This window comes from Urocitellus parryii, chromosome 7 (genome assembly GCF_045843805.1).
Source record: "Urocitellus parryii isolate mUroPar1 chromosome 7, mUroPar1.hap1, whole genome shotgun sequence".
Taxonomy (NCBI): domain Eukaryota; kingdom Metazoa; phylum Chordata; class Mammalia; order Rodentia; family Sciuridae; genus Urocitellus; species Urocitellus parryii.
Genome location: NC_135537.1, coordinates 40,327,340 through 40,399,428, shown reverse-complemented (window position 1 = coordinate 40,399,428; position 72,089 = coordinate 40,327,340). Strand labels below are relative to the sequence as shown.

The 72,089-nt window shown below is 38.7% G+C and overlaps 1 protein-coding gene and 1 pseudogene across 2 annotated transcripts; both read left to right on the top strand.

The window, feature by feature from the left end:
* The first annotated feature begins 23,119 nt into the window (after positions 1-23,119).
* Ndufaf6 (NADH:ubiquinone oxidoreductase complex assembly factor 6) lies at positions 23,120-54,103 on the top strand. 2 transcript variants are annotated; one of them, XM_026384133.2, is made up of 9 exons: positions 23,120-23,339; positions 25,369-25,468; positions 27,690-27,812; positions 34,718-34,774; positions 37,162-37,264; positions 38,434-38,567; positions 39,412-39,513; positions 49,569-49,625; positions 53,103-54,103. In XM_026384133.2, exons 1-9 carry the CDS (start codon positions 23,140-23,142, stop codon positions 53,229-53,231), a joined length of 1,005 nt encoding a protein of 334 aa, XP_026239918.1. In that variant the 5' UTR covers positions 23,120-23,139; the 3' UTR covers positions 53,232-54,103. The 2 variants fall into 2 exon arrangements, with proteins under 2 accessions (XP_026239918.1, XP_026239925.1); XM_026384140.2 differs by lacking the exon at positions 23,120-23,339 and having other exon boundaries at positions 25,374-25,472.
* Positions 32,240-32,531, top strand: LOC113179644 (peptidyl-prolyl cis-trans isomerase A pseudogene; annotated as a pseudogene).
* Positions 54,104-72,089: the final 17,986 nt, after the last annotated feature.

Here is a 72,089-nt window from a genome sequence, read left to right as displayed (position 1 = left end):
CACGTCCCCTTCTTATTACAGACCCAGGCCACTAGGACAGTGAGAGCAAAGAGGGAAAGTCAGCAGCAAAGCTAAGGATTCCCTTGCTAGTGATGCAGAGGGTGGCCTCCTGTGCACACCCCTTTGATTGTTCCCCTTCTAAGCTCACCTTTGAGGCAGGCCTACAGTTTTGTATAGATCTGAGACTGTTTGAGGGAGTGAGATACAAAAGCTCAAAAGTCATTTTCTTAAACATTCATGACCTAACTCCCAAAGCAGAATTTTAAGGAATCAGATCCTTACCTCTAGTTGATATTTGATAAATGTTGATTGTGGTGTTCAATTAATAATTACATCTGTAGAGAATGGGAATTTTACTCTATGGATTCAGAAGCATAAGCGTATATTCTTGCCAGGCAGGGCAGCACATGCCTGTAATTCCAGCGACTCAGGAGGCTGAGGCAGGAGAATCACAACTTTGAGGTCAGCCTGAGCAACTTAGTGATAAAAGAACTGGAGATGTAGCTCAGTGGTAAAGCATCCTTGGGTTCAATCCTCAATTCCCTAAATGAAAAAAAAAAAGAAAAGAACTTTCAAAGACTTATTGATAGTATCATTGTTAGGGCTCCCCCCCACTTTTTTTTGTGGGCTAGGTCTCTCAATATAGGACTTTCAAGTTAAAATGTAAGTATATTTTGAATTTGAACACACAGTTCTACATACTATCCCACTCCCTAAAGCATGAATGTCTGATTATCCATATTCTCATCAGCCTGGAAGTCATCAATCTTTTTAATTTTTACTAAGCAGATGGGCAAAAATGCAACTTTATTATGATTTTGATTTTCATTTCCCTGGCTACTGATGAAATTGAGCAATTTTTCATGTGTTTATATGTCCTCTGCATTTCCTCTGATCCTTTGGTTCTTTTGTCTTCTTACAGATTAATGAAGGCCTCATGTAAATATGGGCTCTTAACTCTTTTGTGTGTGTTTATGCTACAAATATTCTCTTTTAACTTACTATTTATGTTTCAAGTGTCTGTAGGCTAGCAAAGATTCCACTCCCTGCGCCTAGCTCATATTCCAGAAAGGGCAAGAGAGGAAAGACATGGATAATACATTTTGAAAAAGTTACACACAGATAGTATATCACACTAAATGCTGGGGTGGGGGCACTTCTAATATCTGCCGCAGCCTATATTCACATTAAAAATACTTTTTCAATGGGTAATGAAAAACTGTAACTTCACTGAAGACCACTGGCATACTTTATCACGATAGCAAGCAAATGATCACTACTATTAGATTTTGCCAGAGCTCGACCATACTAAACCTCATTCAGCTTCTATCCCTTCTCATCTTCCCCTTGAGTTAGAATAGAAGAAATTAAAGACAGGTAGAAAGAAACCGAAAGATAAAGAGATTATAACCTTAACCTAAAAGCCTTGTGCTAAAGTTCCTCAGACCTTCGTTCCCCAAGTCAGTTTACCCCCAGGCTCGTCACTCCCAAATTTCTGGGAAATCTACAAATCTCCACTCTCAATCTTAAAATTACTGGAAATTCATGCAGTTATGAAAATTGGCCTGTACACTATTAATTAGCCCACAAACCATATGTATTTTTAGATTAGACTGAGCAAAGGAAGATGCAAAACCTAAAATACAGGGTATTTTCCTAATTATCTATGGATCAGATAGTAGAGATGTCAACCTAAGGATCCTGAGACCTGCTAGACCACTATAAACTGTCTTTGGATCAACAAGTTGATGTTGAAGTAGGAGAGAAAAAATAAAAATTGGAAAGGAGGCCAAAAATAAATAAATAAAAGAAAGACAAAGAAATGTAATTTAAAGTTCCATGTACTTTTCCAGGCCTGTCACTCCGAAGTTTTGGGAAATCTGTAAGTCTTAGAGTTACCATAAATTCATCCATTTATAAGCCAGGCTTGGTGGTGGGTTCCTGCAATCCTAGAAACTCAGAAGACTGAGACAGAAGGACTATAAGTTTGAGGCCAGCTGGGTAATTTGTGCAAGACCCTGTCTCAAAATAAAAAATAAAACAAAATAAAAAGGGTTAGGTATAGCTCAATAGTAAAGGACCCTGGGTTCAAGGTTTAATCCCAACTATTGCAAAAAAAAAAAAATTTTTTTTTTAAATACACCTACTTACAAAAATTACCTGTACACTGTTAATCAGCCCACTGATGAACAGGCTAAGCAAAGAGAGACATATTTTAAGAAACCTGTAATTTAGGGGACTTTTCAACATATGCTGATCAGATAATGGAGGCCACATAACCCTAAGGATCGCCAGAATTACCAGACCACCCCAAATTGTCTTGTGATCACCCAATTGATATCATCCCGATACACCTTCCCATGCCTACCTCTCATCAAATTTCCTTTAAAAGAAGAACGTGAGAACCAAAAATGCAAATGTGTCTTTCACTCTTGAGAAGGCCTGCATTCTCCCTTGAATATGTCTCCCTTTCTTTCCTAAATACATCTCTGTGCCTCCAATTTACACATCCTTAAATTTATTTCTGTGACGTCTGCCTAGGACCCAACTTGTTCTGAGTCTCTCTCTGGGAATTTCCTTGACCTCTCCAGTGACAATTTCAACATTCCCACCTAACTTCCTTGCCCAGCCCTGCCCATCTCTCACAAAGTTTTCTTTAAAAGAAGAGCTGAGAACCCAAAAGTGCTTCTCCCTTTACAGATGGCCCACATTCTCCCTTGAAGGTGAACTCCGTGCTTTCCTGAATGAATTTCTGTTTGTGTCTCTATCTGACACATTTTGAAATATTTTTTTCTGTGATGTTTGTCAAGGACCCTGTCCTATGCTGAAGTCCCCTGACCACCTCTCACCTCTGGTAACACCCTATCAACCTACGACTCCCAAATTCTATTCTTACTCAGAGTGTTTCTATTCACCCTTTTATTTTATTTTTATTTTAGTTTGTAGATGAACACAATGCCTTTATTTTATTTTATTTATTTTTATGCGGTGCTGAGGATTGAACTCAGTTCCTCACATGTGCTAGGCAAGTGTTCTACCTCTGAGTCACAACCCCAGCTCCACACCCTTCTAATTTCAAAGGAATGGTATTTGTAAGATTTTAACAGAGATTTTAGGTAGATTGTTAATAAGTCTTAAGGTTCTGAATATACACATGAAAAACATCTGAAAAACCTTTTCTTCTTCAAATAGTTGACTATGTAAAAAAGAAGTGTTGTATTTCAGTAATTTAAAATAGGAAAGCTTGCTTCCTAGTTTAGTATTCACTTAGTTACCAAGTATTGATTGCGTATCTCTCTATACACTAGGCACTTTTTTTGTTTTTCAGTACTGGGAATTGAACCCAGGGCTTCCCGGAGGCCAGGCAACCTCTCTACCCTCAGACTAAGCAGTCTTTTAAGTACTGTGGGTATAACATTACATCTTCATGTTCATGGGACGTACCTCCTAGTAGTGAGGGAGAGAAACATTAAGCCAATAAAAACATTTGTGTATTATTGGTCAGATGGTCATAGGTACTACAAAAAATAAATAAATTAAATAAAATAAGACAACATAAAAAGGGTGGGTTTTTGTTTGTTTGTTTGTTTGTTTGTTTGATACCAGAGATTTGATACCAGGGCTGTCTAATCTCTGAGCCAAGTCCCCAACCCATTTTTTTTTTTTTTTTTTAAGACAGGGTCTTGCTAAGTTGCTTAGGGCCTCACTAAGTTGCTGAGTCTGGTTTTGAACTTGTGATCCTCCTGCCTCAGCCTTCCGACTGCTGGGATTACAGGTGTGCATCACCATGCCCAGCATAAAAGGGTTTTTTTTTTTTTCTTTTTTCGGGGAGAGGGGGTGTTGGAGAACTAAAATCAGGGGCACTTGACAACTGAACCACATCCCCAGCCCTATTTTTTGTATTTTACTTAGAGACAGGGTCTCACTGAGTTGCTTATTGCCTCACCTTTGCTGAGGCTGGCTTTGAACTTGCCATCCTCCTGCCTCAGTCTCCTGAGGTGCTGGGATTACAGGTGTGTGCCATTGCGCCCAGCAAGAAGAGTGTTTTGAGTTTAATTGTGTTTCCCCAAAATATATGAAAATCCTAGTCTCAAGTACTTGTGACTGTGATCTTAATTGGAAATGGGATCTTTGCAGATGATCAAATCGAGATTATCACAGTGGGTCCTCATTCAGTATGACTGATGACCTTTAAAAAAACAACAACAGATATTTGGACAAACAAACACAGAAAGAATAAATGTGAAGATATTTTGCTTCAGAATCTAAATAAATAGAATATCACAGAGTTGAATACTTATTTTTTTACTCTCTTATTATAGGGTCTTGATTTAACATCCATCTTATGAGATGAGTTTTGCTTTCCTGTACTTCCTCTTACTGGAACTCCTCCCACCCCCATTAGTGACTTACCCCATGGTACCATAACCCTAAGCCAATCCCAGAAGGACACGACCCCTTGCCCCATGGTGCCATGGACCTCAGCCAATCCCAGCCTATTCCCACCCACCTAGCTTTGACACAAGCACCTGAGCCTGGCCCACAGTGCCACAGCCACACCTCCAAACCCTTCCCCACAAAAGCTGGACACCCTCAACATCTCAGGGCCTCTGTTCACTCTATAGAGGGGTGGCCTTTATTTGTCAGCTTTCACAAATAAACTTTTGTGTGGCTCTCTGCCTGGTCTCAGTCCTTCTCGCTCATTGTCTCTGGCTTTCTCACTTTCCTTATATTTTAGTGCCGAAACCTGGGATTGGGTTCCCTGGTATTCCTTCAAGGGTCACTGAGCATCCCCGGGGCCCTAATCTGAATTCCCTTGTGGGACCAGGCCCTCCATTCTGCCGAACACTCTCTCTGCACACACCACTGGACATTCCAAGTAAGACCCCTGTCTCTGGTCAACCTAAACGAACTACAGGTACTGGGAAGTGACTATTGAATGTCTGGCATTCCCAGGGTTACCATGTGGTCAGGGGCACCCCCAGCCATAGCTTTCACAGTTACTGCTGATCCCTACTGTGGATCGAGTCTGCAGGTGGTCTTTTATTTGCACCCTGGGTTTTGAGACAAACCACCAAGAATGATTGGGAGTTGTTCCTGGTGAGACCTCTTGGCCTTGGGTTCATCTCTATGGCTTTTGCCCCTACATAGTCCTGGTCAGGTGCCCAAGTGCCTCTACAGGCCCCTGATGCTTACCCAGACCTGGTGACAACCCTCTGAGCATAACCGTCCTTTCAACTAGGTGATACTAGAGACTGGGGGTTGCCCCACCTCTAAACTCACCTCCAATGTCTCACCATGGGCTGCTCCTCATCCATTCCCTCCCATAATCCCCTAGGCTGCCTCCTGGTTAACCTAGGATCTCTCTCTGTCATACTGGACCTAAAGCCCCCAAAGCTTATCCACTTGTGCATCAGATCTGGCCTCAATACCCTTTGGATAACGACTCTAAATGGCTGCATAGCGGCACTCTAGATCCCAATATTATCAGGGATCTTTTCAACTCTTGTAAGTGTTTTGGAAAATGGAAAGAGATCCCCCTACCCTCAGGCCTTCTCTTTCCTTCCTTCCAAATCACCCCTTTGCTCTTCCTGTTCTCCAGCCCAGGTTCTGCTGGCTCTTAAACCCTCTCTTCTTGACCTCAAGACTCTCCTGAAACCCCAGCCTTCGACCCTGCTGACAAACACCCTTCCTACCATTTTACACCTTCTGCTCCAATTCTTCTGGGTCCTCCCTCACCTACTTTCAGTCCACCCACTACTCACTTTCGTTCTCACAGGGACCCCTCTACCCAGCCTGCACCTTTGCTTTCCTTTCGTGTAATAGCAGGGTTGGAGGGAGTTATCTGGATACACGTCCCTTTCTCTCTTAGTGACCTCTCCCAAATCAAAAGGGGGCTAGGGTCCTTCACCTCCAATCCTTCAGGGTACATTAAGGAATTCCAAGACCTAACCCAATAATACGATTTAACTTTCCATGATCCTACCCAACACTCTCCTACCTGAGGAAGCAGGCGAGTTTGGGAGCAGGGTTAGGGGACAGCAGTTTCCCCCAGCTCCTTCGAGACCTATGTCAAGAGTTACATGGAAATGTAGATGGAAGAAGCCTCATACTATACTGAACCAAAAAGTAAATTGTAAGGTACTTTACTAATTACCAGCCAATCATTTTTTTCTAGGACTCTTGTTTTTTCTTAAATTACATATTTTTTGAGCTCATGATTTTGGTCCTATGCACCTAGGTTAATTTTTTTTTTTTCTGATCAGTCCTACTTTTTAATTCAGCTTTGGAGATTTTAAACATCTGTAACATTGCAATGGAGATTCACCTGCAGAAAGCTATAAGGCCTTTACTTTTGTATGCGTGCACACTGTGTGTTGTCTCTCTATAAATGTGTGTGTGTTCATATGTCATGTATATGATATCAAAATTGGCAAACTGAAAATGAGTGCTCATAGATTTAAAAAAATGGATCCAAATACCTTTGATTCACATGATTTAAGAAGATTCAATTTAAATTGGGTAAACAGATGAAAGTAAAGATATCTTTAAAATTAAATTTAACTCACAAGTCTCTCTAGGTGGTCAAAGAACTAATAAAATGTTAATATCTACAAAATGTCTAATATCCATTGTTTCCTAGGACTTTTCTTCAACATGGAAGGAATGACTAATACTGTTCAATATACTTGTCTGATATCTTGGTAAAAATAAGTAAAGTAGATTTGCCATGGGATTACTCATAAACGTGTTTGTTAGACATCTGATTAACTTATAAGGTTAAAATGCTAACTATTTAATATACCATCAAGGACTCTTAACTCAAATGATAGTAAGTAGCTTAACTACATCTTATGGAGATGGACATTTATTACATTAAAAATTAGATGTTGTGTTTACATTCCTGATAACTCTGGGGATGTTAAAGATTTACATTGCCAAATAAGGTCCTTATCCACTCTGGCCTTATTATGGGGACAACTTCTCAGCCCTCACACCTCCTGGTGAGAGATTATTGACTGCTATCATCTTCATGCCCCAGACACTGCAACATTTATTCAGTAACTCATGTTTTTTGTTTCTCTCTCATAGAAGCACCCATCCCCAGATGACTTTACAACCTGTTCTACCCCAACCAGACTTCAATCTGACCTGACTTCTAAAAGGGAACTCTACATTTCTCTTTCTGAGGATTTGTCACTGATATACAGAAATGCCTTTGGTTTATGGGTGTTGATTTTATATCCTGCTACTTTGCTGAATTCATTTACTAGTTCTAGATGTTTTCTGATGGAACTTTTAGGGTCTTCTAGGTATCGAATCACATCGTTAGCAAATAGTGCCAATTTGAGCTCTTCTTTACTTATGTGTATCCATTTAATTTCTTTCATCTGTTTAATTGCTCTGGCCAGGGTCTGAAGAAATACATTAAATAGAAGTGGTGAAAAAGGGCACCCCTGTCTTGTTCCAGTTTTTAGAGGAAACGCCTTTAATTTTTCTCCATTTAGAATGATGTTGGCCTGGCAGTTAGCATAGATAGCTTTTATGATATTGAGACATGTTCCTGTTATCCCTAATTTTTCTAGTGTTTTGAACATAAAGGGGAGCTGTATTTTATCAGATGCTTTTTCTGCATCTATTGAGATGATCATATGACTCTCATCTTTAAGTCTATTGATGTGATTAATTACATTTTTTGATTTCCGTATGTTGAACTAACCTTGCATCCCTGGGATAAATCACACTTGATTGTGGTGCATGATCTTTTTGATATGTTTTTGTATTTGATTCACCAGAATTTTATTGAGAATGTTTGCATCTATGTTCATTAGAGATTTTGGTCTGAAGTTTTCTCCCCACCTCACTTCACCCCCCTCTCAGCTCTGAAACCACCAGAGCCGCCATTGCCCCTTTTCCTTACAGCAGTAAGGAGTTCCTAAAATTGGAGGAGAGAATGAAGCCAGAATTAGACAGGCAGTTGGTATAGACAAGTAAATCGAGTCAGATGGGATCAAGGAGGCCAATTTCGATTGAGTTCGGCAAGTTGAAGACTATCTCCTGAGGGACTGAAATGTTAATTCTTTCAGAGCCCTTCCTCCACCCTTATGAAGAACCTGCCCCTGCTCTGACCTGTTGCTAAGGTAACCTGTCCCAGGAATTGGTTGTTAATTAATGTGTCCTGGGCTGCTCCATCCTGCTCTTCCCTCTTCAGCTCACTGTTTTCCTCCTTTGGGCCATCCCACCAGCATTTCCTAGGCCTACCCACAGGAACTCAGGAATAACCACACCCATTACTTATTTTCATCATCGGCTGATAGGGGGTATCCAACAGGTAGCTGAGTCTATACTAACACTCCAGAATCATCTGGACTCTTTAGCCTCTGCGATCCTACAAAACTACCATGAACTGGACCTATTAACATCAGAGGGATCACAGCTGGCATTGCTATGGGTACAGCTGGTATAGCCATCTCTATGTACTATATCAGGAGTTATCATTCCAATTTCTAGGGGACTTACAGCAACTTGCTCAAACCAAACTAACCACACAATCCCAGCTTGATTCTTTTCTTTTTCTTTTTTTTTTTTTAAAGAGAGAGTGAGAGAGGAGGGAGGGAGGGAGAGAGAGAGAGAGAGAGAGAGAGAGAGAGAGAGAGAGAGAGAGAGAGAGAATTTTTAATATTTATTAGTTCTCGGTGAACACAACATCTTTGTTGGTATGTGGTGCTGAGGATCTAACCCGGGCTGCACGCATGCCAGGCGAGCGCGCTACCGCTTGAGCCACATCCCCAGCCCCAGCTTGATTCTTTAGCTGCTGTGGTTTTGCAGAATCGAAGGGGCCTTGATTTTCTTATGGGTGAAAAAGGCAGACTTTGTCTACTCGCACAGGAGGAATGCTGTTTTTATGTCAATCAATCTGGTATTGTCAAAGACAAGATAAAACAACTCCAACAGGACCTTGAACTTCGGAAACCACAGCTCTCCTCTGTTGGAGGATGGCAGCCAAGTAACTTCCTTCTTCAGTGGACACTTCCTTTCCTGACCCCTCTCCTTGTCATAGGCCTTCTGCTAATGCTTGCTCCCTGCGTCATTTGATTTGTTTAAGACCAGATTCAAAAAATTTCTAAACCAAACTGTGAATTAGCTTCTGTTCCAGGAATACCAACCCCTCACCAAAATTGGGCCTTCTGGAGTGAGCATTGCTAACACCTCCTGACCCTCACCATTACCTCAATGACATCCCATGCCCCAAACAAGTGTCCAGACACTGCCCCTTCCCAGCAGGAAGAAGCTACAGAAGATTTATCTACGCCCTAGTCCCTTAAGGGGGTCCAGTAAAAAACAAAAAAGGGAGGAAGTGGTTGATGGGTGATATTCACAGATAGGCCATATTCCCCAGTTACTTGACCGGTGTTATGACACACATAAACTATTTGCAGTTTATGGCACAGAACTGCAACTCCACCTTTTTTTTGTTCCCTCTCTTGTTGCAATGATGTTATCACAAAGATAACCTGGAATCATTATCTATCTATCTATCTATCTATCTATCTATCTATCATCAATTTTATCTATCATACTATTTAAACTTTGGTTCTTCAGGTCTTATTGGAAACAGCTTGCCAGATGTGACACAGTGGTGTAGACCTGTAGTCCTGGCAACTCAGGAGGTTGAAGCAGGAGCTTTGCAAGTTCCAGTACCACCTGGGCAATTTAGCAAGACCCAATCTCAAAAAAAGGTGGGGGAGGTCTGGGAATGTAACACAGTAATAAAGTACCCCTGGGCTCAATCCCCAACACTATGAAAGAAAAGAAAAGGCTGGGGATGTGGCTCAGTGGTAGAGTCCTTGTTCAGCATGCATGAGGCCCTGGGGTTATCTCTTTTTGATCTTGCCACAGTAAGGAAAAAAAAAAAGAGAGAGAGAAACAACTTGTGCAGATACAATTTACCATAGCTTGTGATGTGAAGATGCAATTCACCATAGTTATGCCCCTTCCTATGGGCAGAGACAATAGCTATGTGATAATTTTGACATATTGTGTAGAGGCCACCATCAATCTTCCTTTTTTACACATATGATTTGTGCCTTAAATCTATGAAACATTTAGTGGCAATATCCCAGAATGGCTGATAGTCTATTTAAGATAGGCGAGTAGGAAGAGATGGAGAAAAGGCTGAACAACTAAATAAAAGGCAGCTTCTGCATTGAAAATGTGGCCATGTAAGACCACAGTGGAAACCAAAGAACAATACATATTTAAAACTGTAATTGTACTACCATAGTGACCTCCTTGCCTCTGTTTCTGATAGTAACATGGTAGGAACCCTTTTAGCAAATAAAAAATCCTATCACTGAACAGGTATTTGTTACTGGCCAATTTTATTTAAGTTAATAGTGCTTGGTTCATGGTAAAAATATAACCACTATGAAATACTCAAAAAATATTTGTTGAATCAGTAGAAGACTAACTTTCAGGTCTAAAATTCTACAATTATATATTTTTAAAAGATGGTAATTATGGTACACTAAGAAAAATGATACGTTCAAGTTCTTGCTCAAATTGACAAAAACATTCCCTAAAACCACTATTAAAAAGTAGTGGAAACTTTTCACAAGGGGAAATATTATTTTCAACTTTGTATTTTCCTCATACTCTGCCATTCTTGAAGTTGCTGGGTCTAATTTGCTCTTCCAGTTGGTACAATTGCAAGTGCATGGTGCAAGCTAGGAGTCCCCTCAGGGCAGATGCAGCCCTGCAAGCATGTGCCTGGGTGACCATAAAGGATCCCCTGCTCAGAGACAATCCCACATGGGTCCACGCCAGCCCCTCTTGCTGTCTTGGCTGGGCATGCCTGAGAAGTATACAAACTGCACAACCAGATGCCTTGTTCCCAGTGCCAAAAAACTTGGCTTTCAGAACAATACAGTAAACACCTCCCAATGCTGGGCACTCAGCCAGGCACTAGAGATAAAAAGAGGAATAACACAGAGGCTACCTTTGGCAGATGGAGAAGAGGGCCATGTAAATAGATTAGCACAATAACATCAGGTAATGTCATCAAAGAGAAACAAACTGCTCAGGATCACAAATGAAGGAACTAATTTTTCTTGCATGTGTCTACGGTCAAAGAAAATTCAGAAAGGAAGAGGCATTTGAATAGGGTTATAGGATGTGCAGAAGTTCATGAGGTGGGTAAAGGACATTTATACTTTTGGTGAATAAGATGAACTCAAGGTTTTCTTCCTGAACCCCCAAATCTCAGGAAAGCTTGGGGTTGCAGCTTTATCAATTGGATCTAGGTCTTGGGTCACATGATTTGTGTTGAGTTTGTCATTCTATGTGTCTTTCTGCCTTTGAAGTGATTCAGACAAGCCCAGCAGTGGGGGTTGTAAAAACGGTATAATAAACATGTTTATTTTCCAGAACTGTCCCTCTGTGTAGCTCTCTTGGGAATTCGTAGAGGCCCTAGGTGGCTGGTCAAAGGCCAGGGATTTGGGATCATCGCCAAATGGCCTCCTTGAAGATACTGAACACAAGGACATTCCAGGAAGAGGGAACAACTTAATCTCCCGGTATTTTGTTTGCTAAATGGAAATATCCTTGGTGACAAACAGGTGTGACCTTTAGTTTTGCAATAAAATTGTGAATCAGCTAGAACGTAATTTCTGAAAGATGTAAACTGCTTATTTCTCAAGAAAGAGCAGTAGTTTTGCCCAAACAAACTGTTCTAAGATCATAGATTACTAACGCCAGTGAGCCTTTTTCCCTTATTGGCACATGCCCTGGGTTGCCAGAAGGCTCCAGGGTATATGTGTGCACAGAATAGCTCCACACAAGCCACTGTAGCTCTCTGAAAAAACAATTCAGAAAGTGCGCTTTTGGCAGGAAGTCAGAGACATCTTCTCTGGGTCATTAAGAGAGCACAGTCAAATATAGTATCAAACTGATTATATTGAGAGTGGGGTGGGAGAGGGGTTGGGGAGGGGAGACTGCGACCTTTATTTCTTCCCCTGTAGTGGGCACTCTGATATTGCTCTGATGTTTTGAAATGACGGTGTCTTCTGAACTTGTTTGTGGAGTTCAAGGTGGACTAGAAGCTTCACTGGGCACTGTTCTGCACAGTAACCACATCAACAACAACAAAAGATTCACCGTGTTTTTACTGATTAGTTCCAAACTAGCTGTTCCAGGCACACATCCATAAGCTAGGTTCTCCCTTGATGACCCTATGTTGAAATAAAACGTGGTGGTGAGTTAGGCAGCACTGGCCCTCAGTAACTGCCAAGGGCCCTCATTGCAACAATCTGATAAAGCAGAATGTTGAGGAGCACCTCCCACCTTGTTATGATCCTCTGGGCCCAAAACACCCCTTCTCAAGCACCCCATTGGCCAGGTAATGAAAACCTAGCTTACGTTAGTACCCAGGAAGCAGTCATCAAAGGAACAGAAGGTAAACTCAAGAACACTTTGTAAACACTAGGAGAACATTCCTACAAAGCAGGCAAGTACATTAGAACAGGGCTGGTTAAAGAGTAAAAAGTCAGGGCAAGAACAGAGTCCAGAGATGTGATCAACTTGCACTTAAGGATCCTGCTCAAGGGAATCATATGTCAATGAATATCACCAAGAAAGTATGCATCAAAATATCCTCCACCATCCCTTAAAGACTTCACATTCCTCAGCTCAAGAAAACACACACCCATTTCCCAGCTGTTTCCAAAGAAAAACTAGGGACCATTACTTATTTCTTTTATTCATTACCTTCCCCCATCAATCAATCAGTCAATCAGCAACTCAATCATTTTTATGGGTGCATTATGGTTGTATGTAATGGTGGAATATGTTGTTACATATTTGTAAACGCACATGATACAACAATATAATTTGGTCAATATCATTCATCAGTAATTCCTCTTTCTGTTCCCTTCTCCCTCCCCCTGGTCCCTTTCCTCTCTTCTACTGATCTCCCTTTGATTATCATGACACTGTACCCCACTTCTTTATTTTTCTCCTATAAGAGAAAATCAACCGGCAAAGTATAGGTTGACTTCTCTACCTCTTTTTGTGTGTGTACTGCCATCATTCCAGTCCAAGCCACAATAATCCCTTGTCTGGATAACCTCCATATGTTTTCATATGATGTTTTTAATGATGTTTTCATATTCAGGCCAGCTCCCCTCCAACTGTGATTTATGTATAGGGAAGGTATTTCTCACAAAAACAAATGGTATACATTAACAAGGGAAAAATTCTGCCAGGTGTGGTGGTAGATACCAGTAATTCCCAGCAACTCAGGATGCTGAGGCAGGAGGATTGCAAGTATGAGGCTAGCCTCAGCACCTTAGTGAGATCCTCAGTAACTTAGTGAGACTCTGTCTCAAAATAAAAAATAAAAAGGATTGGGGATGTGGCTCAGTGATAAAGTACCTGATCCTCTGGGCCCAAAACACCCCTTCTCAAGCACCCCATTGGTTCAATCTTCAACACCAAAAACAAAAACAAGAAAACCCCTAAATAAAAAGTTTTATAGATTTGATAACAAAAAATCTGAGGACTGGGAGATACAGCTCAGTGGTAGAGCACTTATCTAGCATGCACAAGGGCCCTGAGTTCAAACCCCAACACTATTTAATTAAAAAAAATTTTTTGACACATATTCCTTAGCCCTAGGACTTAGAGGACAGAGAGCTTTCACTTTTTACTATAGATGCTTCTGTATTATTTAATTTATTCATTGATTATGTATATATTTTAAAACAAACAAACACAAAATACAAAGGCCAGGGTATATAGCTCAGTGATGGAGCACTTGCCTAACATGCATGAGGCCCTGGGTTCAATTCCCAACACCACAAACAAATAAACAACACAAACAACAACAAAAAACTCATCTGGATTTAAAAGAAAAACATTAAGAGCATCTAAATTAAAATGGGCAATAACAAATTACACTTTGAGATAAACTCAGGCTTTTAAAAAAAAGGTGCTGTTAACAATAAAACTCTAAAAAAATAAGTACAAGTATATAGTAAACAAGAAATGTTCTATATTATTAAACAAATGAAAATTAAAAGTGAGATATTACTTTTTGCCCATTAGAGTAGCAAGACTGTGGGTTTTTTTTAATGTAATAAATCTCTAATATTTTCATCCACGTTTTTTCAATTTTCTTGAAAAGAAATTTGGCAATTTCAGATATCTCAAAGATTCGGTCTTTGATTAGCAATTCTATTTCTAGGAAAACATTATAAGGTAAAAATTACAGCTAAGGACAAAGCTTCAACTATAAATTGTGACAAAGTGAGAAATATATATTAGATCTTTGCCTACTAAAGCCCTTCTAATTTCCTGAGTGTCAGGGGTAACAAGAGCATCTTTGGTTATATTTTGTTATAATATTTGTCTTTGTCTCTGGTTCCTGACACTGAGCTCCTAAGTCCTTTGGAATTTCCTGGGTGGTAGGAGGATCTTGTGTTCTAATGAGGTGAGTACTGGTAAGTTCCTGGTTAGCTTCAGGATGGGGCTGGTCACAAGAGGTCTGGATTAGAAGTTTGGAACTTCCAGTTCCATCCTCTCCGGGAAGGGGAGAGGAGCTAGCAATTCAGTTAATAATCAATCGTGCCTGTATGAAGAAGCCTCCATAAAAGTCCTTCAATTATGTGGTTCAGAGATCTTCGTGGGTGGGGAAAATATGGTGCTGGGAGAGTGGTTCTCTCAGAGATGGCACACAAGCACTATGCCATTTCTTACAAACTTTATCCTATGTCCTCTTCCTCTGGCTGTTCATCTATATTCTTTACTATCTCGTATATAATACACCAGAAAACCTATGTGTTTCCCAGCATTCTGTGAGCCACTGTAGTGAATGACTGAGCCTAAGGAAAACAGTCCTGACAAACCCTGATCTACAGACAAACCAAACTGAAGTGTGGGTAACCTGGGGATCCACTACTTGCTATTGGTGTCTGGAGTAGGAGACAGTTTTGTGGGACGAATTTCCTAACAAGTGGAGTCTGCTAACTCCAAATAGTTCATTTTAGATTTGCTGGATATGAAAGAACCACACATTTGGTGTCAGAAGTGTTGTGTGAGTATAGAAAAATAATTTTTTTTCTTTTTGATAATGATTAATTTGAGAATTGTTTAGTTGGCAAAAGTATGAGGACTGAATAAGGGTATATATTAATGTTCTACATACATCAATAAAATGACTAGAAGGCTGTCATAAAAAATGTTTATAAATGTTCATTGTAATAAAAATGCCAATTTCTCATAAAATTATATATATATATATATATATATATATATATATATATATATATATTTTTTTTTTTTTTTTTTTTTGTACCAGGGATTGAACTCAGGGACACTCAACCACTGAGCCACATCCCCAGCCCTACTTTGTATTTATTTGGAAACATAGTCTCACTGAGTTGCTTAGTGCCTTGCTGTTGCTGAGGCTGGCATTGAACTAGCAATCCTCCTGTCTCAGCCTCCTGAGCTGCTGGGATTACAGGTGTGTGCCACCATGCCCAGAAAGTTAGGTATAAATTTAACATGATCCTAATGCAAACATCTTCAGAAATTTTTAATAGAAAAATGGATTCTAACATTTAAATGGAAAAATAAAGGCGAATGCCCAGGAAAACTCTGGGAGAGGAAAAGAGCAACGAGGAAGGATTAAGTCTAACAGATATACATATCAGAACATATTTTAAAGCTTCAGCAACATCAAGAGAGTGGCAGGAGAACATTAATAGACTAATGCAATGGTATTGACACAAAATACATATATGAGCTTCTCCTGTGAAAAAGGAAGCACCTCAAATCAAAGGGGGAAAGGGTAGGTTATTAAATAAGTCATGGTAGTAGATATAAAGAAAAAATATCATAATTCTTATCCCTCCAAAAAAAAAAGAGTTAAAAAATAAGTAAGATCATTCCTTTGGGTTTTTTTGGTTTGTTTTTGTGTTTGCTTTTGTTTGGTACCAGGGATTAAACCCAGGGGGTGCTTAACCACTACGCAGGATCCCCAACTCTTTTTTATATTTTATTAAAGAAATGGTTCACTGATTTGCTTGGTTGCTTAGTTCCTTGCTAAGTTGCTGAGCCTGGCTTTGAACTAGCAATCCTCCTACCTCTGCCTCCTGAGCTGCTAGGATTACAGGAGTGTGCCACCATGCCTGGCTCCTTTCTCTTTTTCTTTCTCTCTCTCTCCTCCTTTTTTTTTTTTTTTTGGTTAAGGCCTTTCTAAAGATGACATAAAACCCAGACATCATAAAGATGATGATATATTTGACTACATAAACATATATTACAAAATGTCTACATAGAAAAGATTTCACAAGCAAAACCAAACATGGAGAAAATCCATATTCTAGATCACAGGCAAAGGACTCATCTCCTTCAAATGACATGGTAGCTGACTTTCACATAGAGAAAGTGATGAAAATATGATAATGGAGTTTTTCCTCAAGTTTCATTGGCCAGATCAGGGACACATGCACTGTCCTGGGACAATTACTGGTGATGGAAGTGGTAACACCGAGCTTAAATTCATTAATCAAATGTATCACTTTGGACCAAGGATGGTGCTAGGCTCCTCTAGAAGAGACTAGACATGAAGGAAAGGGGCTCCTCCAAAAGGAGGAATCAGCCCTTACCCTTCCCCGACTCTCCCGTGCATCAACAAGTTCTACTGGCCCTAAGTCTACCAATATGTCTGAAATCCACCCAATTTTCTCCATCTTCACAATTATACTCATCTAAGTCACCAACAATTCTGTCTGGGGTCTCCAGCAATAAGTTCCTATATGGTCTCCCTGCTTTCAAGCTATTCTCCAAGCAAAAGCCAGAGCTGTCTTTTAAAACCTAAGCTAGAGGAGCTGGGGATGTAGCTTAGTGGTGGAGTACTTGCCCAGAATGCATGCAGCCTTGGGTTCAATCCCCAGCATTAAAAAAAATAATAATAAAATTAAATTAAATTAAAAAAAAATAAAATCTAGCTAGATTATGTCAAACACTGCTTTAATTCTTTAATTTCTCCAATGGCTTCCCAATTTATTTAATATAAATGCCCCAAATCTCAACTGGTCCTACAGGGATTTGATTCTACATTTGATTCTTGCTTACCTCACCAGGGTCTCATGGTCTATCCTTCTGCGTACTCAGCTCCAGGTACACAGCTTTTACTGTGTTCTTTGAGGGCTCTGAATCCTTTACTAACTCAAGATTTTTGTAAATGAAGTTCCCTTTTGTAGAATATTCTTCTTCCAATGCACTCTTTGCCTGGTAGGAAAATATAGAGATGAATCAGTTTCTGGAGAGGCCTTCCTGAGTGTAAATTCTGCCTCTGCCAATTACTAAGTGTGTACTGTTGGGTAAAAAATTACTCACTCTTTCCATACTTTGTTTTAAAATGGAGATGATAACATTAGTATCGGTAGGGAGTTTGTTCAGTTTGCCTGGGGCAAAAACTGAGGTTTCCTAAGCTGCACAACTTTCATGTCCTTGGGATATCCATGCAACTCTAGACTGCTTATACCTAAATTGCTACTTGACAGTCTATCTTGTTTAAATCAGTTATTTTGTATCTTTATTTAAACAGCTAAATTTATACTCTTCTGAATACAATAGCAGTTATGGCATTTTATATTGATATGTTTATTTGTGATGACATTTTCTGTATTTTTTTTTTTTGTGTGTGTAGGCTAGGCAAGTATGTGTTCTACTACAGCTAGATCCCCTGCCTCTTGTGATGATTTTTATTTGTTTAATGTCTTTATCTACCACCAGATATTATGCTCTTTGAGGAAGGATATGGGGATATTTCTGTTTATTTATCCTGGCAATCTAGCACTTGGTCCAGTTTAGGCACATAGAAAACTCTCAATAAATTTATCTATCTATTTATTTATTGTGGTACTGAGGCTTGAACCCAGGGCTGATCTACCACTGAGATATATCCCCAACCCTTTTAATTTTTTAATTTGAGACAGTTCTTGCTAAGTTGCTGAGGCTGGCTTTGAACTTGCAATTTTCCTACATTAGCCTCCCAAATTGCTGGGATTACAGGTATGTGCCACTGCACATACTTTTAAACGAATGGAATACTAGGATAAGGGAATGTTTATGACAATGTTAGGCCAAGTCAATATATAAAACAAGCAAAAAACCGAATCACAGGAAAAGGATGGAAGAAAATTTAAAAATATGAATAGTAATTGTTTGAATTACAGGTTTTAGCATGATGTTTTTCTAGATTTGCCTGTGTTTTCCAGATTTCATATATTTACTTTTCCACAGAAAATATGTAATGAAATGAAATGAATGAAGAAGTTAGTTGATCCCCAAGAGCCTTGGATTAGAGAGGATTCTTGTCCAGGAAGTTTAACCAGCTGTGGTCTGATATAGATTCTCAGATCCTTTAGACACACAAGGTGTCATATGAAAGCTGAGGGCCAGCCTGCCAACTAACATAATCAATGGAGTTCACTTCTTAACAAAAGGCCATGGTAAACACAAAGGATGAAGTAAAGGTTGGAATAATAAGACATAACTAACATGCTGTATATCATAACTCACAATGTAGCAATCAACCAAAGAACAATCTTTATTGGGCTAAAACTTGGAAAGAAATGTTACTATGTTTCATTGACAACTACACAGATCCCTTATATCTTTATGGATAGAGTCATATACTTGAAGGGAACCCAGTGAGCAAATGACTCAGCAAAAGGCCAAGTTAACAAATTATGCTTCTGTGGTCATTTATGTTTACATTATTTTTTTGGATAAGCACAGAGCTTCAGCCTTGTTATAAATGAATAAAAGTGTATTCATATTTCAAAAACAATGGTTTTGACACTAAGGAATTACACAAAGGAAATAAATTCACATACTCACAATTATTTAATAAGCCTGTAGTAGAGTTAGGTGTGGCAACACACACCTGTAATCCCACCTAGTTGGGAGGCCGAGGCTGGGGGGGTGCAAGTTTGAAGCCAGCCTAGACCGTTTCTCAAAATAAAAATATAGAAAGCCTGGGGGTGTGAATCCAGTGCCACAAAAACAAAACAGAACAAACCTGTAGTAGTAGTACGTATAAGAAAAAAAATCACTCAAATTTTTATAATATTAGATTTCAATTAATGTTAGTTGGCAATAATCTATTCTTCCTGGTATAATTTTAAAAGTTCTTAATTTTTTCCTCTATAGACATTAATTGGAAGCCTGCTGCTACAAGCCTGCTGACACATGGATGTCCACCAAAGGTCCATGTGTTGAGGATTTGGTCATCAGCCTATGGCACTGCTGTGAAGCATTACACCCTTCGGGAGATGGGGCCTAATTAGAGGAAGGCATGCCTCTTCTTTGAAGGGGATATTCCTCTCTTTGCTTCTTGGATGGCTTGAAGTCAATAGCTTCTTTTACCATGTGCTTCTGCCATGATGTACTATGTTGCCATACACCTAAAAGCTATAGCGCCAGGTGAACATGGATTGAACCCATGAGCCAAAATAAAATTATCCCCCCCCCCATGGTACTGGGGATTGAACCCAGGGGTGCTTTACCACTAAGATATTCCCAATGCTTTTTATTTTTTGAGATAGTGTCCTGCTAAGGTGCCCAGGTTGACTTCAAACTTCTGACCCTCCTGCCTCAACCTCCTGAGTAGCTGGAATTACAACACACCTGTCAAGTTTTCCTCCTTTTAGGTTGGTTTATTCTAGGTATTTGTTATGGAAACTGAAAGCTGAATAACAGATTTGCCTTCAGATTTAATATCTCTTTAGGCTCATATCACCTTTAGTATTCATATCTGACGATGAGAAATGGTTGTATTTTTCAACATAGACTCTTTGGCCTAGACTAATTAGGAAATAAGTGAAACAGGTTCTTCAGAAATATATGAAACTGGATAATAGAAGTACAATGGAATAGCTAAAGAAGCTGTTAATAATTTTTAAATGCTATGAAATCGTGACTTTCATACAGATATAAGATGAATGCATTACATCAAACATTTCATTCAACTCATTAACTAATTAATGAGGGAACCAGTAAGATGTTACAACTAGTTCAAAGGAGTACCCAAGGTACCAGACATACATAGGCAGTCAGGGATACATAAATTAATCTGCTTAAACTGGTAAAACCAGTCAATAGTCATAGAATAATAATCAACTGAATTTCCATTGAGCACAATTTGCATATTTATGAGCAAGAATAATTTTTATTATGGTCACTATAACTTCCAAAAACTGTAAAATATGGGTTCAATCCCCAGTACCACAAGAACAAACAAACAACAACAACAACAACAACAAATAAACCTGTAAAATAGCTCAAAGACAATGTACATACACCACAGAGGCAAATATGCTGACTCTGTCTGGTTTTCTTTTTTAATATTTATTTTTCAGTTTTCGGTGAACACAACATCTTTATTTTTATTTTATGTGGTGCTGAGGATCGAACCCAGCGCCCTACACATGCCAGGCGAATGCATTACCGCTTGAGCCACATACCCAGTCCTCTGTCTGGTTTTCTATTAAAGAAAACCCACAACCTTTTTTTCTTCATTTGAAAAGCCTTTCATAATGTTTTCCCTACATAGCTAATTTTTGATGAGTGCTTATTATGGGCTGGGTGCTTTCTCAGTTACTTTAGATGTGTTAATTTACTAAATTATCATAGTAATCTTGTGAGGTTGATTCTATCATTATTTCCATTTTATAGGTGAGAAAACTAAGGTACAAGAAAAGGCAGGTAATTCACCCAAGGTCATGAAGCAATAGGAGGTGGAGCCAGGATCTGAATCCAGGTACTTTTGCACCAGCTAGGCTGCCATGGATGCAAAATTATTAAGTATATTGCATATCCAACCAAAAGTAATATTATTTAAAAAAATTAGGTGGAGAATCTTCATGCATATATGTGAAGGAAAGGAACAGATAGATTATACTAGATACAGAACAGGAAAGATGCAAAGAGGATTCAGAAGTGTTTCCACTGATTGTGAGAGGGAGGACACTGTTCAAATAAAATGATGAGGAGGAAAGTTCGTTTGGTTTGGTTTTCAGACGTGTAGACTATGAAGTAATAACAAGATGTCAAGATGGAAAAAAAAAACAGGCAGGAGATCAAAATGAAAATGTGGATGGGTAATTTTTTTTTTTTTTTTTTTTTAGTGGAGTGGATTTAAATTGTAGTATTGAAAACACTGGCATGTATCTATCAGAGCTAAAGGACAAGCTCAGAGAGAAGAGAGAACATTATTGCAAAAAGGGCTGGAGCAGGGCTAATGTATAGGCCTAAGAGAGGCAATTTCAAAGAGGAAATCCAAAGCTAGGTGAAGGGGTTCTTAGGTCCAGGGAACAAGGTGCTGTCTTTTGGTTTAAACAAACATTAAGCTACAGTTACAAATGCAAATGGGCAGAATTGAGGCTGAGGGTAAATAGAGGCTACACCATAAAGGGACTGTATCCGACACATAGTAAAGGTTGTCAAATAGGGAAGGGCCACGATCAGATGCACATTTTAGAAAGAACCAGTATGGCTGCAATGCAACACAGAACAGTTTGCATTGCAAACTGGAGCGGGGAGGAGTCCCTGGGATCAAGGTATAGGCATCTGGTGGTTTGGGTCAGATCAGTGATGGCAATTAACTAAAAATTAAGGGGTCTGAGGGTGTGAATACCAAAGGAGGTCCATGTACCATGTGAACAAATATTTAAAAGTTATAAATCAAGCTAAGAAACTATAAAAATATACTTGATCTTTCTACCTCTATACACACACATCTTCATAAGGACCTAAGGTTTAAATTGAGAATTTTCGGACTTCTTGGAGTTAAATGTTGGTCCTTGGGGGCCCAGAAAAGCAGACTGTGGCTTGTAGCCTGCCCTTCTTCTTCTTCTTCTTCTTTTTTTTTTTTTTTCCTCACCAAACACCAATCTAAAATAATACAGAGGGCTGGGGATATGGCTCAAGCGGTAGTGCGCTCCCCTGGCGTGCGCGAGGTCCTGGGTTCGATCCTCAGCACTACATACAAATAAAATAAAGATTTGTGTCCAGCAAAAAATAAAAAAAATATTTTTAAAAAAATAAAATAATACAGACATTTTGAATACTTGGACCATGTCTGACCTTACCTTTAAGTGAACTGAGGCAAATCAGTTTCTATAATGTTCAAAGGACTGACTGGCATTGGGGATAAAGCAGGAAATAAAATGATGAAACCACCCTCAGGGAGTGCAGTGGGAGAGGCAATCAACAAGCAGGTGAGCTACAGGTAGTGGCTGACTGATAGTGACCATTAGTGTTTTTCTCCCTAAGGAAGGTGACCAGTGGTTCCCAACCAGGGCAACACTGCCAGAAACCTCTGGGAATGTGTGTGGGCTTCTGGAGGTCACCATACCCGGCCACTAGGGAATGGCAAACTTCTATCTAGCAATGTGCAGGACAGTTCCTCCCAGAAGGTGCTGCAGCTCCCAAAGTGCCAAGAGTGCACCGGTTTGCCAAACTCAGAAGATCAAGGGTCGTATGTTTTCTCTCATATATGGAGAGAGGGAAAAGGAAAAGTAAGGTGTGGGGGTGGTGAGAATCTCAATAAAATCCAAGGGAGATCAGAAAAGGAAAGAGACCACGGGTGGCCGGAGGGGAGTGTTGCGGAGTGATATTGGCCAAATTATATTGTTATATTGTGTGCATGCAAGAATATATAACAACAAACCCCATCATTATGTACAACTATAGTGCACCAATAAAAAATGTGGAAAGACCAAAAAAAAAAAAAAAAAAGGAGCTCCCCTGTTGAGAACAGGGCAAGGCAGCTCCTTTAAGAAGAAGGCATCCTTCACAACTCAGGTGCTGCGGGGAGGAATACGGGGGTTCCCTGGGTGGATGTGGGAGGGGTAGCCCGGAGGAATCGGCCGGACTTGGGCTGGGCTTTCCCGGAACCTGCGGCAGGGAGCGCGGTGGCCCAGATGCAGAGGACCACAGCGCCACCTGGCTCTTCTCTGAGCCGAGACGCGAGGCTGCACTCCTCGGCTGCTAGGCGGCCTCTGGACCTGCAGGGGGCGTCGCTGCGCGCCACCGGCGCGGGGTCGAAGGGCACGCGGCGTCAGTGTCATGGCGGCCTCCACGGTGGGCTGTGGCTGGCGCCCGCTGCAGCTTAACATCCCTAGTCTGTGCCGCAGCGGGCCGGGGCCCCGTAGTATGTGGGCATGCGTGCGGCGGCTCCCGGGGCCCGCGGTGACCCGGAGGAGCGTGGTGGCAACCAGTGGTCCGGGCGTCTCGGGCACTGACCACTACTGTCTGGAGTTGTTGCGGTGAGCCAGCCCGGCCTGCCCCGGCGGCAGGTCGTAGAGCTGCCCTTGGGGACAGGTGGTCGCCGTTAGGGCTAGTGTCCTGCCCCGGCTAGGGGATCAACGCCTTCCTTGTGTCTCTCTGGGCTGTGTGTGTTATGGTGCCTCCGAGTGCGCGCGCGGAGGGAGCGAGGCGACAGGGACATTCACAGGGGCCACTACTAAATCGTGGCAAAATTTCTTCGCTTGCCCACACACCTATCATCTTGCCAGAACCTTGATTTTAACCGACATTCGTTTTTTGCATGCATACCCCTTTTTATTCACATAACAACTAGCTGTTGATTTTAACAGTAGTTTACATTGTGTTCTTTCTATGCTGATGTGCATTACTAAAAATAGTTTATAGGTAATTGTTTAATTCCCGTTATAAATGTAGACCTACCATTTAGGGTTGTGAGAAAGCATTTTGAACAGTGCCTGGCACATAATTAAGGGCACTTTAAGTGCAGTGTAAGTCATTATTATCTGACGGAAATGGGGTTTAGGGGAATTTGAAAGAGGTTCACTAGAATAGCCTAATGAAGTCAGAGACTTGAAGTGTTTTGTTTCTTCTGGTAGCTCTGGGAAAGGGTTGGCATTTAAGAATGGCTCTTTATTTAATATTTGTGGAGGTGGGTTGAGCCTGCCTTGTAATCCAGGTCTGACTATAGAGACCAGTGGCTTACCACTCCACCCACCCACATTGGCATAAAGGTTTCCTTTTTTGATGTTTTGTTTTGTTTTTCCACCCCTGCTAGGGATGAACCCAGGGCCTTGCTTTTACTACCTCAGCATTCAAAGTGGTATCATGTCTTAAAAGTACTTGGTCCCAAAGGCTTCTGATACTAGAATAACTAAACTACCTTGGATTCGATTAGGCAAGGGAATTTTAAAAATACATGTGTTTCAGTGTTTTGCTTTTGTTTTTGTTTTCTGTGCTGAAATTTTAACCCCAGGGCCTCCTGTGAACTAAGCAAGTGCTTAACCATTGAGCTACATCCCTAGCCATTATTTTATTGTTTTTTTTTTTTCTATATCATCTTGCTATGTTACCCAGACTGACCTTGAGTTCCTGGGCTCAAGTGATCCTCCTGCCTTAGCCTCCTGAATATTACCATTACCTCCAGCTGTCTTTATTCTTTTTGATGCTCAAGTTATTGCACACTAGGCCAAGCCAGTTTCTGTGTTCTTTTGTCACATCTCCCCCTTTCTTTATTTTTATTTTTTAAAGAGAGAGTGAGAGAGGAGAGAGAGAGAGAGAGAATTTTTAATATTTATTTTTTAGTTCTCGGCAGACACAACATCTTTGTTGGTATGTGGTGCTGAGGATCGAACCCGGGCCGCACGCATGCCAGGCCAGCGCGCTGCCGCTTGAGCCACATCCCCAGCCCCTCTCCCCCTTTCTTTAAAGGTATCTTTCTGCTCAAGAAGATGTTTCAGTCCTGTCCTTTATTTTCCTACCCCAGCCCTGAGTCAGTTGTTCTTCTAAGGACCCCTAGATTCTTTCAGTGGAGAACAGTTTTAGGAACAAGTTCCAGGTGCTTGGTATGTTCACTGATGCTGGGAGTATGAGAGGATATTGCTTCTAGGTTCTTTAAGCAAATGCTGCTGGAAAATTGTGCACACACAGTCCTATATTGGTTTCCATGTCTTATTTCTCAGATTTATTTATCTCTATATTAAGAACTCTGAATTTATATCAATACTGCATAAAATATTTTCTTGATTTCTTCTTTTGTTACTCATTCAAATTCTTACTACAAGCAAAGTGACTCTGAAACAATTAAAATTATAAGTACTACATCAATAATAATAAATTGAAATTTCTTTTTAACTGTCCTGAGATTGGGAGCAGGTACATTTTTTTATAATTAGAAATAATTGACAAGATAAGAAAGGTCAGACCTGTTCTGAATGAAAGCCTCATTGATTTTAGTTAATTTTGGTCCATATTTTTGTGTAGTTTGAAAAGTGAAGAGTAATTACCTTTTTTTTTTTCTATTTGTTACAGGAAACGAGATTATGAAAGTTATTTATGTTCCCTGCTGCTCCCTGCCGAATCCCGAAGTTCTGCTTTTGCATTGAGAGCCTTCAATGTGGAATTGGCTCAGGCTGGTATTAAAATACCTTAAACTGTTATTTGCAAGATGGTGATATGTTTAATACTAAACAATTATAACTATATTAAAGAAATATAGTTGTAATTATTATGTTAGATGTATTTTAGATCTCTGATGGTACTTTCTTTTTTTATTAACTATTTAGGTTTAATTCAATACCAAAAATAAAACTAGTTGATAAACTTAATTTTTCTACAAATTTTATTCGTAGAAAACAAATAAAAACAAATAAATCCTGGAATTTTAAATTTATTTTCTGAGGATATTACAAAACTATGCAATTAACATTGCACATTTATCTGTTAAGTTAATCAGAGCATTACTGCTTATTCTCTTCAATTACATAATCTACATGTATATGGAAATTTTTCAGCTGTGTGTGTGTGTGTATGTGTGTGTGTGAGAGAGAGGGACACAGACATACTGGGTTTTGAACCCAGGGGCACTTTACCACTGAGCTACATCTCTGCCCTCTTTTTTTTTTTTGTCTGTATTAGGAATTTAACCCAGGGCCTATGCATGCTAGGCAAGTGTCTAGTTATATCCCCAGCCCATCACCCCCTTTTAATATTTATTTTTGAGACAAGTTCTAGTCAAGTTGCCTAGGCTGGCCTTAAACTTGCAATCCTCCTGCCTTAGGCTCCCAAGTAGCTGGTATTACAGGTATGTGCCCCCATGCCTAGATTTTAAAACACTTTTAAAATTAATATTATAAATTTAATGTGAAGTGAGGATGAAAGAAATTTTAGCAAATCCAGACTTTAGAGCATGCTTACTCATTTTTGTCTTAAAAGTTACAAAGGAAGGAGACTTCTTTTTTTTTTCAAATGTAGAGTATGTGTACTGATAAAAAACAAATTGAAATGAGGAGTGGAAATGAAGGAGTTTAAGTAGAATGGCATTTGTCTACTAAGTAAATTGAATGGAGAGTTCAGATATTGAGAGTAAAGGAGCAGGAAAGTACTGGAGTCTTGAAAAGAATGGCAAGTTTGGTACAGTTTCTCTGCTGAGTATTATAGGAAGTGAACAAGGAATGAATAAAAGGATGTGAGTATAGCACCAAGGTAAAACTGAGATTCACAACTATGAATCTGTAGTGTTTATGAGACTGGCTATTTTTTTTTTTCTCTGAAGTATTCCTTGATGTCATGGGTTGTCCTTTCTCAAGTTTAAACTGCACATCAGCATGTTACGTCAGTCACAGTTTAGCTATAAATAGTCACCACTGTGGTCTTCCACTATAATTTATCAGTGATTAAAATTTTAATAAACCCTCAGTGTTCCCTCTGAATCCTCTGTCACTTTTTAGAAGCACCTTGCTACTTTTTTATATATACTTGTTTGTTCACTGATTCAACAAGAATTAATTTTCTAAAATATGCTAGATACTATTTTAGGTCCTTGGGGTATAGCATTGAATAAAATTTGCAAAGTTCCTGCATTCAATGAACAAATAAATGTATAATATGTCAGAGGAGACAAGTTCTGTGGGGAACAGTAAAGCAGCACAAGGGGGAGAGTGGGAAACTGAGCATAGCAAGGTTTCCTATTTTATGTAGTGGTCAGGAAAAACCTCACTGAGAAGGAGGTATTGGAGCAAAAAATTGCAGGAAGTGAGGGAGTGTATTATATAGTAGGTAGGCAGGGTGTTCTAGGCAGAAAGAGCAGCAAGTATAAAGGCTCCAAGGCATGTGCACACCTGATACAGTCAAAGAATAGAAAGCCAGTGTGGATAGCAGGGAAAGGAGGGCACAGAAGGTGAGGATGAAAGTTGAGGTCTTGGAGATGACTGCAGTCACTTGACCTTTACTCTGAATGAGATGGGCAGCCATTGGAGGATCCTGAGCAGAGAGGGACATCATCTTTTGGTCACCTTTTTTAATACCTTTTTTTTTTTTTTAATTTATTTTTATGTGGTGCTGAGGATTGAACTTAGTGCCTCACACATGCTAGGCAAGTGCTCTACCTCTGAGCCACACCCCAGCCCCGTTTGGTCACCTTTTAAAAGGATTACCTTTGCTGCTGTATTGCTGTGCTTACTACATGCCACCGGGATCTGAACCCTAAACTTTGCCAAGAAATCCACCCTCCACCATTTGCTCAATCATTCTGTCTACATATGCAGGTTTTTTGTTTTTGTTTTTTTTTGATAAATACTGTACTTTCAGAGTATTGACAGTGTATTTATTAAAGTTTTTAACCTTATTTACAGATCAAGGACTCAGTCTCTGAAAAAGCAATTGGACTGATGCGAATGCAGTTTTGGAAAAAAACTGTGGAAGAAATATACCATGACAATCCACCACATCAGCCAGTGGCCATTGAACTGTGGAAGGTAAAAAAAGAAATTATTGCTTTTCATTCATAAGAATTTATGAGTCTACTTTGGATACAGTTTTGGTAGAAGTGATGATAGTAGAATCCTGAAAATTTTCTTAGGCCCATGTAATATTTAGATCTGTGTTAGTTTTGGCAAAAGAATTTATTTTTTATTTATTTTTTCTTGGTAGAAGTATTTAAAATCATTCACTGATAATTTGCACAGGTTTTTGCTGTATTTATTTATTAAAGGAAAAAAGAATGTGGTCTCTTTATATTGTAAATTGCATAGGCGTTTCCATATTCTTTTGGAGAGTTTAATCCTTGCTAATTCTGATGCAGTGGCAGATAAATTTTCTGTTCTATCTGCCCAACAACTCCTTGTACCAGTGTTTTAATGCACACTCTGTGCTCTAGAACAATAATTTTTTTGTGAAGAGAGACTTGCTCTCAGCATATCCCAAACACAAATCTAAAACTACCTTGTCCAGTTTAATAAAATTGCTCACTAATTGTTAGGTGTTAAGAGAATGGATACCTATGGACTAGAATATTACTTGTATTGCTAGATGTATAGAGTAAATGGCTTTATATTAAAGCAAGTATATGGATTCCTCATTCAAAAACAGGAATAATTTAGAAACATGCATAAATTATGCACAGAGGAAGGGAATTAGATGTCTTTTGTCACTGATCTGTGTCCTTATTGTAATATGATAAGTGCCAGAACAGGGTGTCTGTAACAGGAGCCATCAACAGACCTGACAGTGGTACACACCTCTTCTCAGGTCTGTGCACCAGCAGAGACAGGCCTGGTTTCTGGGCTCCAGATTGACTTCACAGAGCCCCAGTAAAGATGGAAAGCCAGACCCCCACACCGGGGACTCAGAAGAAAGAGTGGATGGGAAGCTGTGAGTATTAGATTAGTTGTTTACTACCTCTATTTGTCCCACTTCAAGGTCAACCAGATTACCTAGTAGAAAGAAAAGTTCCTCTAAATTCCAGAAACCCTATTGATTATTTTACACACAAACCTGACTGCATTGCAGGTTTATGTTGACTGCATCAAAGGTTCGTGGCCTTTTTCAGGAAATACAGTAGAAGATCAGAAATTCCTTTAATGCAAATTTATCTTTCCTTAGTGTCTCTTAAAAAAACAGATGATACATCTGAATTGCATTATGCTTATGTATGCATCAATTTTGGATCGATAGTTTGTCAAATTTTAATAAGCACTTGTTATTATTTATTTATTTGTGATGCTGGGGATCAAACCCAGGGTCTTGAACATATCAAGCAGTGCTCTACCACTGAGCTATATCTCCAATACAAGGTGCTTAAATTATGATGATTAATGTTGGCTGACTTTCCAAAGTGACCTATCATAAGGTTAATATGAATATTTGAAAGAAGCAGGTGGTGTCCAGAGCAGTTGTTCTTGTTGAATATTCTCTGTCTCTCACCAGTCTGTTGAACTGTGTGCTCATTGTGATCCAGTAAAACTTCCCATTGGTTCTTTGAAGACTGTCAGGTCCTTTTTAGAGGGGAGGCAATGATATTATGTTGTCCGGAGAGCTGGGGTCTGGTGGGTCTTCCAGCCCTGATAGGAACTGAAATCGAACAAGGAAAAAGGCCCAAATTCTTTATTTAAGGTAAATACATCAAAAGGTTTCAGAGTGGCAGGCTTCTTAAGGAAAACAGGGTAAAGATGGGAAAAACAAGTTGTTTGGGGCTAGGGAAGTTATATCCACCATAGGGAAGGAGGGGACTGCATTTGAACCTAGGGCTGTGAGCTAAGGTAAGGTGTCAGCTTTAATCTGAGCAATCTACAACTGGTGGGTTCACACCAAGAGTTCTCAGAAAAGCAACCCCCCTGCCTTGTGATGGCTCAAACAAACTCATAATTCATACATGGCTTCCAACACTTTTCTGCTGTATTGTTCCATTGATATTTTTCAGGGTACAAAATAATTGAATATTTATAATTTCTTATACATTCCAGATAGGGTACTCCATTTCTCTGTGTATGAATATGAGTTATAGTTTGAATTTATGTCTAGAATCAAGGTTTTTATTTAGTTTGGCTTTATTTTCCAAAGTTGATACTTTATTCAGCTCTTTTTCAATATTCATTCTTTTAACCCTGATCTCTAAATTTCTTCAGAATTAGACAGAACCATATTTTGTGGTCAAGGAATTGCAACTGTTATAGCTTCATCCTTAAGTAAATAGGAGTTTGACTTTTCATAGATTGAATATTTATTGAGTACTCTGACATGTCAGGAATAGCACTAAATGGTGTAGTAACAAAGATCAAATATGCCTGACCCACTCAGACACATATAAACTAAAAAAGAACAGGAGTCTAATGACTGATTGGCTGACTTCTGGAATTTGGGAGAGAAACCCATGGGAAGTCCTGAGAGAAAATAGTAGTGCTCAGAACATTTTGGAACCAACTTCACACACACAGCCCTTTTAGCTTCTATCAGGCTCCCACCAGGCATTGTTGGCTCCATTCTTATAATTACACTTTTGTTACATTCATGTGCATTGATGAGCATGCTGCCATTTACTTTCTAGTATCAATTGTATATGATGAGTCTTAGTTGAAGTATAGGATATCCCTAAGACTTAATGTTTCACTGCTATATTTATTTTATACTTAGTGTTGATCTGGCAAAAAATGTTTAAAAACTTTCTTGGGGGTAATTTCAAACTTTCAGAAAGGTTACAAAATTAAAAATTGTACAATGAACATCTTTATATCCTTTACCTATATTGGTATATTAACATTTTTATCTCATTTTAAAATCATTGATGAGCATTCTCTTTTCCTTCCTCCTCTCTTTTCCCTCTCTCCCACTTCTGTATATTCACATATATGTGTATATGTATATATATTCATGTTCATAATTTTTTCCTGACTCAAAATTTAAGTTATATACATTATGACACTAACCTAAATCATTTCAGTATTTCCTAAGAATGTGGATATTCCCTTATATAGCACTTTTGTCTAATTTCCCATTCATATTACAATTTTGTTTGTTGACCTAAAAGGTCCACTATGCATTTTTCCCCTCCAGTATAAGAACCAATCTAGGGTCAAGTATTTAGTTGTTATTTATCTCTCTTTGCCCTCCCCCACACACACTTTCTCCAGCAGTACTGGGGATTGAACCCAGGAATGCTTGCTTTGCTCAGGGTTTTTTTTTTTTTTTTTTTTTTTTTTTTGAGATAGGGGCTAACTAAGTTGCTCAGGATGGCTCTGAGCTTGTGATTCTCTTGCTTTAGCCTCCCAAGTAGCTGGGATTTTTGGCAATAGCCATTGCACCAGCCTGTATCTTTTGTCTTTTATGACATTGACTTGGGAATTGAACCCAGGACCTTGTGTGTTCTAGGCAAGTGCTTTATCACTGAGCTACATCCCTATCCTGACATTGATGTTTTTTAAATATAGCCTTCCCACTATTTTTCCTCCCAGAATATTCATTTTGGATTTGTGTAATGTTTTCTTATTATTATATTTAGGTTATAGATTCTTGACTGGAACTTAATAGGTGATAGGTCCTTTTCAAGGGATCCTATTTGGAAGGATACTTTGTCCATTTTTCCTTTATTGGCATTGTTAGTTTTGATTACCGAGTCAAGATGTTTTCCATTTTTCTTACTCTAATTATAATCCTCTTTGCAATTTAAATAGCTAACTTTGAAGAGATACTTTAAAACTCTGCAAATATCCTGCTCCTCCTCAAAAATTTTCCCCTAAACTTTGTTGTCATTGGTGGTTCTTATATATTCAATCTTTATCATTATGGTTGCAAAATGATAATTTCTCAGCTCGGTATAGTGGCACACACCCGTAATCCGAATTGAGGCAGGAGGATTGCAAGTTCAAGACCAGCTGGGTAAGTTAGCAATACCCTGTCTCAAAATAAAATTTAAAAAGGCTGGGATAGCACTTTTACATGCCGCTGTTGTCTGTGGTCATTCTCTCAACCATGGGCAATGAAAGAAAGACTGGACAAGGCTCGTCGTCGGAGAAGTGCCTGTTTACTGAGGAACAGCTTTGCACATTTATAGAGCTGGGGGTGGTTTAACAGTTGGCATGGGGCACTTTCTGATTGGTGGGTAAGGATCATGAGGGTCAGCAGGGCTCACCTTTGGGTGGCTCTTCTCACCACTGTCTCAGGGGATGGGGAAGTTAGTACCGGAAGAGAAGCGCAGTCAGCGTCATCTTTGGAGCCGGGGCAACTCCCAACAGTCAGCCCCATCGTGTTCTTTGACATTGCCATCAAAAATGAGCACTTGGGTTGAGTCTCCTTTGAGCTGTTTGCAGACAAAATTCCAAAGATAGCAGAAAATTTTCATGCTCTGAGTACTGGAGAGAAAGGATTTGGTTATAAGGGTTCCTGCTTTCACAGAATTATTCCAGAATTTATGTGCCAGGGTGGTGACTTCACATACCTCAGTGGCACTGGTGGCAAGTCCATCTATGGGAAGAAGTTTGAAGATGAGAACTTCACCCTGAAGCATACAAGCCCTAGGCCAAACACAAATGGTGCCCAGTTTTTTTGTCTGCTCTGCCAAGACTGAGTGGTTGGATGGCAAGCGTGAGGTCTTTGGGAGGATGAGAGAGGGTATGAACATTGTGGAAACCATGGAGCATTTTGGATCCATGAATGGCAAGACCAGTAAGAAGATTACGAATACTGACTGTGCACAATTCTAACACATTGGGCTTCTGTTTATCTTAACCACCAAACCATTCCTTCTGTAGCTTTGGAGAGCACCCCTCTACACCATCTGCTTGCAGTATCCCATAATGTTTGTGCTCTCGCTGCAGTTCTTTAGGTTCCATGTTTTATTTTCCTCCCAAGTCTAGCTGGATTGCAGAGTTAAGTTTATGATCATGAATAAAAACTAAATGACAAAAAAAAAAAAAAATGGTGGGAGGGCTGGGATATATATATATATATATATATATATATATATATATATATATCTCAGTGGTAGAGAGCTTACCTACTATGTGCAGGGACCCAAGTTTAATTCCTAGTATTGCAAAACTGAAGCACAACAAAAAATTCCAAAAAGATAATTTTTCAACTCCAACACTCTGTTTACATCTATCAATTGGCAATGGATATGAGCTCTTACTCTCCTTTATTTAATTGTTTTCTTATTAATTACTGGGGTGTGTGTGTGTATGTGTATTTATGTGTTTATGTTTGCAGTGGTTTATAATTCATTAGTGGATTTAATCATTTTGGAGTTCAGATTTCCCAGAGCTCTCCCAGAGTGGGAGCTCCTTCAAATTGGCATCACTATCCTTATAACATCCCTCCATTTTTTTTTTTAACACTTTCTTATTTTCTGGCACAATAAGACATTCTGGGATTATCTTGAACCTTCCCTGTCCCAACTTTGGAAGCACACAAAACTTGAACTGTGATTCCTTTGTTGGGAGTTATTTTAAGACTACTATCTGGGTACAAGGTGGGTTCTTTGCCGTTGGAGCATATTACTTGCTAATATAACAGTTTGCCCTGAAGAGTATTTTCACTGGAGTTTTAGTTACTCTTTTCATTTTTAGAGAAGTGGTGTGTTTTGCTAAATAAAATCTGTATCCTATGGGGGAAAACTTGTATATAATGTATAAACATAGACATCAAAGTGTGTCACATAATAGAGATGTTCAGTATTTAATTATTGTTTTTATTTGAAAGTGGAATTGTTAAATTACTAATAATATGGGGGTGGCAAGACATTTATTAGAAAAGTATTAGAAGTATTATCTTGGAAGTGTTTTTTTTTTGATGCCTCAGTTTATTTTAATTTCTATTATCAGAGGTGTTTAAATTTTGATAAATTTGTTTTATGTTTACTTTTGAGAAAATGATCATCTAGCTGTGTTCCAATGGGAGGTGTGGAAGAGAAAAAACGTTCCATCACTGATGTCTTTTGTAAGGCTAATATTTTAGGAAATAAGTGGAACAGGGAATTGTGAGATGACATTTCAACCTTCTGTCTCCCCTTTCTTCCTATGTAATCTTTATCTCTGCTTCTGATAACCTTATTAGAATTCTCAATGAATGGAATGGGCAAGAGGAAAATAACTACCACAGGGTCAAATTCTGCTTCTAACCTTAAGAAACTAGTGTCTATTTTTCTAAACTTCCATATTTTAAGAAATAAATGTTGCTGCCAGGCACAGTGGCACACATGTGAAATCCCGGTGACTCAGGAATGCTGAACCAGGAGGCTTTCAAGTTTGGGGCCAGCGTCAGCAACTTAGTGAGACCCTGTCTCAAAATTTTAAAAAGGACTAGAGATGTAACTCAGTGGTAAAGCTCCCCTGGGTTCAATCCCCAGAACCCCTTTCTATTCCCCCCAAAAAAAGAAAAAAAAAATCTAGGAGCAACTTCACTGGTTGTGTTTGGCTTAGAGTCTTATGGGGTTGCATATTACAGAGGCCCTGGAAGATGTACTTCCAAGTTGGGTCACTCATGTGGCTGTTGACAGGATGCCTCAGTTCTGTACTACTTAGACCTCTGCATAAGACTGTTTGAGTATCCTCATGGCAGAGCACTTGTTTTCTTTGAGTGAGTGATGGTGTCAGGTTTTAGTTCATAGTCACTTGGCCTATTGCTGTGAGGGCTTGTGAGGCAGAACATCTCTATGGGTGTGGCTGAGCAAAGCTGCTCATCTCGTGGCAGCCAGGAAGCAGAGAAAGAGAGAGATTGGAAATGTTTCTAAATGCTTTCTAGTGCTATTTCTCTAACACTGATATCTTATCTGGTGATGACTTATTACAAATGCTACTTAGTTTTGTATTTGGTTTGTCTTTTAGTCTAATCTGCGTAAGTCATTTCTAATACTTTCCAAAAACTTAACAACACTCTTGTTTTCTTTTAGGCCGTCAAAAGACATAATCTGACTAAAAGATGGCTTATGAAAATCATTGATGAAAGAGTAAGTTGAAATTGTCCAAGTCTTAAGGTTTTTTCTTTTTAATCCTATAGCTTATTCTTCAAGGAGGAAATATGTGTGTATTAATATTTTAGATGAAGGAAGTTTTTAGAGAACTATGTCATTTTATCTATTCTTTCATCCTTCATCCTTATATTCCACTACCCTAGTCTCTCTGTTCTTATACCTGGAGACACATAGGCAAAGACAGGTATCTAGGCAGAGGCCTGTATATGCACAACTGCACTCTGTTTTTGTTTTTTTTTTAAATTTTTAAATTTTATTTTATTTTGTGATACTGGGGTTTGAATCCAGGGGCACTTAACCACTAAACTACATTCCCAGTCCTTTTTATTTATTATTTTAAGACAGGGTCTCACTAAGTTGCTAAGGTTGGCCTCAAACTTATGATTCTCCTCAAGCCTCCTACCTTAGCCTCTCTGGTCACTGGAATTATAGGAATGCACCACCACACCTGTCTATTTTGGTTTTCTTAATTGGGCATTTTCATACTTTTGCAAAAATAGAACACCATAATATAATTTCATGTATCTTCACCTGGCTTTAATAGTTACCAGCACATGTCCAATCTTGTTGCATCTGTATTCTACCAACTTCCCCCACCCCCATTAACCTCCACTATATTATTTTAAAGTATATGCCAGACATACCATTTTATCTTCAAATACATATATATCTTAAAAATGTAAAGACTTCAAAAACATAACTACCATACAATTATCATACCTTAAAAATTACTAATAACTTCTTTTTTTAAGAGAAAGAGAGAGAATTTTTTTTTTAATATTTATTTTTTAGTTTTCGGCGGACACAACATCTTTGTTTGTATGTGGTGTTGAGGATTGAACCCGGGCTGCACGCATGCCAGGCAAGCATGCTACCGCTTGAGCCACATCCCCAGCCCTAATAACTTCTTAATATCATTTACTCAAGTAGTCATATGCATACTTTTATGTACATCCCAATACATGGATCTGTGTCCAAATAGCAGAGGGAAGAAAGTAAGTCTGACAATTCCAGTGATTGGAGTCCTGTAGTATATTCTTAGAGTTGAGTTTTGGGTGATGACTTTATCATTAAGAATGAAATTGCTCAGTTAACCCACAGAGTGAGAGGCATTACGAAAATCTGTTTTTAAGGTATTTTTGTTTTTACAAGATAAAATGAGAAAAACTTAAGACAGAGGTACCTTTTTATTTAATGAAAAGTAACATTTGCCATTTGAAAGGGAAGATATTTAAAAGTAAAGGACTGAGATCAAACATTGACCTACAGATTTGACAAAAATCAAAATTACAGCTTCTTTGCTTTATGTAGATTGACAACTCAACTTAAAATTCATGTGAAAGTGCAAGGGACCTAGAGTAGCCAAAACAATCTTGACAAAGAACAAAGTTGCAAGACTCACATTTCCTGATTTTCAAACTTAGCTATAAAGCTATAGTAACTAAGCTATGTTGTATTGATAAAGAATATAGATCAATAAAATAGAAATGAGAGTCTAGATATAAACCTACTTATTTATGGTCAGGTGAGTGACAAGAGTGAATTTTTTTTTTTATTTTTTAAATTGATGTATTTGTTTTAATTAATTATACATGACAGCAGAATGTGTTTTGATTCATAGTACACAAAATAGAGCACAATTTTTCATTTCTCTGGTTGTACACAAAGTAGAGTCTCACCATTTTGTGTCATCATACATGTACCTAGGGTAAGATAATTTAGTGGGGGAAAAAATAACTTCTTTTTTTTTTTGTGTGTGTGTGTGTGTGTACTCCTGGAGGGAGGATTAGCCTTTTTAACAAATGGTGATTATCCATATGCAAAAGAAAGAATCCGTACCCCTATCTCACACTATACATGAAAACTAACAAAGTGGATCAGAGACCTAAATGCTAGAGTTGAAACTACAAAACTCTGGAGAAAACATAGGTATAAATCTTTGTATTTTTAGGTTAGGCAATGATTTTTTTTTATTTAGGATATCAAAGGCAATTCAAAAAAAGGGAAAATAAAAACAGTTTGGCATTTCTTCCAAAAGTTAAACATAGAGTTACCATATACCCACCCAGTAAAATCAAGGTCTTTTATTACTTTGGGCTTTAGGAGGAACTAAAAATTAAGCCAACCCCATGTCTGTGGAGATTTGTGCACTGAGATTATTCCTGAGTTTTATTTCGAGAGCTGATTTGTAAGTATTGAATGTGTAGTACTATAATATTTTAATTAATGTTATTTTAAATATCTTACTGCCTACTAAACAAATACGCTAAATGGTACTCTTATTTAGTTCTTGAGGATAAAAATAGCAATTTTCTATATAAAATATAGATAACAAACAAACTTTACTTACATTTTCTTTGTAGGAAAAAAATTTAGATGACAAAGCATATCGTAATATCCAGGAACTTGAAAATTATGCTGAAAACACCCAGAGCTCTCTTCTTTATTTAACACTAGAAATATTGGGTAAGTTGTTTTTCCATTTCATATTTCTTTTTTCAAATAAAACACTTTTCAGATTTCACTATTTCCTCATGTGACAGTCTAACCAGTTTAGCACTGAAATTTTTCTTTGTGTTATCTATAAAGGTACATTTTTTTTTTCTAACAGCAAAGGGGGAATATGTATATCCTCCTTTGCAAACAAACTATTCCAAGTACTCAGGCTCTCACAAAGGCACTTTAGATACTTCACAGGAATGCAATCATTTATAATCTGGTAATTGCTGAGAGTTTTACTTTTTTACTATAGCATCTCCTATAATTTGGAAGTCCTGTAGCCTGATGCTTCCTTCCCAGTCAATAATATTTGACCACATTTAAAAAGGAGAAAAAAAATACAGATAATTGTCTTTATAAAAGTTTTAATGAGATTTTTCTTTCCCTTTCTCTCTCTTTTTTTTTAATGTGTATTTTTTAGTTGTAGCTGGACACAATACCTTTATTTCACTTATTTATTTATGTGGTGCTGAGGCTCGAACCCAGGGTCTCGCATGTACGAGGTGAGAGCTCTACTGCTGAGCCACAACCCCGCCCCTCCCTTTCTCTTTAAAACATTTTTTAGATGGTTCTTTTCCTCCTCTGACTTTTCCAAATTAGTGATGTCTTGTAATGAGGAAATTATTTGGCCTGAGGATAATACTATCTCATTTGAAGAAGGTTATATATTTTATGTCCCCCTAAAAGAAAAAATACAAGTCCCCAATGAATTTCCTAGGCCTGTTCTGCCTGCACCCCTGGTGATGTTTGCCATTATAGTGAAAGGAAGAAGCAAAGAGCAGAATGTTTGTAAAGTATATATTTTAAATGAGGTCATATGGAAATTACACAGAAGAGAAAAAATGGAAGACTTGTGCTGTTTTTCTTTGATAACTGATTAAAATTCTAAGTGTGTTCTTGGTGTGCTGAAGTTTGAGGAAAACATTTTAAAGTTTGGTACAGATACCTGCTAATAGGAAAATGGTCAACTTGTTCTTTGCCCAGTTTGTTCTGCCTAAAGCCTGTTTTTCATATATAAAAAATAGGACAAACATCTACTTTAATGTATTTAGGTTGTTTCTCTATGCTGTTTCTATATTTATTTGTCACACACTTAAAAAGAATAGAATGGCCATATTTCATTTCCAAAATCATAGGTATAAAGGACCTTCATGCAGATCATGCTGCAAGTCACATTGGAAAAGCACAAGGTATTGTCACCTGCTTGAGAGCAACACCCTATCATGGTAGCAGAAGAAAAGTATTCCTTCCTATGGATATTTGTATGCAGGTGAGGCTGTAATTTGCACATTCTAATAATTTACCTCAGGAATGCATGGAGTGAAGTTATCTCTTGGTTCTTGCTTAGTCTATTCCAATTTGAAAGTAAAACTGATTGCTTCCTGCAAATGTTCTTCTTTTTTTGCCCCAGAGTTAATCAAGTCAGAATTTAATTTGTTAGGTGTGTTAGGTCTTTGGAGGAGCTGAGTAAGAAGGTCTAGAGAACTTCATTTTTTGTAGCTTCAAATTGATGCTTTATTCCCTTCCCTTCCAAGCAATCATAGTAATTATTCCTAGTATTTGCCTTGGCCTGTTCTTTATTTTATTAGAGGAAATAGTCTTTTTTCTTTTTTTAAGTCCTGGGGATTGAACCCAGAGCCTCATGCATGCTAGGCAAGTGCTATACCACTGAGCCACACCCCCAGCCCAGTCCAAATTTTAAAATGTTATTCATCAGAACTTTATTTTTCTGTGTGAGATTCTTTATTGTCTTTGATTTTAAAATTCTTACGTGTTTGATTTTTGGCTTATGTAATTTTGTTCTTCCTACAACTATTGTTAGTTAACATCTTATTGCATATTCCAGCAGTGTGTGTGTTTCTCTCTGTACACACAGACATGTATACATACATATATTTAGTTTTTAGAAAATAGGTATTATATTATATATACCATACTGTTCTATCACTTATAGTCTCCTTGTTTTTTTTCTGGGGATCAAACCCCATGCCTCACATATCCTAAGCATATATCCTATTAGTGAATTACAACCTTATCCTCAGCTGTTTTCTTGGGTTAAGCTAGTTTTAAGTATGCTTATAGAGTTCTGATATAATGTATATTTTCATACACAGCATGGTGTCTCACAAGAGGACTTTCTACGGAGGAACCAAAATAAAAATGTAAGGGATGTAATATATGACATCGCCAGCCAGGCACACTTACACCTAAAGCATGTAAGTAGCGTCTTTTTTGAAAACCATTTAGGAAATCATCACTTCAAGATGTGTCTATTTCTAGAACATTGTTCTGGTATTTTTACCTTAGCAGTCTTTGTTCCATTTTTCATTAAATTCCCAGTAAATTTATCTCAGGGACTATTGTAAATGTTGTCCCCCCCTTTTTTTTAGGTACCAGGGATTGAACTCAGGGCACTCAACCACTGAGCCATATCCCCAGCCCTATTTGGTATTTTATTTAGAGACAGGGTCTCACTGCATTGCTTTAGTGCCTCTCTTTGCTGAGGCTGGCTTTGAACTCACGATCCTCCTGTCTCAGCCTCCTAAGCTGCTGGGATTACAGGCATGTGTCACGGAGCCCGGCTAACTTTACCCACTTAAAAAAGAAAATTCATGTTCCCTCTGCCAGCAGATGAGTGCACCCTTTACTAAGTCAAGCCTGAACTTTTGTATGTGGCTTCTTCTGCTTTGCTCACAGGGTATCTTGACATGTGCCATGGCTGCTGGTGTCTCTGTCCTTCCTTCCAAGGACTTTGCATCCTCAGCAGTCCCCCACTGGTGTTTTCAGTTTGGGTCTCTGATAACCTGCTCCCCAACCCTTTGAATTTTTTTTTTTTTTTTTTTGGAGATGCTGTCACACTATGTTGCCCAGCCTGGTTTCAAACTCCCGAGCTGAAGTGATTCCTCTGTAGCTTCAGTTTCCTGTTAAAGTTGCCCCTTTAATCTTCTGGATTGTTGCTACTAAATTTACAGGTAGCCCGTGAAACCTTTTATTTCTTCTTTTTCTCTCCTAGTTAAACTTGTTGAATAAGTGGTTTGTAATTCATTGTTACCCCTAGACTCTTCCCACACAGGCATGCTTATCCTGTTATAATTTGTCTTCTCTCTACTGTAATATACAGTTGCTGTTAAATAATCTTATTGCCAAATTAAATGGCTCCTTATTTTATGTTTTTGTTACCAGGAATTGAAACCAGGAGTGCTTAACCACTGAGCCACATCCCCACTGCTTTTTATATATATGAATACATACACACACACACACACACACACACACACACACACACCTATAAATATATATTTAGTTGTTGATGGACACAATACCTTTATTTTATTTATTTATTTTAAATTCTTTTTTAGTTGTTGATAGACCTTTATTTATTTTTTTTTCAAAAGTTGTTTTTTTTAATAAATCAATAAGATTGACAAATTCTTTTTATATGAAACTCATTAATGTTTTATTGTATGGCTAAAGATTTTACTTACCTTTTTTTTTAATTAATTAATTAATTAATTTTTTTATTGTTGGTCGTTCAAAACATTACATAGTTCTTAATACATCATATTTCACAGTTTGATTCAAGTGGGTTATGAACTCCCAATTTTACCCCGTATACAGATTGCTGTATCACATCAGTTACCCTTCCATTGATTGACATATTGCCTTTCTAGTGTCTGATGTATTCTGCTGTCTGTCCTATTCTCTACTATCCCCCCTCCCCTCCCCTCCCCTCCCCTTTTCTCTCTCTACCCCTTCTACTGTAAATCATTTCTTCCATTTGTATTATCTTGTCTTACCCCTCCTTTCCTCTTATATGTCATTTTGTATAACCCTGAGGATCGCCTTCCATTTCCATGCGATTTCCCTTCTCACTCCCTTTCCCTCCCACCTCTCATCCCTGTTTAATGTAAATCTTCTTCTCAAGCTCTTCGTCCCTACCCTGTCCTTGTTTACTCCCCTTATATCAAAGGAGTCATTTGGTATTTGTTTTTTAAAGATTGACTAGCTTCACTTAGCATAATCTGCTCTAATGCCATCCATTTCCCTCCAAATTCTATGATTTTGTCATTTTTTAATGCAGAGTAATACTCCATTGTGTATAAATGCCACATTTTTTTTATCCATTCATCTATTGAAGGGCATCTAGGCTGGTTCCACAGTCTTGCTATCGTGAATTGTGCTGCTATGAACATCAATGTAGCAGTGTCCCTGTAGCATGCTCTTATTAGGTCTTTAGGGAATAGACCGAGAAGGGGAATAGCTGGGTCAAATGGTGGTTCCATTCCCAGCTTTCCAAGAAATCTCCATACTGCTTTCCAAATTGGCTGCACCAATTTGCAGTCCCACCAGCAATGAACAAGAGTGCCCTTTTCCCCACATCCTCTCCAGCACTTATTGTTGTTTGACTTCCTAATGGCTGCCAATCTTACTGGAGTGAGATGGTATCTTAGGGTAGTTTTGATTTGCATTTCTCTGACTGCTAGCAATGGTGAACATTTTTTCATATACTTATTGATTGATTGTATGTCCTCTTCTGAGAAGTGTCTGTTCAGGTCCTTGGCCCATTTATTGATTGGGTTATTTGTTATCTTATTGTTTAATTTTTTGAGTTCTTTGTATATTCTGGTTATTAGGGCTCTATCTGAAGTGTGTGGAGTAAAGATTTGTTCCCAGGATGTAGGCTCCCTGTTTATCTCTCTTATTGTTTCTTTTGCTAAGAAAAAACTTTTTAGTTTGAGTAAGTCCCATTTGTTGATTCTAGTTGTTAACTCTTGCGCTATGGGTGTCCTATTGAGGAATTTGGAGCCCGATCCCACAGTATGTAGATCATAACCAACTTTTTCTTCTATCAGATGCCGTGTCTCTGATTTAATATCAAGCTCCTTGATCCATTTTGAGTTAACTTTTGTGCATGGCGAGAGATAGGGATTCAGATTCATTTTGATGCAAATGGATTTCCAGTTTTCCCAGCACCATTTGTTGAAGATGCTATCCTTCCTCCATTGCATGCTTTTAGCCCCTTTATCAAATATAAGATAGTTGTAGTTTTGTGGATTGGTTACTGTGTCCTCTATTCTGTACCATTGGTCCACCCACCTGTTTTGGTACCAGTACCATGCTGTTTTAGTTACTATTGCTCTGTAGTATAGTTTGAAGTCTGGTATCGCTATACCGCCTGATTCACACTTCCTGCTTAGCATTGTTTTTGCTATTCTGGGTCTTTTATTATTCCATATGAATTTCATGATTCTTTTATCTATTTCTACAAGAAATGCTGTTGGGATTTTGATTGGCATTGCATTGAACTTATAGAGAACTTTTGGTAATATCGCCATTTTGATGATGTTAGTTCTGCCTATCCATGAGCAGGGTATATTTTTCTATCTTCTAAGGTCTTCTTCTATATCCTTCTTTAGGGATCTGTAATTTTCATTGTATAAATCTTTCACCTCTTTTGTTAGGTTGATTCCCAAGTATTTTATTTTTTGGGGGGATATTGTGAATGGAGTAGTTGTCCTCATTTCCATTTCAGAGGATTTGTCGCTGATATACAGGAATGCCTTTGATTTATGTGTGTTGATCTTATATCCTGCCACTTTGCTGAATTCATTTATTAGCTCTAATAGCTTCTTTGTAGACCCTTTTGGGTCTGCTAGGTATAGAATCATATCATCTGCAAATAGTGATAATTTAAGTTCTTCTTTTCCTATTTTTATGCCTTTAATTTCTTTCATCTGTCTAATTGCTCTGGCCAGTGTTTCAAGGACTATATTGAACAGAAGTGGTGAGAGAGGGCATCCCTGTCTTGTACCAGATCTTAGAGGGAATGCCTTCAATTTTTCTCCATTCAGAATGATGCTGGCCTGTGGCTTATCATAGATTGCTTTTACAATGTTGAGGTATGATCCAGTTATCCCTAATTTTTCTAGAGTTTTGAACATAAAGGGATGCTGTACTTTGTCGAATGCTTTTTCTGCATCTATCGAGATGATCATATGGTTCTTATTTTTAAGTCTATTGATGTGGTGAATAACATTTATTGATTTCCGTATATTGAACCAGCCTTGCATCCCAGGGATGAATCCTACTTGATCATGGTGTATAATTTTTTTGATATGTATTTGAATCCGATTCGCCAGAATTTTATTGAGGATTTTTGCGTCAAGGTTCATTAGACATATTGGTCTGTAGTTTTATTTCTTTGAAGTGTCTTTGTCTGGTTTAGGCATCAGGGTGATGTTGGCCTCGTAGAATGAATTTGGAAGTTCTCCCTCTTTTTCTATTTCCTGAAATAGCTTGAAAAGTATTGGTGTTAGTTCCTCTTTAAAGGTTTTGTAAAACTCTGCTGTATACCCATCCGGTCCTGGGCTTTTCTTAGTTGGTAATCTTTTGATGGTTTCTTCTATTTCCTCTATTGTTATTGGTCTGTTTAGGTTGTCTATATCCTCCTGACTCAATCTGGGCAGATCATAAGACTTAAGGAATTTATCTATGCCTTCACTATCTTCTATTTTATTGGAGTATAAGGATTCAAAATAATTTCTGATTATCTTCTGTATTTCTGAAGTGTCTGTTGTGATATTGCCTTTTTCATCCCGTATGCTAGTAATTTGGGTTCTCTCTCTTCTTCTCTTCGTTAGCATGGCTAAGGGTCTGTCAATTTTATTTATTTTTTCAAAGAACCAACTTTTAGTTTTGTCAATTTTTTCAATTGTTTCTTTTGTTTCAATTTCATTAATTTAAGCTCTGATTTTAATTATTTCTTGCCTTCTACTTCTTTTGCTGTTGTTTTGCTCTTCTTTTTCTAGGATTTTGAGATGAAGTATGAGATCATTTATTTGTTGGTTTTTTCTTTTTTTTGAGGAATGAACTCCAAGCAATGAATTTTCCTCTTAGAACTGCTTTCAATGTGTCCCATAGATTCCGATATGTTGTGTCTTTGTTTTCATTTAACTCTAGGAAGTTTTTAATTTCCTCCTTGATGTCTTCTAAAACCCATTGATCATTCAGCAACCTATTGTTCATTCTCCAGGTGATGCTTGATTTTTCCTTCCTTCTTTTATCATTGATTTTCAGTTTCATTCCATTATGATCAGATAAGATGCATGGTATTATCTCTATCCCTTTATATTGTCTAAGAGTTGCCCTGTGACATAATATATGGTCTATTTTTGAGAAGGTTCCATGTGCTGCTGAGAAAAAAGTGTAACTACTTGATGTTGGGTGGTATAGTCTATATATGTCAATTAAGTCTAGGTTGTTAATTGTGTTATTGAGTTCTATAGTTTCCTTATTTAACTTTTGTTTGGAAGATCTGTCCAGTGGTGAGAGAGGTGTGTTGAAGTCTCCCATGATTATTGTATGGTGGTCTATTAGACTCTTGAACTTGAGAAGAGTTTGCTTGATGAACACAGCTGCATCATTATTTGGGGCATATGTATTTATGATTGTTATGTCTTGTTGGTGTATGGTTCCCTTGAGCAGTATGAAGTGTCCTTCTTTATCCCTTTTGATTAACTTTGACTTGAAATCTATTTTATTAGATATGAGTATGGACACTCCTGCTTGTTTCCGCAGTCCATATGAGTGGTATGATTTTTCCCAACCTTTCACCTTCAGTCTATGAATATCTTTTCCTATCAGATGCGTCTCCTGTAGGCAGCATATTGTTGGGTCTTGTTTTGTGATCCATTCTACTAGCCTGTGTCTCTTAATTGGTGAGTTTAAGCCATTAACATTTAGGGTTATTATTGAGATATGGTTTGTTTTTCTAGCCATATTTGTTTATTGATGTTACTAAACCTGATTTGTTATCCTCTTTGACTACTTTCCCCCCTTTACTGTCCTACCTCCCATTGTTGGTTTTCAATGTTATTTTCCATTTCCTCTTCCTGTAATGTTTTGCCAAGGATTTTTTGAAGAGATGGTTTTCTAGCTGCGAATTCTTTTAACTTTTGTTTATCGTGGAAGGTTTTAATTTCATCTTCTATCCTGAAGCTTAATTTCGCCGGATACACGATTCTTGGTTGGAACCCATTTTCTTTCAGTGTTTGAAATATGTTATTCCAGGATCTTCTAGCTTTCAGAGTCTGTGTTGAGAGATCAGCTGTTATCCTGATTGGTTTACCCCTAAATATAATCTGCTTTCTTTCTCTTGCAGCTTTTAAAATTCTCTCCTTATTCTGTATGTTGGACATCTTCATTATAATGTGTCTAGGTGTGGATCTCTTATGATTTTGCACATTCGGCGTCCTGTAGGCTTCTAGGATTTGGGATTCTGTCTCATTCTTCAAGTCTGGGAAGTTTTCTCGTATTATTTCACTGAATAGACTGTTTATTCCTTTGGTATGGAGCTCTGTGCCTTCCTGTATCCCAATGACTCTTAAATTTGGTCTTTTGATATTGTCCCATAATTCTTGGATGTTCTGCTCATGGTTTCTTAGCAGACTTGCTGAGCTGTGTATGTTCTTTTCCAGTTGAAATACTTTGTCTTCATTGTCTGATGTTCTCTCTTCTAAGTGATCTACTCTGCTGGTAGTATTCTCAATTGAGTTTTTAAGTTGGTTTATTGTTTCCTGCATTTCTAGGATTTCTATTTGTTTGTTTTTTATTACCTCTATCTCCCTGTGAAATTGATCTTTTACTTCCTGGATTTGTTTGTCAATGTGATCTTTCATTGTCTGATTTTGCTGTCTCATGTCTTCCTTGAGACTCCAGATCATCTGAAGCATGTATATCCTGAACTCTTTATCTGACATTCCATCTGTTGCAGCTATTACCTCTTCTAAAGTTGAGTTGACCTGCATTGCTTGTGGTCCTTTCTTTCCTTGTCTTTTCATACTGCTCGCGTGTTTCTTTCTGCTTGGTGCAACTGTTGTGTTTTTGAAATTTACCCCCTATTTATTTATATTGCTCTTGTATAGTTGGGAAGTCTCCCTTGCAGGGCGGGTAGTGGCTGTGCTCCTCCTCTAATTAGGGTAATAGACCTTTATTTTATTTATTTATATGTGGTGTTGAGAATTGAACCCAGTGCCTTACACATGCCAGGCAAGTACAATACTGCTGAGCCCCAGCCCCAGCCCAACTTTATTTTTTTATTTATGTATTTTTATGTGGTGCTAAGGACTGAACCCAGTGCCTCACAAATGCTGGACAAGTGCTCTGCCACTGAGCCACAACCCAGCCCTCCAAACCTTTTTAATATTTTATTTGGAACTAGGGTCTTTCTGAACCGCTTAGGGCCTTGCTAAGTTTTGAGGCTGGGTTTGGACTAATGATCCTCCTGCCTCAGCCTCCCAAGTTACTGGGATTACAGGTATAATGGCTCTTTAAAATTCTTGTTCTTGTTAACTCTTCTTCCTTTTTAATATCTTTTTTTTTTTAATGACCTTTTTTCCTCTTTGAAACTTTCTTTCTTCCCTTGATTCTCTAACTTGGCTCCTGAATTGCTTCTTGATTTCTCCTACATACCACTTTAGATATTCTCCAAGAGTTTTCTTCTGAGACTTCTCAGTCTTGAACTTGTCTTCAGTTTGGGATTTAATGTTGTTTACTCTGTCTTTCTTGACACTGTGTTCTTTATCTCTGTGCTATTCCGTACCAAAGCTCCTGTACCATTGCTTGATTTCAGTGGCTTCTGAAGAGTTAGCCTTCTGTGGATACTGAAGACTTAATCATTTACATGTACACCTCAGCCTTTCTACTTCCTGTTTTCCTGTTTCCTGTCCTCTCCACCTTACTCTTTATAGTCAGTGCTTACATGTCACCTTATCAGAAAAATATTTCTTGGCCGGCTTATTTAAAATAACATCCTCCCTTTTCATTACCCCCAGTCCCCTTACCCAGATTAGCACTTTTCACTTTCTGACATGAAAAGTGTGTTTGTTTGTTTATTGCCCCCCCTACTTTATGGAATGTAAACGACTTTGGTTTGTGCTGTGTTGTTCAGCATCTAAAGTGCCCAGTACATTATAGGTACTCATGTATTTATTAAGTAAATAATTAGATTGAAAACTCTTTGAGGTTAAAGACTTTGTCTTAAGGTTTTAAAATTCTTGAAGAATGTAACCCAGTTCTCTGCCATGACAGAAGTATTGATAAAATATATGGGACTTGGGGCTTCTGTTGTGGCTCAGTGGTGGAGTGCTCGCCTAGCATGCATGAGGCACTGGGTTCGATCCTCAGCACCACATAAATGTAAAATGAAGATACTGTGTCCACCTAAAACTTAAGAATAAGTATTAAAAAAAAATACATGGGACTTTAGTTGAGAAATACTTAAGATTAGCCAAGTTTAAGGTAAGATCTGAGAACACTATAGATTTGCAGAGGCAGGAAAGCCCTGGACCTGTATGTGGAACTGAGTAGTCCTAGTCAGTGGACATGTACCCTGCCTAGGAAATAGCAACTCCTATGCCTTACTTCCTGGATATGGGTACAGTAAACCTGGACTGGTACTAAATTTCCAAATTCTTTTAAATAGCTAGGTTTGAAAACTATTGGTTTGTAGGTTATATGAAATCCAGTCCTGGAAAGTAAGTGTGGAACAGTGGATGAACAGAAAGTTAGGGAGCTGTAGAGGCTTTTGAGAAGCAAAGGAGCATGGTCTGTCATTTACTAATCATGTGACTATAACCTTGCTGTGCCTCAGCTTCCTCATCTGTAAAAGAGGATCATATTAGCCCCTAGCTCAAAGAATTATTTGAGTAAATGAGTGAACTTACATGAAGAGTTGATAACAGCGCCTGGCATGTAATAAGTGCAATAGAATTAGCCTTCATCATCATCATCAAGTAAAGCAGTGGCATTAGTGTTGCACAGTAGAAAACTGCCAGCAGTATTTGAGAATACACATTTTGGAGGTTGGGAAATCAGTTAGAAGACTTACTTAGGAAAGGGAACAATTGTGATTTAAAGAGAGTAGATGTTTATGTGTTATACACACGTGTACGTAACTGAAGTGGAATCAATGAGACTTGACAACTCATTGGATTGAGACAAGATCAGGAAGAGGGAAAGTCAAAGATTGCATGAAAAGTTCAAGTATAGATGATAATGGTGCCGTTCAGAAATAAACACAGTAAAGAAGCAGTGATATGGTTCATGCTGATCTTTAGACTTCTGACTAGCTGCTGCACATAATTGAATTTAAGGGGATTAGAGGGCAATTTGGGAGATGGGCTATTGAACAATTCAGGATCGTGACTTTAAAAGGAGGTCGGGACTGGAGATAATAGATTTGGGAGTCATCCATATGAAAGGCTTACAGTTAAAGCTCTAAATTTGAGTGATGTGGTTCAAGAAGAATATACATTTAGACAAGAGATGGGCAGAGAACCTTTAAGGCCTTCCTCCATTTATAAAGTGAAAAGAGAAGAACCTTTATTAGAAAGAAGAAAAAGGTAGAATAGTTAAAGAAACAGGAAAACTGAGTTACTATACTGAAAATTTAGGGAAGAAAGGAATAGCAAAGTATTACTTGGTGGTGAGAGACTGAAGAGAACAAGCATGGATTATCTTTGACCAATTTTAATATACTTTGGGGGTAAACCCAAAGTGCAGTGAAGGAAGTGGAGGCGGTGAGTATGTGCTCTTCCTAGTGTAAAGAACACTATGAGTAAAGACAGGGATAAGAGTGGGCCTGGTGAATGCAGAATGATAGGCATCAGTCTTAGACCACGTGTTCATAGCCAGAGTAGTAAGGAGTGAAGTTGGATAGATGAGATTAGAGGTAAGGTGTGAAGGCCTTTGAATTCCAGGATGAATAGTTGATACTTGACTTATCAGGGAATTAAGTTAAAAAAAAAAAGTACAAAATGAAGTGCAAAAGTTGCAAAATGCCCCCAAGGACATTAATTTGTCTGTGTGGAATCACTTAAGAGGATTTTCTATTCATCTAAATGGGAGATAATGTCACTCTAAGCTAAGGAGGTGCTAGAATTTACTGATGCAAGTATTTCTTCGTTTACCCTTTATCACAGCACTGAAGGGCCAGAGTTATTATAAAATGTTATAAGTTAGTTGGAAAATGCCAAGGTCAATACATAAGAAAGAATGGAATTTTTAATATAGTGTAGTAGCCACTTTCTCTCAAGTCCATTATGCTTTGGAAACTAATCTAATTGGCAGGAAATGAGCTATTTATTTTTGGTTTTGAGAGGCCTTTAGTTGTGTTATTAAACTGCTGGTGTTGCTTTGTGTTCACTTTCAGAAGGAGAGTATTTATTTGTAAAAATACTTCAAACCAGTTTTCTTTTCCCTTCCTTTTTAGGCTAGGTCCTTTCACAAAAGTGTTCCTGTGAAAGCATTTCCTGCTTTTCTTCAGACGGTAAGTACATTAGCAGAGAAGGCTGTATAATTAGTGAAGCAGATGTGCGTGATTTCCTTTTGTACTTTACAAGGTTTGCAGTGCAGTTCTTCCATTTGGAGCCTTTGATTTTATTTCCTCCAGGATAGTGGGCTTTATTAATTACGTGGTGTTTTTGGTGATGGTTATTCCTGTACTTCCAGAGGTTGGTGAGCTGAATTGTCATTAGCACTGACTACAGCCAGACTACATTGGGTTGAATCTGCTTTGCCCTTATTTGCCATGGGATCTCAACTTTCTTAATCCTTGTGTTCCTCAGTTTACCCACTGATAAAATGGAAAATAATAGGAGAAACTATCTTATAGGATAGGATTGTTTGCTACTAGTAGCTATATAAGTATTGCTTACTCTATTAATTTTTTCTGCATAGCAAACTGAGCATATTGTGGAATTGGTTTCTGAACAGTGGTTCACAGCCCAGTACTGAGCTGGCCACATCAGAATAATGTGGAGAGCTTTTTTGGAATGTGGATTCTTGGGGTTTCATTAAATAAAACTCTTGATATTGAAGAGGGGACACTTCCTAAGAGACTCTGTGATTTTTAAAGAATAATTCTATGTAACCAGTTTTGGGAACCGTTGTTCTAAAATAGAGAACTATTGTTCTACATAGAGAATTTATAATTTATTATTATTATTATATTTATCTTTGTAGATGGACAGAATGCCTTTATTTTATATGTTTATTTTTATGTGATGCTGAGGATTGAACACAGTGCCTCATGCATGCTAGGCAAGCACTCTGCTGCTGAGCTCCAGCCCCAGCCCCGAGACATTATGATTTCTTCCAATTATCTGGAACCCATCATGGGACAGGCTCTGAACTAGATTTTTCCATACATTATTGCTAGTCTTCCTGGGAATAAACGTAGGTATGGCATAGAAAGCAAACTTCAAATATTTGTGATCTTTGAAAATTGTGAACTCAGGTTTTCTATAAAACCAAACATATTTTCTTCTATCTTTTCCCTCCAAAATGTATTTAAAGATTTATTTTCTATTCTTTCATGTATTCTATGCTAGTTTTATCCTAAGTTTCTAGGTCTGTGTGTTTGAAATAATTTTCTTTCTTTATTGATTTGCTTATTATAAAGCAATACCCTTAACATTTTAATGTTTGCATAATATGAAAGGATGCAAAAGAAGGCATTAGAACTCCCACAATTCCACCTTATACAGAAATAATGTCTTCATCTTAATATTGTTCTATTATCCTTTTTGATAGTTATTTGGAGGAAGTCCCACCAGCTATTTAACATACAGAGTAAGCTCAATAAAGTTAAGGACTTTGTTATGTACTTCTATTAAAAAAAAAAGTTGTTCTCAATTTTTCCTGCCCATTAAAATCACTTTGGGCATTTAAAAATAAAAACTAAAACAATGCTTGGACCCTTTTGCAATTAAATCATAATACCTAAGAGACTGGGCGAAGGCATTATTAATTTTTAAAAGGTTCCCCAGCAGTTGTAAAGTACAGCTTGACCCAAGAACCACTAACTTAGTCCCACAGTTCTCAACATATATTCTGGAACCAATTCCCTAAGAACACTGAGATGAACACTAAAATATTTTCAGAAAAAGGGAACATGTGAAATAGGTGCACTAAAATATTCTCTAAGGGTTTTTAAAAATTTTATTATTTTTAATATACAAATCAATCTATGAATGTATGTATGTTGTATGTATTACAAAGCACAATACAGTTAATACTCATGGACTTACCAGTCAATCCAGGAACTAGAGTTTCACTGTTAAATTGTACTTGTTTTAGGTGAGTACCATGACCCATGACTATAATCCCAGAAACTTGGGAGGCTGAGGCAGGAGGATCAAAGTTCAGGGCCAGCCTCAGCAATTTAGTGAGACTGTCCTGGGAATGTAGCTCAGGTGCCCCTCGGTTCAATCCCACCCCTCACCAAAAAAAAAAAAGAAAAAAAAATTGTACTTGTTTTCCCCACTTCGCCTCCCTGCTTTTGCCTTTCACTTTCACTATCCTAAATTTTGTGCTTACTATCCCCTGGCATTTGTTCCATAAAACTTTCCTCATTTTGTATTTTCCTAAACAATATGTTCCTTAATTTTATTTCTGAGCTTTATAAAAATGGGTCATTTTCTGTTTGGTCTTCTAGGACACACACACACACACACACACACACAGCGTTTTAAATTTTTTTTCCATATTACATCTGGTTATGGTACCTTCATTTCACTACATTGTAATATATCATTATATGAACAATTTATTTCCTTTGTCAGAGAATTTCTAGTTTGTTTCCAGGTCTTTAGTTAATATAAAACAAGGCAACTATGCATTTTAATGCACATATTGGTTGTTGTACATATATATATATAATTAGGGCATTAAAAAAGTAGCTGCTAAATATGTATGTATACACTCATGTTTATAAATGCATAGGAAGAAAATAATTTGAGTTTTCTTTCCGTCTATATATTTTAAAGAATTTTCAGGCATAAACCCTGTGTTGTATCATCCATGTTCTATGCTGCAGAACTCTAGGGGGCGCTGGGCATGTGACTTGAGAAGGGAGTGGTGCCTCAGAATCATGGAGTGCAAAATTAAATGGCTTCTTGTTTAATAAAAAAAAAGTTATTAAAATAGAATTTTATAAAATAGCAAAAAATGACAGAAAACCAAAAAATAAAGAATATCACATGTTGCTGTTTTATTTATTGGTTTGTTTTTGTTGTTGTTGTTGGGGATTGAACCCACTTTACCACTGAGCTACATCTCCAGCCCTTTTATTATTTTGAGACAAGGTCTTGCTGAATTGCTGATGCTATCCTTGAATTTGTGAACCTCCTGCCTCAGCCTCCTGAGTTGCTGGAATTATGAATATGCACAACTACACCTGGCTTGTTGGCATTTTCTATCCTGCCTCTATCTGGAAAAATTTTGTCAAATTTTATGTGATGGAGAAAGGATAGATGACACTTATAGGGACCTGTGATTATTCCCTGTAGTTGAAAGATCATATTTTCTATTAAGAACATGGTAACCCATTAAACTTTTCACAAAATAGTTTTTAAAAAAGACAACTTGATCGCCCTCTTGCCACATTGCATTTGTGGGGCAAGATGAGGGATGTTTTACATACCATGATTAAAACATCCTTTGTGTAAGACTAGGAGAACATAATTTCCTCTAATCCTTGCATCTTGACTAGAACATTATTTATCATAAGCAGACAAGGCTTGGCATTTTATACTAGCTTTGTGATACTTTTATTGTCCTAATCATAACTTATTGGACGATGTTTTTATTTTCTCTCTCCCTTTTTAAATTCCCATTTAAATTCTTATTATGTAGAAGACCATCTTGAAAGTCTAAAATAACCTTAATACTTGTACTTTTTCTTAAGTTGATTTGAAAGACTTGATTACTTTATGACCTAGTAACCTCTATTCTTTTTTTTCAGGTTTCTTTAGAGGACTATTTAAAGAAAATTCAACAAGTGGATTTTGATATATTCCATCCATCTTTACAGCAGAAAAATACATTACTTCCATTATCTTTGTATATTCAATCATGGAGGAAAAGCTATTAGAACAATTTCATGATGTTGATATGAATTTATTTTTAGTTCATTAGTTTTACAGAAATTTTCTAGTTAGGGTTCTTGTTTAGCAACAATAGCAACTAACTGTTTAAGTAGAAAAAGAATTATTGGTTGGGAGTTGAGTTAGCTCACAGAACTGATGTGAAGTTGCTGTGGGACTGGAGTGCCAAAACACTGCCAAGATTCTGCCACACACACCACCATTGGCACCACCAGCCCAGACAGGGTCTATTGTGCCATCCCTGGGAAGTCAGAGCCCAGGAGGGAGCCATGCTCCTGCCAAAGGGTGGGGAGAGGGAATATATTCCTTCCTCCATCACCCTTAGGAAGGGAAAGGGGAAGAGACTCAACTAGCACTGGGATTTATATGCTAAACATCTGAAACTCAGGTGTTATGTACAGCTGGAAATGCATTTATTTGCAGGTCGTGAAGGATGAACTTAATCTTTGAATAGTATCAGTTTCTATGTAGAGGGCTTTATATCCCTTATGTTTAATCTTTATGATCTTGTGTGAAAGTTTATCATGATGCTGAAACAGTTTATGTAAGGTACAGCACCTTTGTGAGAACTGGAGCTCTAATTTGATTTTAGGTGTGGTTGGTCTGGAAGCTCTGACCTTATTGTTAACCTTACTGCATCAGTCTGTCATTCAGTATTATGATCATGAACAAACTGTTTTGGCAAAATTTGTATTAGTGTTAATTATGTTAATATTGTATTGAACATCCATTAAGTAGATGTATATTTTAAAAACTTGTATACATTGAGCTTCCCCGTGATAAGCACTGTAAACAAACACATTGTGTATTCTCATTTGATCTTCTTAAAAGCCCTATGAAATAAATGGTAATTAATGTATTTTGTGTGTGTGTGTGTGTGTGTTTGTGTGTGTGTGCAGGGAGGTGCTAGGGATTAAACCCAGGACTTCATACATGCTGGGCAAATTACCACTGAGCCCCATCCCCAAACCTCTTTTGGTAATTAAAAATTTTAAAATATAAAATACTTTCCATAAAATACATACCAGTTGTAAAAACCAACATTGTTTACATTAGTGGTAATTGATAAATTTGGAGTGTGACTAAGTCTCTAATTCCCAGGATTCTGCCATTATGCCACTATTTCCTTTGTTCTGCATTTCAGTTTTCCTGTTTTTCATGGTTTTGTCTCTCTCCTACCCAACTAATGTCTCTAGTGTATTGGTCCCATTTCTTCAAAGTCTCTGGACCTAGCTATGAATTAGTTCCTACTTAAATTGTGAGTTAAAATATTACATTGTGTAAATAAAATTCAAACTGAGAGCTTTTCAAGGACAAGAATGCATTGTTTCATTCGTCTTGGCACCTCAGTAACTAGAGTGGCTTCTGAGCAAGCCATTCTTACTTAGAGCAAGTAGAAATTAATAAATGTTTAGTTGAAGGAATGTTTAACATGGTGTTGTGTGTTATGCTTGGTTGATACTGATGCTGAAAGAGCATCCTTTATTTAATGCTGTGGCTTTAGAGAGCCTTTTAGCTTATCTTTAAATACAAGTACAAAGAAATGGGACATGTTTCCTGTTGGGATTGCAAATGCTCCAGGGTTGAAGAGTTCATTAAAGAGAGTCTTTGTTAGCATTGTCTGTGGGTCTTCCCAGGTTAAATTTGGCACTAATCAGCTGCTAAATATCTTGGTTCCTGTATAAGGGAATTAAAAAGAGGGTCTAAACATTCAACTGGATTACTAGATTCTTCACTAGCTCAGAAGCCAATTTACTATTAAGTAAATAATTTCAAAATACTTTCTAAGCTGTTTTAAATTTAATGCTTAGAGATTTGGATGAATTAAAGTTACCAATCTCTTAGAGATTAAAATGGAGTCTTATTCAATAACATTTACTCTACTATTAATTTCCTGGCCTAAAACCTTCCTGAGATGGTGCCAATATTTCTTTTTACTTTGCAAATCTCTGGGGTTTTATTAGTATTTGAGAGAGTCAGATACATTTTAAAATCATTTTAGATGTATTTTGATGCTAAATAGGTGGAGAGCAACCAATAACAAATATTAAGTGTATGTTACAATTAAATTTGAGTAGAGTTGTCTGTCATTAAGAAATAAGTTTTGAGGGGCTGTGGTTGTGGCTCAGTGGTAGACCACTTGCTTAGCATGTGTGAGGCACTGGGTTCAATTCTTGGCACCACATATAAATAAATAAAATAAAGGTCACCAGTAACTAAAAAAATATTGAAAAGAAATAAATTTTTAGTAGTTCCTAGTCAATTGGAAATGTTATATCTCTCCTTTTGATGAAATAAATTTCTATTGAGAAATGTAATAGTTGGTAACCCTTCTTGAACACAAACTTCGACAGGTGGTATACTTATACTTGTATGCTTTCATCTTCACAGTGAGTAGGGTTCCCCCACCTTTAGGTACTGGTAATTGAACCCAGGGGCACTCTACTACTGAGCTATATTCTAGCCCTTTTCATTTTTTTTTTTTTTTTTGAGACAAGTTCTAGTGCAGTTGCCCAGGCTGGCCTTGAACTTTCGGTCCTCTTACCTCAGCCTCCCAGGTACTGCAAAGTAGGTCTTTATTTTCCAATGATAAAACTATCTCAGAGATAGTAAGTTGTAGGTCACACAGCCATTAATACTAAAGCTGGGTGGCAAGCCCACGTCAGTTCAGTGTCAAAGCCCAAAGCTCATTATTTTTACCATTCTTGAGATTTGTAAAACTTCCAAGTTTAAAAGCTCAGAGGTACACAGTTTAAAGAAATGAGTATTACTGCATTAATTTCAGGTACAAATCAGATTTAAAAGTAATCACTACACAAGTTCTAACCACAAATTAGGTGAAGAAGAAATAGACAATTGAAATAGCAAGTGTTGGTAAGTGGGTACTTAAAACTGCCTTGAAGGTCAAAGGTTTCCAAGAAGAGGTGGAATGCAAATAGTGTCGGAAAGGTTGGGTAGAAGCCAAGGCTTGGAGAGTGGGTGTGAATGGTCTTGTCGAGGTCTTGATGGAAGGAGTAGTATATACAAGAGCCAGGAGGCAGAATGTTAAGACTCTTATTACTTTTTTTGGTTTTAGCTTAAGTAAAAAGAACAGAATGTAATATCCAGCATTCTTAGAAAAGTTTGTGGATAAAAAGTGGCCACATCCCCTGGACTAGTGAAACACTTTGAATTAAGATCAAAGACTTATATTTTGCTCATTTCAACAAATCTCTAGATGACCCTGGGAATGTTTTTTAGCTCACAGGAATTGGCTTTCTCTAAAGACATTGACCTAATTGATTGTTCAGAAAAAAGCCACAGACTGTAAACATTTTGCACAGTTATTGAAAATAGAAAATTATCCTACTGTGTGTTCCTGTAAGGAGGACTGAATAAGAAACTACACACACCCAGAAGTAGGAAGTATATTAGAAATGGATCAGAGGAAAAAAGAGAAGTTGGGAGAATACATTAAAATAATGTGGACATTTTTGCCTATTTTTTCCTATAGTGAACATAGATACCTTGGGTAATTGCAAAGTTATTTCTTAAAAACTAGAATCCTTCAATATTACTCAGCAATAAAAGAGAATAAAATCATGGCATTTGCAGGTAAATGGATGGAGTTAGAGAAGATAATGCTAAATGAAGTTAGCCAATCCCCCAAAAAACAAATGCTGAATGTTTTCTTTGATATAAGGAGGCTGATTCATAGTGGGATAGGGAGAGGGAGCATGGGAAAAAAAGACAAACTCTAGATAGGGCAGAGGGGTTGGAGGGGATGGGAGGGAGCATGGGGTAATTAATGATGGTAGAATGTGATGATCGTTATTATCCAAAGTACATGTATGAAGACACGAATTTGTGTGAATATACTATGTATATACAACCAGAGATATGAAAAATTGTGCTCTATATATGTAATAAGAATTGTAATGCATTCTGCTGTCATATATAAATAAAAAAATTTACATTTAAAAAAACTAGAATCCTTCAAATGAGAAATGTGATCTACAGGGAAAGTGATTATAGAATAATGAATAGATAGGTGGACATAGTCTTTCTGTCGTCATTCTTCTTTATGGCTGAGAAAACTCCATTATCAATATACCACAACTTCTTAATCCATTCATCTATCCACAATTGTGGTATGTAGACAATGGAGTTTTACTCATCCATAAAGAAGAATAAAATTATGGCATTTGCTAGTAAATGGATGGAAATGCTAAGTGAAGTAAGCCAGTCTCGGAAAATCCAGAACTGAATGTTTTCTTTCATATGTGGAATTTAGAGCAAAATAAAGAAAAGAAAGGGGAGGCTCAGATATTATAAAGACAGAGTGAAGATCAATAGAGTAGAAGGAAGAGTTTGAGAGAAAGGGAGGAGGGACAGGAAAGGGGAGTAAAGAGTGAATCGATTTTTCAAAATCATGCTATGTGCATATATTACACCACAGAGAATTTCACCTTGTATATAAATAGAACCAATCAAAAATAGGTAGATGAGCAAAAGAAAGACCAGTAGAGGAAGGAATGGGAAGAGGGGAGGGAAACGGTGGGGGACATGAACTGAAATCAAATTCCATGCCTGTATGATTTTGTCAGGATGAACCCAACTAATATATATAATGCTCTAATAAAAAAAAAAAAAAAGTGGTGGGGAGGGGTGGAAAGAGTGGGAATCTGAAAAAGCCTGATTGCCTGGGTTTAATCCCAGCCTCAACTCACTGATAACTAACCTCAGCAAATTTGTAAACTAGGTAGTCACACCAGCCTCATCAGTTGTGAGGAGTAAATGAGTTAATACCTGCAAACTATTTAGAATCATGACCTGCATGTAGTAATAAACGTTATCACATTCTTAAACAAGTCAGAAATTGGCAGCCTGATCCAAATTAAACACAGGCATGGCTTTTGAAAAAGAGAAGTTGAATGCCTTTAGACAGGACAGGTACTCACCAACTGGCCACAGGTCCCAGCATGAGCTAACCTCACACCCAGCCTGATTCACACATTTGCAGTACTTGCTTGCTCTCTAGACACTTGAGCTGGCAGCAGTGGTTTAAGAGAATTGGTGGGTGCTGGATTAATAAGTGATCTGCAATGGAAGGCTGGCCTCAGGGAGCACAGCCAGGCTCTCTCCCCAAAGGCTGACCATATTGAATTATTGTTTATGCCTTTCTCCTTCACTTTTCCAAGTACCTTGAGTGCAAGACACTATTTTACTCATCTCTATATCTTCAGAATTTACCATAGATTCTGATGCTACTCCAAAAATCTTAATGATCCGAAAAAACATGCTAGTGGGGTAGTGGACTCCCAGGGAATATCTCAATCTTTTATTTTATTTTTTTCTAATTAGTTATACATGACAGTAGAGTACATTTATGCATTTTGATATACATAAATGGAGTATAATTTCTCATGTTGTAGAATCACATGAGTCATGTAGTCATATATGTACATCAGGTACTAATGTCTGTTTCATTCTATTATCCTTCTTACTCCTCATACCCCCTCCCCTCCCTTTACTCCTAAAGTAACTTTATTCTTCCCTAGTCCCGCCCTCTTATTGTGAATTAGCATCCGCATATCAGAGAAAACATTTGCCCCTTGTTTTTTTGGGGATTGGCTTATTTTGCTTAGCATGATATTCTCCAACTCCATCCATTTGCCAGCAAATGCATAATTTCATTCTTCTTTAAAGCTGAATAATATTCCATTGTGTGTGTGTGTGTGTGTGTATGCCACATTTTCTTTATCCACTTATCTGCTAAAGCACAACTAATTTGGTTCCATAGTTTAGCCATTGAGTTGAGCTGCTATAAAGCTTCATCACTATAATATGCTGATTTTAAGTCTTTTTGGTATAAACTGAGGAGTGGGATAGCCGGGTCAAATGCTGGTTCCATTCCAAGTTTTCTGAGGAATCTCCATACTGCTTCCCATAATGATTGTACCAATTTGCATTTCCACCAGCAATGTTTGAGTGTACCTGTCCCTGACCCCCTGCATCCTCCCAATCATGAAATTCATTTGGAAAAATGAGACCCAGAATAGCTGGAGCAATCCTCGGCAAGAAAAGTGAAGCAAGAGGCATCAAAATATCAGACCTTAAACTATACTACAGAGGTATAATAACAAAAGCAGCATGGTATTGGAACCAAAACAGTCATGAAGACCAATGGTACAAACTAGAAGACACAAAGACAAACCCATATAAATACAGTTATCTCATACTAGACAAAGGTGCCAGAAACATTCACTATTTAACAAATGGTGCTAGGAAAATTATTGGAAATCCACATGTAACAAAATTAAATTAAACCTCTATTTCTCATCCTGCACAAAACTCAACTCAAAGTGGATCAGACAGGCACTAGAACAGAGACTTTGCACCTAATAGAAGAAAAAGTAGTCCCAGATCTTCACCATGTTGGCCTAGGATCTGACTTCCTTAACAAGACTTGCAAGCATTAATCTTCAGGATATATAAATAACTAAAAAAACTTAACACCAAAAAATTCCAAATAACCCAATCAATAAATGGAATAAGGAACTGATGAGATACCTCACAGAAGAAGAAATACAATTGATCAACAAATATATGAAAAAAATGTTCAATATCTCTAGCAATTAGAGAAATGTAAATAAAAACTACTCTAAAATGTCATCCCAGGGAATATTAATTGGGGTTGGGACTAATAGGGTGAAGGCTGAACTGGAAATGGGTGTCCAAGATGTAATAGTTGGGAAATGCATATGGCATTTTAAAAAGTAGGTTTTGGGTACAAATCGAAAGCAGGGTGAGAGAAAGGAAAAGTATACCTGGAAAGGCAAATAAATTAAAGGTCACAGCAAAGGAAAGGTATGAGATAAGCACTTCACAAATGGCCTGTGACACATATATTCTGTATATATACTCCTGGCTATTATTGCTAGTGCAGCCATATCTTGAGATAAGTAATGCCTTTCAAATCAGATTTGAGCGAGCATGTCCCTGTTGCTATTTGATAAATCTGTGGGTTGGCATTATTCCGCTGCACAAATACTGTTTTCCTTTGAGTCGCCCTTTTCTCATCAAACAGTCCTGCCATGGTGTGCTGTTTTTCCCTTTCATTTTTAATCAGGATTAATCTTCCCAGCTGCTTGGTTATATAATAATGTCCTGTGTGTTTAAACACAGGCCTCCATAATGAATTTCTCAGAGAACAAGTTTAAGAGGCTTTTTTTTTTTTTTAAACCACAAGATTTCTTTTTGGGGGTGCTGCAAGGATCCTTTAGGAACTCAACAATTATGATCTAAGAAGCTATTTCTTTCTCTTTTTTTAAATTTTGGTTATAGATGGACAGAATACCTTTATTTTATTTATTTATTTTTATGTGGTGCTGAGGATTGAACCCAGTGCCTCACACACACTAGGCAAGCACTCTACCACTGAGCTACAACCCCAGTCCCCTGAGAAGCTATTTCACTATATCCTATATTCGTTCTTCCTGCAGTTATTTTGTATGATGTTAATTTCCTAAATTGTTCAGTAAGTCGAGAGGTATCTCACAGCGTAAAGACACTGTCCTCACCCCTTTCCTTGTAAGCTATTCCATGTGGTTGTTAGAAATAGCTCTGTTTGAATCTTGCTTTGAGAGAATATATGATAATCTTTCATAAGAGGTCATGTTTTTATTTTTTTTAATTTTTATTTTTTTTTGAGGTCATGTTTTTAAACATTGTGTTTTTTTTTCCCCTTATGCAGCCAGTTACATGTGCCATTGCAGAAATCTTGAGAAACTAAACACAAAAGTGTAGAGACAATTATTTTTTAAGCCACACATAATTTCACTCAGGTAAGCAGTAACCACCATTAACATTTTGGTCTCTGTCCTTCCAACTTTTCCCCTAAGGATATAAAAAATATACAAGAATGGTACATTTGATATGTTTTTCAGTTTGCATTGTAGTTTAATACAATATGAAGTAAATCATATTCAAATATTCTTAGTATTTTTAACTCTATAGGAGTTCATTTAGTGGGACTGTCTTCTCTTTTTTTTAAAATATTTTTTTAGATGTTGATGAACCTTTATTTTATTCATTTATTTAGATGTGGTGCTGAGAATCAAACCCAGTGCCTCACATATGCTAGGCAAGTGCTCTACCACTGAGCCACAACTCTAGCCCTTGGCTTCTCTCTTAATTTTGAAGTTATAATTCAGATGAATTTAAGGGCTCCATCCTTATGAAGTTGGCCTTTCTTTTAATACCAAATAAAGTATGTAAGCCACTATGCCACGTGATATTCTCTGAAAAATTGACAGGAGCTTTGCCAGTATTTACACAGGGTTCCAAGATAGAGTGGAACATGGGATTTGTGTACTTTTATCCCTCTTCAGTATAGTTTCATTTGTCTTTATTATGGTTGAATTTGAACAACTTTCCATATATTAAAAGCCATTTGTTTATCCTTTGATTTAATTATTTCTATTTTTTGCCAACTTCAAGATTATAAAAAAATTTCTTCCCATAACTTCTTTTAATACTTTTGTGTCTTTATATGTTTTTGCATTTATATTTACATGGAATTAGCTTGAAGCAAGATGTGAGATATTGAAGCCAGAATTAGACGTCTGTATAGATAGGTAAATCGAGTCTGGTGGGATCAAGGAGGTCAATTTTGCATGAATCTGGGAAGTTAGAGATTGTCCACTGAGGGATTGAAATGTTAATTCCTTCAGAGCTCTTCCTCCACCCTTATCTAGAACCTGCCCAAGCTGCAACTTGCCAAGATATCCTGCTCTAGGAATTTCCCCCTCCCTACAGGGAGCTATGAGGTTGATAATGGACCCTGGGCTGCACCATCCTGCCCTTCCCCCTTCAGCCCACCTGTTCCCCACCTTTTGGCCACCCCACCTTTTGGCCACCTCACCGAGCATTCCTGGGCCTAGTCATAGGTCTTGTCATGTAAGCATGAAGGAGAAAGATTAGGGGAAGAGGGCAGGAGAACAAAGGAAGCCTACAACACATAAAAAGGGCAGAATACCTAGCTTCTTGGGATACTAGGATACCAGCTGTGGCCTCCATCTCCCTCCCAGGAGGTCTATGTTACCCCTTTTTAAATAAACCCTGCTTCACATGCTTGCCTCGGTATGCTTCTCTAATGTTCAAACTTCATCATGTGGGGAAGTAGGACTCCTCACTGATAACCGGTGGTATCAATATGGATCCACAGATGGTTGGTAGTGAAGCCTTGACCATCAGATTTGAAAAGCCATCTGAACATATATTCAGTTTCCAAATGTATTTGAGTCTGAACGATACTGAGAAACCAGCCTCTACCTCAGAGCAAAGCCTGTCCAAGGAAGGGGGCATGACCCTTGTCCTTGGAAAGACCCACAGAGCATTCCTAGGCACATACCCACCCTGCTGAGTTGTTTATCTACAAATAACAGGAAAGATCTGCGGAGTCAGGTGTCCCTGACTCAGTCAGGCTAGGTGGGGACCCATAGCAACCCCCTAGCAGCCACCAATCAGCATGAGACAGGGAAATACCTGGGATGCCAGATGACCTTCCCAGTAGTTTATGGTGGTTGATAACATGTTGGGAAACCATGTAGTTCAGCACGTACACTCCTCATGGTTTAAACCAATCAGTTCAAAGGAATCCCCTTCTTGTACTAGCCAATCACCCTTACCCAACATGTTCCCGCCAATGAATGTGCTAATCATGTTTTAGAGTTGTTTGATTTTCCCGCTGTGTGTGATGATTTGCTGAGAGATACTATGATGTATGTGAAGTCTCTACCTTCCCCAAAGAGTGTATAAAACTGCTGCAAACCCTGGGCTCGGGGCTTGCAATCAACATCTCTTTACTGCTTACATTGATCTTGGTCTCTGGTGATCTTTTGGGGGTCCCAAATTCAAGCTTAACAATACTTTAAATAATTTAGAGGAGGTCACCTTTTTAAGAAACATTTTCCTCAATCTCTTTTATTAAAAATACTTTTGGGGAAAAAAATGTACTTTTAAAGAAGTGGCTAGTCATTCTCCATTTGGTCATTTTGATGTATTTTTCTTAAACCTCTTTTTTGTTTAAGGGGGTATAGTCTAATCAAATTTGAGTCAGTTCCTTAGCTTTTTCTTCTACTTTCACTAGAACAAGAAAAAAATAAGGCATTTAAATAAGGCATTTTCCCATTTGGTTCTCCCCTGCCCTCCCATCCAATCTTTTCCCTCTTCAAATAAACAACAGGCAACAGAAAAGAGGAAGAAGGCACACCAGAGGCCTTTGTAAACTGCACTGCAAACCCACATGCCCAAGCAGGAAAATGACACATTTAATAGCCCTAAATCTTCTGGACTATCTCCCTGTGTTGTTTTTATTGTCTTGGTGTTGGTCAGGTTCAAAATGGAAAAGTTTTTTAGTTTGTTGGTCTCTCCCAGGTTCCTGATGGGTTAGCTCAGCAGTGAGCCAGAGCAAACAGAAGGGGTGTGCTGGTCCCAGGGCTTTAACCAAGGAATGTCAGGCAGACTAATAATTTAGTCTAATAAAGTAATGTTTATTTACATAAAATTTCAAGATTCCTTTAATGTGGATGGAGCTGGTGCTGGGAGGACTGTTTTTCCCACCCAAGACCCTGTGTTCTTAAACCTGCCTCAGTTAAGTCTTCTGTTTTTAGCTGATTCTTCTTATACTGTTATGCTCGAATTTGAGACCCTCCAAAAACCACCAGAGACCCAGATCGATGTAAGCAGCAAAGAGGTGTTTATTGCGAGCTAGCTCGGTCCTCCCTGTGCACACACAGCAACTGGTGACGCTGAGAGGCCCCAAGCCCAGGGTTTGCAGCAGTTTTATACACTCTTTGGGGAAGGCAGGGACCCCACATACATCATAGCATCTCTTAGCAAATCATCACACACCATAGAAAAATCATAAAACAATTCTAAAACATGATTAGCGAATCAAGTGGCTGGAAAGAATCTAGAAAAGATTATTGATTAGTTCAAGGGGTTGACGCACTTAAAAATGATTGGTTTAAACCGTGAGGGCGTTGCAAGGCGGGGGCGGGGTACGTGCCAAGCTGCAGGGCTTCTAGTTTAGATATTGGTCACCACACCTAGGTGGGGGCCATCTGGAACTTCAGATATTTCAATATCTTGGCTTATCTTAGGCGATCACCATCTGTGGCTTTTCTGAGAACTGTTTCCACAGAGCTTTTCTGTGGTATTTTCCTGACTTTAGGACTGCAGTAGGTCAGAGGTTAAGTTTCAAAGCAAAATGAGGTCCCAAGTAGAATGAGTTCATTCTGTATTGCTATAACAAAATAACTGAGGCTTGATATTACATAAAAAAAATAAATTTATTTGGCTTATGATTCTGGTAGCTGGAAATTTCAGTCATCATGGCACCAACATCTAGTGAGGGCTCCATGGCTTTGTCACAGCATGGTAGATGGCATCACATGGTGGGCACATGTGTAGAGAGTTCATGTGGTACTGAAAGGGTAAAGTTTCTAAGCTGGAAAGCTTGAATGTAAAAGATTAGGTATTATTAAATTCCTCTGTTACACCCAGATTCCTGAGATAGTTAAAACAACGCCCTACTGGCCATTTAGCCTAGGGCCCTGTGCAGTTCGTCACAGGGCCCGAACCAATCAGTTTGAATGTGTAACCCGCTTACGAATGACCAATCACCCCCGCCCGACCTGTTCCCGCCAATCACGTCTCAGAGTTGTTGTTCAATTTCCCCGAGCCTCATGATGATTTGTTCTGATGTATGAAAAGCCTCCCGCCCTCCCCAAAAAGTGTACTTAAGCTCTGTTTGAACCTCTGCTGGGGGCTCTGAGCTGCGCTCCCTTCTTGAGTGGGCACAGAGTCCCAGCGCGCTGGAATGGATCCCCAATAAATCCCCTTTTGCCAATTGCATGGAGTAAGTCTCTTGTGTGGTCTCTCCCTCCGACGTTCCGCCGGACCCCCCCTTACATTACGAGAGAAAGTGAGAAAGTTGGGAGGGCCAGGTTCACTTTTTCATAATAACTTGCTCCTGCAGGTACTAAATGAGTTCTGTTCGTGAGATCTAGCATTAATTCATTCATTCATAAGGGTAGAGCCCCATAACCTAATTACCTTCCACTAGACCATGAAAAACCAGCCTCTATCTCAGAGCAAAGCCTGTCCAAGGAAGGGACATGCCTTTATCCTTGGAAAAACCCACAGAGCACTCCTAGGCACATTCCCACCCTGCTAAGTTGTTTATCTACAGGAGAGATCTGCTGTGCCAGGTGTCCCTGACTCAGTCAGGCTAGGTGGGGACCCATAGCAGCCCCCTAGCAGCCACCAATCAGCACGAGACAGGGAAATACCTGGGATGCCAGATGACTCTCCCAGTAGTTTATGGTGGTTGATAACGTGTTGGGAAACCATGTAGTTCAGCATGTACACCCCTCTTGGCTTAAACCAATCAGTTCAAATGAATACCCCTTTTGTACTGACCAATCACCCCTACCCAACTTGTTCCCGCCAGTGAATGTGCTAATCATGTTTTAGAGTTGTTATTTGATTTTCCCGCAGTGTGTGATGATTTGCTATGAGGTATGTGAAGTCCCTGCCCTCTCCAAAGAATGTATAAAACTACTGCAAACCCTGGGCTTGGGGCCTCTCAGCGTCACCAGTTGCTGTGTGTGTGCTCGGAGGACCGAGCTAGCTCGCAATAAACACCTCTTTGCTGCTTACATCGATCTTGGGTCTCTGGTGGTCTTTGGGGTTCCTGAATTCGAGCATAACAGCTCAATGCTCAATAAAATGTCAGGGACCTTTCTTTCCACATCTTTTGCCTCCCTTCACTCTGGCTATCTATTAACAACCAATGCTTCTACTTTGCAGCCCTACCTAGACCTTCGCAGGGTTACTCCACATGCCAGGCCCTCCTGGCCCCATCTGAACGTAATTATCTTTTGTTCCATTTCTCAAAAGTCTTACTTTTTAAGGTTGAGGTTATGGCCTCCTTTATTTGAATCTACATTTTGTATAGACAAGTAGCATTGAACATGCATTGGTACTCTCTTGAACAGAGACGTGATGTCATTCTAAAGCAGTGATTGTCATGCAGGGGGTTTTGGGTGCCTGGGCACCTAGAAAAGGAGAGCAGAATTAGCTGTTTCTCAGCTCACAAATTTCCTGTTAGGGCTCAGAAGTCCTGGCCAGCATTTCTTTCTCAATGGACACCTTTGTGGCTATATCACACTTTTTCTAGGATTCTACAAGGCGGAGAAAGATTTGCTTTCCATCCTGAATTGATGGGGAACCAAATAACCAAATGGGCATTGCAGGGTCACAAGTGACCGAGCTGGCCTGATTCACCCACTCAGATGGGTACATCTATGTGGTGGTGCAAACCTACTGCTTTTTCAGACTGATGCTGCTGAATGGGAAAGTCCACTAGCAATAGCGATGGCTCAGCGCAAGAGCGACTTCCCCGTATAGGAAGCAGGACAGTGAGCTCTTTGGAGAGCAGCAGGTCCCCAAGTAGGGAGGGGAAGCAGGCCAATGACAAGGATCCACCCAGCACAGATAGTGAAGGCTGGGACCCAGAAGCAGGAGCCCTCTGCCACCAAGGCGGCAGATGAGTGGGGGAGGGTGCAATTGCCAAGGCAGTTGCGGGGTCTACAGGGAGGCATTGATATAATGAGGGCCACGAGGACACCACTTAACTTCTCCAGACCAAGCGGCATCCAGAGCCACCCTGGCTCCTGGGGAGCCCCCATGAGGTTGGAGGATATGAGGTCGATGCTCAGGGATGTGGGTGTTAGGTGCTCAGAGAGGTGGCAGCGCAGTGTTTTTGCGTTTCAAGAGCCAGAGCCAATTTTTGCTTTCCTCTCCCAGGACTGCCAGAATCCCCTGGAGTAGAGAGGTGGTGTTCCTGGTGGTTTTTTCAGCGTGTGAGGCCAGTGGGCAGTGCTGCCCTCTGTCACACTCGTGAGCCTGCGCGGGCTGGGAGTGGACGTGTCTGTCTGCCCTTCAGCCTGTCCTTCCTTTTTTTTTCTCCTTCTCTGCCTATCTCTCAAGTGTCGCAATTCCCTAGGGTCTGTCCTCAGGCCCTTGTCATTTTACCTTATTTCCTCCTACTCCCAACCACAGCTATAGCTTCCATCAACACATTTACTGGCATATTTTTGCATAACATGTAAATTAAACTGAACCTGAACCTGATTACAGCTTCCAACTTATAAGACACACAGAGGACAGAGGAACATGTTAAAGTACAATAAGGGAATGCGGCCAGCAAACCCCAGAGTGCTGCAAAATCAGAGTGAGGCAAACCACTCCATTTCTTCAGAAATAAATTGCAAGGAGGGAAATGGAGGTTAGAAGGAAATCCAGAGTAAAAGAAATGCAAAAGCCTATCCAACAACCCCAATCTGTGGTCTCAACTTGAATTCTGATTTCAAATGGAAATTTGAACCTGACTTTATAGCTGCTAATACCAGAAACCATGGTTCATTTTTTAAGGCATGAGAATGACTTATTACTTTTTAGTAGAGTTCTTATCTTTAGAAATTCATACTGAAATTTTTTTTTTGGTGAAAGTTCTTGTGCCTGAAATTTCCTTCAAAATAATAATGCAGGAAGATGTCAGGGTTAGAATGAAGCAAGATTGACCATGATTTGATGTTTTTGAGGGTAAGTGGTGGAATCTTGAGAATTCCTAATATGGATTTTCTATTTTTCTGTATTTAAAAAAAAATGTTCACTTAAAGGCTTTTAAAAAGAAAAGAAATGGGAAAAAAAAAGATATATTCCAGCTGATTAGCTTCAACATTTCAGGGCTAAATGAGTATGGCCCTGAAAACATGTTAAGTATGTTAAGAAAACATGGGAAGTCCTTTATGTTACTGAATTGGGTGGCTCCTCTTGTGCATGCTGCTTGTCCCTGAGTTGGTTTTGTGCTCTGTGTTAGCTAAAAAGCCAGTAGCAATTGGGAGGCCGCTAGGCACATGTCTGACCTTTGGCCTGGATTTCTACCTCTCTGCACTTTCATTCCCAAACGTTAACTAAAAGAGGCCCTGGGTTTCCAGCCACTTGAACATGATTTCCCATCTCCATCAAGCTCCATGCCTAAAATCCCAGGTCCATGCTCTACCTTTCTGTAAATGGCAGAGCCTTTTCTCTGGCTCTACTGCAGACCACAAGCCTTTTAACCATCTTTGACTTCCTCCTCCTCCTCTTCTCTGTGTACATCCATTTAGTCACCAAGTTTATGGATGCTTCTTTAACAGTATTTTTCAGATTTATCTCTTGCTTTCCACTTTCACTGCTACCATCTGACCCAGATGTGGATTTTCTTGTGTACATTTACTTCCTCACCAGTTTCCCACTTTTATTGTCATTGTCCTCCTTCCAACTATCCTTCCTGTCACTGATCCTTAGAAAGAGTCATTAGAGCAAGAGCCTCATATTTAGTTTGAAGGCAGAAGAGGACAGAATTAGGATAAAGCTTTACAGAATTTTAAATACCTTCCCTTAGAAACTCAGGAGTCTCATTCAAAGAAAGTTGGAATGGCAGTTATCAGGAAGGCAGCAACCTCACACCTCAAATGGAATCTGACTTGGAAAACATGATTTCTCAATTGTTAAGCAAACACATTCTTCACTGATTGTGCTAGGTAAACAATATCCCAGACTTAGACAGTCAACAAGGATCCCAAGGTCACAAGGATCACATTAGAGTGGGTCAACAGACAAATGACAGAAGAAAGGTCCAGAGATTCCTTTAATCTAGTGTGCTAGTGTGCTCTAATATAAAGTAATACACCAGGTTTCTAAAACATGGGCATAAAATTTGACAAGTGATTTCCAGATTTGTGAGTTCATTCATTCATTCATATGAGTTTGTATGATAGTGTGCAATAGTAAACGTTTATAGTTTTGCACTTGATAATCATCTTCATTTGAAAAAACTACATGAAATAAGGATCACTAAGGAAAATCAGGCCACCAGATCACCAGGGTCAAACACAGGGAGGCATCGAAAACTAGTTTTTTTTTTTTTTGAGGGCTCCAAAGAGATGTTTGTTGTTTTATTAATAAATTCATTAGCACCCCATTTTTTGAGTTGGGATTTTCTTTTTCCTAGTTAACCATAAGCTTCTTTGGGGGCAGGATACATAAATGACCAGTCAGCATTTTCCCAGAATTTTCTAGTTGGTAGGAAGGGCCCTCTTTCCTCTTTGAAGGGAACAAGGGATGCAGTAGCCCAGGATGTGAGTATTTTTCAGCCAGGCAGACTACAGAAAAGGAGACAACTGGGAGAGTGACTTGAAGCCCTGGAGCTTCTGAATCCAGGCATGCCTCTCCATCAAAGAATCTTTGACAAACACAGATCAATGACAGTGTGAACAGAACTAGAAAAATCACAATAATAAAAGAAGAGAGATCCACTTGCTGGGCTCTCCAGATGGCTGCTGACTGACTCCAGTTCCTCAAAAACTTTGACCAAGAGTAGTGACTCACCATTTCTAGCAATTGGCCTGGTTATGTCATAAAAGAGATTAATATTTCAATGAAATCTCAATGGTTTTGTTACCTAACGTTATGTCATTACAAAAATGAAACTTTGACCAAAAAAGGGCAGCCCCCCTCCCCAATTTCCCCAATTCACAATTTTCTGGAATCAGACGTTTTCCAATGCAGATTTTTTTTCCATTAAGATTCAAATGCCTCTCTGGGGATATAGCTCAGTTGGTGGAGTGCTTGCCTTGCATGCACAAGGCCCTGGGTTCAATGCCCAGCATCACCAAAAAAAAAAAAAAAAAGAGAGAGAGAGTTAAAAGGAGGTTGTTAGGGTGGGCTCTAATCTAATATGATTATAGGTGTGCACCACCATGCCTGGCAATATTGGCTTTTATGTACATTGGGCGTGAGCCCTTGCATGGTATCAATAGCATATGTATTCTGGCCCAGTAATTTTGGTTTATATCTCCATGATGATCTTTATACTAAAAACATCATTGCTTGGTCCTGAATCATCTTAACAAAGGTGCAAAATATTACAATACCACTTCATAACTCCCTAGGAGTATTTTGGTCAAAGACAGATAGTCCCTCAAAACTGGTAAATAAAGGGCAGGGGGAATAGCTCAGTGGTACAGTGCCTGCTTTACATGCTTGAGACCCTGGGTTCGATTCCCAACACCACAAAATGAACAAAAACTGGTACTGGATTTGCAGCAGAAAAGCCTATTGACTATAACTTGCAGATTTAACAGGGATCTATTATCTTGGTAAACTAACGTCTGTCTGCAAGATAGACCCTGACATTTTTCATGGTCTGTTTGGCCTATAAAGTTCCCTTTTTGGATAAAGAAGTCTTTAGATAATGTGATTCAGGTTGCAGTAGCACCTGTAGTCCCAGAGACTTGGAAGCCCGAGGTAGGAGGATCACATGTTTGAGGTTAGCCTCAGCAATTTCTTTGTATTTTTTTTTCTTAAGTAAAAATCTGCTTATTCACTACAAAGTTCCCACTCACATTTCCCCTGAAGTTTCCCTAACCCTTTTCTCATCCCTCATTTGCCTATGGCAATTGTTCTTTGCATTTTTCTGTCTGATGGTTCATGTCTCTATATTTATTTCCTCCATTCATGAATGCCTTCCATTTAAACTTCTACGCAGCCAGAAATCTATTTGCAGCATAAAAAACTTACTTTGGCTTCTTTCTTTCCTTAAGTTCTTTTATTTTAAAACATTTAATTGGTCACCATTCTGTGCCTCCATGAAGATCCAAATTTCCATCTTTTTTCCAGGGGCACTGGGGATTCAACTCAGGGGCGATTTACCCCTGTGCAATATCCCAAGTTCTTTTTATTTTTTGCAATTTTTTTTTTTTTTTTTTTTTTAGTGTTTATTTTTTAGTTTCCGGCAGACACAGCATCTTTGTTTGTATGTGGTGCTGAGGATCGAACCCGGGCCGCACGCATGCCAGCAGAGCGGCTACCGCTTGAGCCACATCCCCAGCCCTTTATTTTTTATTTTGAGATAAGGTCTTGCTAAGTTGTTTAGAGCCGGGGTAGGTTGCCGAATCTGCCCTGGAACTTGCAATCCTCCTGCCTCAACCCAGGATGCCTTTCTTTCTGTTTTAACACACAATTGCTAAAGCACTGGGTGAAGCTGATCCATCACGGGCTTTTTGAGACCTGGATTTCCATTCTTACCACAGAGCTACAGTCGCAGCGTCTTCCCGGTACGTTTCACAGCCTTTGTTGCACATTCGATTCAAGACTGCGGGATGGCACACACACAATTACAACGTGATCCACGGTTTCTCAAGAATTCCCCGCCCCCCACCCCCTCGGCCAGTGAATTGTGGAAACTTCAGCCTCCACCGCCCCACTGGGCTGCTTCCCAGTAGCAGAGGAGGAAAGAAGTTCCTAACTCTTGGGCAGCATGGGAGTAGCTGCCCCTGCAGATGCCATGTCACTTGGCACCTCTTGCCAGTCGCACACCACCACCAGGGTATCGTCCACAGGTGCCCGCATTGATGCTGCCACTACGCTTAAATCTCTGCAGACCTTACTGTTGCTAAGGACTGCAAAGTCGGGGAGCCCATCTGGGCTGACAGCCTCCAATGGACCCAGCCTGAGCAGTTGAACTGCAGGGGCTTCTTCCACCTCTGCCACCGCCATGCGCCTTAAAGACCTCTAGACTCTTACCAGTGTTGGAGAGGGATTGCATTAGAGAGGGATTGCATGAAGCTGTTGCTTGTCCACTCTAGGTTCTTTCCAGATTCCCTCTGGGGACAGGAATTGGAAGAATCCAAGTCATTCCTTCCCCAGGTGCTAAAATGGAGTATCCTTGCATTGCCCATTGCCTGGCT

Bases quoted from the DNA above. Each gene is read 5' to 3' on its own strand.
- Ndufaf6 (XM_026384133.2), top strand. From the start codon at position 23,140: ATGGCGGCCTCCACGGTGGGCTGTGGCTGGCGCCCGCTGCAGCTTAAC. The intron at 37,265-38,433 runs GTAAGTTGTTTT...CCAAAATCATAG, and splicing joins TTTAACACTAGAAATATTGG to GTATAAAGGACCTTCATGCA. The intron at 38,568-39,411 runs GTGAGGCTGTAA...TTTCATACACAG, and splicing joins CTATGGATATTTGTATGCAG to CATGGTGTCTCACAAGAGGA.